We start from the raw sequence: 72,089 nt of genomic DNA on the forward strand, positions 1-72,089 counted from the left end.
ACTTTATCACCACGTATGAACAAGTCCATATATCCAATATTAGGCTCCACAGACTATAACACCTCAATATCAATAATATCAATGCATGATTTAGTAATATCTTTTCTTATTCATTAGTCGCTCAGATAAATTCTCAATATACCAATATCACAAATTATTTCTATCAATATCGTCAAGTATCAAGACTTAATAATCTCAACATCACAACCTAGATTTCTATCTCAACCAATTAATTATCAAACTCATCGAGATCGACTACTAGCATAACCCTAAACTAAATTGACAACTACTATACTTGATGGTTTGCCAGATCATCCTTAAACCTAAGCTCGGATACCACCTGAGTTGTAACGCCCCTGCCCGGCACGGGCACATGCACGCCTACGCGCCCACACGGCACGCGCGGCGCATGCGATAGGACGGGTAGGGCCCGTCACGCACAGATACTCTCTTGTACACATACAATCATGACATCATCAAATACTACCTCGTAACATATCCATGCTCACATAATCCAACACCAAAAAAAATATATTATTAACCAATTAAACCTATTAACATATGAATATCCCAGTCCACAATAATATACATTAGACCACTACATAATTTGGTAGGATCCACATAGGCCACAACAAACCATCAAGATACAACTAAAATAACTAACACAAGAGTACACTATGATTCAACATGTAATATCCAAATCATCATCTAATATAAAAGAGTACAAATATCAAATACTGGTACAACTCAATTCCTATATAAACTATCATCTATATCGTCACCTTATCATCGTTCTAAAATATCTTTTCAAGATATCTCAAGTCGCTATCACGTACCACATATCTAAGAGGGTTAGAAAAGAAATAAAGAGAGTCATGAGCAAAAGGCTCAGTGAATAGACTTTACCCCGAATCAGTAATGCCAAATAGAGAATAAATCATATATTGGATAATATGAATCGAAAACCAACATAATACCATGTATGAACATGTATATATGTATCCTCAATGACATATATATGAATGAAATTAATTCTCATGAATGAGCATATTATATCCTCAACCAAAAATATATCACATGATGAAATTACTATATAACATCACCGAATATAATGACATATCATGTATAACAATTATGATCCAATGATACTGGTCACATCAATGATGATGCATGATGCATGCCAACCACTAGATAATCGTATATGTCAGAGCGAGATATAATCCACAGATCTCTCACTATCACAATCATCCGCCTCAACTCTGAATATCATCCACCATGCTGGACTACGGTACCCGGCCCCAAACTCGATACACAACATGTCACAAGCTCAGAGCATACCTTGTCATACGCTAAGAGTATCTATGTCGATAAATCATACCCTGCCATACGCTAAGGGTATCTCAGAAGAAAGTAATCATACCCTGCCATACGCTAAGGGTATATTAATGATAGTTGTACCCTATCATACGCTAAGAGTACAACCATCAGCCATCACCATACTCTGCCATACACTAAGAGTATATCTAGTAATAGTCTGGACCAGATACCGTTCCAGCCATCACATCATATCACATCACATCACATGTATATTTATGATTTCCTATACATGATAAATTATATGCATATATCCAGTACGACAACAGATCATGCAACTCAAGAATTTAGGTGGTAAAGAAGCCAAGAGAAAAATGATGCAATGCCGACTCTAACCATGTATCTAACACATGTATACTTTTTCTAGTCTATCACATACATACTCATGATAGAGATCATCCCGACATAAAACCATAATAGTATAATCATTTCTATATATATCATCAATGTACTCATATCTAATATCAACCTAATCAAATGCATGATAAAATATGCTCAACTGTAATCATTAATAGATAAAATCATATAATCATGCTGGAGGCCAAAACATGCATGCAAAGTCCACGGGGTCTAGGGGATAAAACTACTCATCGTCTGATCAGAGACACAAATCACGCATCTCTCACGTCCGTCAGTTAACTGAGTGACACTCATCGCTAGCAAAGTCCATGGGGTCTCAAATAAGGGGTTCGGGATCTGAAATATTTAAGTAGTATGATGTTAGCCGTTTATCTAAGTAGAATTAATTCAATTAAAATATAAAGGTTTATTAGGTTTAGAATTACTTTTTTTATTTTTTATTACATAATAGGTCTATAATATAGATACGATTCTTCCAAACCAATAACTATGGGTTGTAGTGCAGAAGACACAAAAATATCTCAAAATATCTTAGAAAAATTATTAGAGGTGTGCCAAATGCATACCAATACGTGCTAGTGGCACGCAAGAGCAAATTGTGACGACCGGGGGATCCCAATAAATATTACTCGGCGAAGCCCACTTTCTCTCAAAAAAGGAAGTGGCTTAAAGTTATATCTGAATAGTCAAGAATTCTATTTAAGCTATCATCTATTTGAAAAATTAGACCAAAAATAATCAATGACTTCAAAATGATGAAACTTAGGAAGAAAGCAGGTCCTAATGGTATCCCTATTGAGGTTTAGAAATGCTTAGGAGATGTAGGATTTATCTAGTTGACTAGTTGATTTAATAATGTAATAAGGACTAAAAAGGTAGGTGCCTAATAGGTGAAGAAAAATTAGTAAATCAAGGATGGCCGTGCTAGTGGCACGTGCCTTGCTGTGTTGTGCCACTATCGGCACGACACATGCTAGTCGGCACGGGGCATGTTGAGCGACACTCCTTAGCAGACCCTTGCGTGTTAGTGGCACATAGGGCGTGCCACTAGCATGCATTTATAATATTTTTAATAAATTTTTTAGGATATTTAAGATATTTTTAAGTCTTCGATATGTCAATTTTTAGTTTAAATATATATATTAAAAGTTCAAAACCTACATTATAGTGTTTTATTTTTAGATTATTTTTATAAATGATTTATTTTATTAAAGATAAAGCGGCAGTTAAATATAAATATTATTCAACACATACTATGATTTAAGACATTCATTAAAATTAATATTAATGATTGAACATTTCATAATATAAGTGAATACTCTATAATATAATTGAACACATAATATTAATTGATAATATTTTAATAATTAAAATTAATATCAAGTTGAACGTAAAATGACAAAAAAGATCAAAGACTTTCTTTGCTTGCACAAGAATAACATGAGAATATTGCATTAAATACTGTCGATATTCTTTAAAACTCATTCACTACTAGTATTGTTCATTGTAACGTGCCAAATAGTCTTCATACAAATAGGAATTTTATAATTCTCCTATTATATGATATGGATATTGAACATGTACGGAAATGAATAGCACCAGTACAGACACAAACACATACACATCATAAGCATATATAGATTCTAGCTCTAGTGGTATGATTGATATGATGTTAATTATGATAAACTCATATCATCATGTGGGTGCACCTTTCTTGATGTCTAGCTACCTATAGATTTAAGTCCTCTGTAAAAATAATATTTCTTTGGGAAAATTGTGTAATAGTGACGCATGTCTCATCTCCATCATCACCGTCATCGGACTGAGTCTCGTTATTATCACCATCACCATCACCATTACCATCATTATCATTATTATTATTATCATCTCTAGTCTCATTATTATTATTATCATCTCTAGTCTCATTCTAAATGATTAATTGATCAGTCTGTTTGATAATGATCGATGAAAATAGAATTTTTTAAAAAAATAGCTCCACATGGCATAATGATGGGCATGCAGCCGTGCTGGACTGGCATGGCATGGCATGCATGTCGGTCGGCACTGGTTGGCACGGGGGTGTGCCACCAGCACATCCCGTGCCAATTGTCAATCGGCATGGCCATCCATGGCTATGAGATTACCTATATAAGCACGCATTGACACACCTCTTATAAATTTTTTAGGATATTTAGAGATCTTTTTAGTAGTTTTGGCACGACAATGCTTTTTTTTGGTTTTGGCACGACAATGCTTCTTTTTGGTTTTGGCACGACAATGATTTGTTTTTGGTTTGAATATATATAGTGAAGCATACATTAGAATCTTTTATGCTTAGATTATTTTTATAAATTACCTATTTTATTAAAATTTCAGCAATAGAATAAAAATATTATTCAGCACATAATATTATAAAATATATTTATTAATTAAAAATAGTTCAATAATTAAAACCAATACTTAGTTGAATATAGTTGATCTGACATGTCCCTATATCAATTTTGACCCAATTTGAATTAGTTTGACATATTAATTTTTGATCTTTTAAAATTTTGGGTAAGGTTATGCTGAAAATTTAATTAAAAATTATAAAATGTGGGTTGAAATCAAACTCATATGGAGTTAATCTAATATGTTCCTATACCAAATTTGGATCAATTTAAACGAATTTGGCATTGTTTTTGAATTTTTAAAATTTGTGAAATTTTTGGGAAATCAAAATTTTCCTTTGATCCCTACATTTTAAAGAGTTCATTTTGTAGATCTATAAAAATTGAATTGGATCTATTATTTATACATTGTAAATTAGTTTTTAAAGTGAAAAAAAAATAAAAAATAAAACAAATCCATGAACGGCTAGCACAGGTTGGTACAAGGCTATGCTGGTTCGGCATGCAACCATGCCAATCGTTACGCGTTGGCGGATTGTGCCGGGTGCCAATACTCCATCAGTATGAGAGGTGACGGTCGGCATGACCATCCTTGACTGCATCACTAATTTATAAAAAAAAAATCTGTAGATTTGCAAGAAATATAGTGAAACCAAGCTTGTGAGTCATAATATGAAATACCAGGAGGGAATAATTGAAGAATGGTTGAAATGTGAAACAGTGGTTCTGGAAATCTATTTTGTGTTATGCTACGGAGACTGCAAAAGCTAGTTACTTGTTAAGATGCGTGATGTATAAATGTATGGAAAAGAGCAAGGACTTACATATAGTATTTGTTGATTTGGATAATGCTTATAATATAGAGAAGAAAGGAGTTTCCTGTATTTATTTTGAGAACATATTAACTAAGTTAATTAGTTTTCCTTTGTGTATGTTATTTTTTGAACATATCGTGCTAATTGAAAGAATCTCAGTTAGAGTTGAACACTCAAATAAAAACATGAAGAAGCATAGAATATAAAGGTTTTACAATAAGTAGAATTAAAACTGAGTATATGGAATGCAAATTTAGTAAATTGGGAGAATGGGATGGCAAATAATGATACTTGTTGGACAATAAGTAGTTAAGTTTGGTACTATGGGAATTTTTTTCCATCATGTAGGATGTATAGTTCAAGGGGAGATCGATGAGGATATTGTCCATGGGATTAGAGTGGCTAAAATAGAGAAATCCCTCTGGATTATTGTGCGATTAATTAGATCTTTATCGCTGCACTGTTATTTCTCCGGTTGAAATGTGGATCGTACATCCTTTAAGCCTAATCCTGTCCATGGTTTGTTCCAAATTTAATAATATATTGGTTGGTCACTGTTATTTCACATAAGCAGCACTCTTCCGTTGGAAATTTCAGTTTTAACTTTTAGTATTGGACACTACTTCATTACTCTTTTGTCTCTTATTTTGTAAATGCACACCTATAATCTCTCTGTGACATGCATAATAATTTAATGTTAGGATTTCTTTTTAAATAGTTGTCTCCATAGTAAATTGGTTGCATTACTTAAGCTTGAATTTGATTTCCTTGTCAACATGTACATTCCAGATTACTTCATACTTCATGGAGCTTGCCTCACCACACACTGAAGAAGCAATTAAGTTTGTTGATAAAGTTGGAGGTTTTGAATGGTTAATTCAGAAGTATGAGATAGATGGTGCTGCTTCTGTGAAGCTGGACCTTTCCTTGGATACTCCAATGATTGTCATTCCCAAGGATTCAATGAGTGAAGAGTTAGTATCTTTTATTGAACTTTTTTCTTTTCTTTTCTCTTAATCTAGTTTCAGCTCTTTCCTACCTTGCACTTGAAAAGCATTTTAGATTATTTGATAGCTTTAGATGTGTCAGAGTTGCAAACTTGCACCTATAGGTTGTTTGTTTACTTAGCACATTCTTCTATAGAGCGCTACATTGCTTTGTTTGATCTCACAAGTATTTGAAACATGCTGATTCTTTTGGAGCCATATATTTTAATGCCTAGAACACTGGAACTTGGATCTTGGGATGTCTATCTAGTGTTAGAAATTTTCAGAAAAGTTGTTAAATTTTCCATAGGACTTGGAGAAAATATTGCAATTTCTCTACACTATGGACATCACGAAAAATATATACACATATACGTATATGTACACACAGACACACACATATACAAACATGTATATATATATATATATAATGAAAATATGATATTGATGTCAAATGGGATTAGCAGCTAGATTTTAAGTGAAGAAAGTTCCCAAATTTGCAAAAATGGAAATTCATGTGATAAGAAACATAACATTCTGCAATGCTCAATTGTGGTGCTCTTTTCAGATATTTCATCTCATCTTCAAGAATTGGTCAAAGGATGTTAACCAGTCATTGAATGCTAAGATTTGTTAACATGGACGTTGTTCTTGAATCTCGATAAAATAATGTAGCGATCAGTGTTAGCCTGGCTTGATAATTTTGTCATTCTTTTTCATATGATTAAATTGTAAATAGGCCTTTTTCCATAGTTCCACGGCTCATAACATGGTGGTTTGTTGTTATGATAATTATGTGTATGCGTTTTTGGCTGAAAGAAAATTAGATGTTATTGTTTCTTGTAACTGAATGTTTATATTCTCTTTATGAAAAAAGTTCCTTATTTACTATCATGTCTGCATTAGTTGGGTTATTCTAGTTTGTTATTTTAGTAGATCTCATTATATGCTAATTTTTCCATTGTATGAGGGGAGTTCATTGGGTAGTCAGGAATCAAGATATTACTAAAGATGAAAATAGCTTGTGACAGTAGTGTACTAAAAGGCAGAAAAGGCGGCCCCTTGGAGGGGCCGCACACCAGCCGCCCTGCTATGTGTGAAGGTGGTAGAAGAAGGGGGGTGATCGCTTATGGATTAACAAAAAAAAAGATAATAAAATGATACAAATCCGAGACAACCAAAAGGAGTTGAAGGGAATTCGAAGGGAGATAAAGAGGAATTTGTGAGAGAACTTACCTCCTCCATCTCGAGAGGTAGATAGAGTCTACACTGGTGAGTCCACGACGTGCTTGCATAGTAGCCAATATAGCAGCATAATACATAAAAGAGAGATAGGGAAAGAGAGAGATGAAGAGGGGAGAAGAGAGAGATGGGTAAGGCAGCATTGAGTAGGTTAGGGTTTGTCGATGATATCAGAAGGGAATGAGTATAGTATGGGGAGAGAGGTTTATAAAAGGTAAAGAGTAGGGTTTGATAGATGCATGGGTTATGGGCCTTCTTGAGTTCACTTATGTGAGAGAACCTAAGATCTAGGTCCATGGGCTAATGTGGGTTAGGCCCCATTCCATTGATTAATACTGGAGCATATTCATGAATAAATCTCCTCTCTTTCATGGATAGAAATTAAACCACAATAAATCCCAATAAAGAAATCCTGCTATAGTGCACTATTAAAAAGTTTATAGATATTATTTTAGTATATATTATATATCATATATAATTATTTTAATTTTATATTAAAATATTAGACCACGTTGTTGCTTGTCTTTCACATAGGTGCTAGACCGTCCATAATCCGTGGCCGCCTTCAATACATTCGGTGATAATGGTGAATTTACTTCAGTTTAATTGTTGTTTAAAGTTCGAACTTATTTGCTTGATTATACTTTTGAAATAATTACATATCTTTTGGTAACTAATTAACCAATTCCTTTGAATTCTATGGTTATTCCCACTGTAGTTACATGCAACTTGATCTTGGGCAACTAAAGGTTAATAACAGCTTTAGCTGGCATGGTTGCAAAGAAACTGATCCTTCTGCTGTACATCTGGATATCCTTCTTGCTGAGGTATAAATCATAGGACAAGATTCACATTCTGTCCCCTTGTAATGATAAGTTCCTGTAATTATGTCCTACAATAATGTGCAGATACAAGGTATTAACATGGCAGTTGGAATTAATGGTGTTCTGGGGAAGCCAATGATACAAGAAGGTCAAGGCATCAATATTGAAGTTCGACGCAGTTTGCGTGATGTCTTCCGTAAAGTGCCGACACTCTCTATTGGTGTTCAGGTGACATTACATATATATATATATATATATATATGATTTCCAACTCATGAAGCCTATGTGCATATATAGTAGTTTCATGTGCTTTGTTCATTGTAGTTGGTTGTAAATAGCAATCACTGTTCATCCTTCTTTTTCACTGCTAAGTATTTGACCAAAATAGGCCTCCTTAGAAACTTATTTATTGTGAGGGTCCACTCCCAGATTTTAGACCTCAATCAGTCTATTTTGGATACATCAGCTGCCACTTTAAGAGCACAGTAAAAAAATTCTAAACTGTATAGTGTATAGCATATTACCTTGAAGATAAAAGGCTAACAAAATGAGTGGTTTATTTTATACTAAGCTGTTGCAAAAATAAATTATGTGAAAGACATCAGGGGCAAATTAAAATTCTTGGAAATTGTATCCCATCTCTTTTATTTGTTACTTCTAAATGTTGACATCAACTTGATTTAGTTCATCTTTATGTGAAATTATATCATTGTATGAACCATTTTCATAAGATCTTGCAATCAGCCATATCATGCAAGAGTCATTTGAATTTTATAAGCTCAGAAAACCTATGACTGGAAACCCTTTATTAGGGGATTGGGCTAAATGGACTAATTTGGGGCTTTCTAGCAGATAAGATATAAATACTATTAGGAATGACTTGAAACTGAAAAAGGATGTTATCGGAAACATGCCATTAAGGATGTCTTTGGCTCGATGTTTTAGCAGTACTAAGAGTATGTGGGGGAAGAAGAAAGCCCACCTTGATTATGGGAAATAAAGAAAGCATGATGTCCACTACAAAAGAAGAGGAGAAGAAGAGGGAGGAGTAGGGGAAAGGAATTAATGTGGAAAACTCCACAAGAATAATAATTTTTTTTTTAATAAAAAATATATTTGAGAATAAAAAATAAATGAAAATCTAATTCCCATCGTTTAGTTTCACTGCAAATCTTGTCTTAAGATTATCTTTATAATCTACATCTTTAGATTTTTCTTCATAAGATAACTCGATCATTTTGTACTTAGTTTTTATATGGGTGCACTAGATTTCCTTCACAATTGAGTACACCAAAGTTGAAATTGCTCTAATATCAAATTGATGTGGCCTTGAGATAAAAAATTGTGCTGATACGTGGAAAGGGAAGGAAGTACCTAGATCCATGGTTCGCTGGATTAGTTGATCCCGATCCAAACTCTCTCTCTTTCTCTCTTTTGCTCTTTCCTCTCTCTCTCTTACTCTTTTTTTTTTCTTTATCTATTTCTTTCTTTTTTCTCTCCTTACATATAATCATTATTTTTCTTACGGAGAGATCTAGCTCCGGTGAATTTCAATGAACTCCGATATATAATTTTTTAATTTATTTTCTTTATTTCTCTCTCAATTTTTTTTATTTCTTCCATTTTCTTTTTCTTTTTTTTTCTTCTTTTTTCTTCTCTTTTCTTCTTAGTCACTGTATTATGATTTTTCTTTTTTTTTTATTTGATTTTCTTCCGCTCACTCTCTTTCTAATCTCTTCTTCGTTTCATTTTTATTGCACGATAGTTTTTCTTTCTTTATTTTCTTATTTTTGATAAAACTTTTTTCTAAATTTTGAGTAGTTTTCCTATATTTTTAAATAATATTTAGAATTTTATGTAATTAAAAAGTTTGATTCGATTCAGGCGACCGGTACGGCAAATCCTGCCGATACATATTATTTTTTGGAAGGACTGATCTCGATCCCGATCCTGATCCCTATCCCAATTACGAATTTTCGAACCTTACCTAGATCCATGCCTAAGGAGAAAAGATAGGGCATTAGCAAACCTCTCTTTTTGTCTCCTAATTTCTGTTCCATATTAGCATGGTAAATAGATAAGAAAGAAGATAACCATCCAAGTTGTCGGGGATAGAAGATCAAATCTACCTAGTTGTGAGGAAAAAAAGATTAACCCACCTGATTTTGTGAGGGAAGATGAGTGTCCACTTAGATGGTAGGGGATAAAGAAAGTGTGGCATTTACACAAAATAAATGAGGGAGAAGGTGGAAAGAGATAAACGTGCAAGCTTTCACAAGAATAATAATTTTCAATTTACCATGATATTTTTTTTTAAATTTCGAGATTCTCATCAGCTCTATGTATAGAGATGAGGTTACATAAAATCACAACCGAAATTTATCAGAATCTTTCCTAATCTAATGGTCTATCTATAGCCAAATTAAGACTTTTCACTTAAAAAATCATTCAAATCTTTATAAGACTTATCTAAAATCAGACCTACAATCAATCACTTAGATTTTCAGAGTTTAAACCAAATAGAAGTATTGGACACTAAAAGACAACTCTAACTTTTAATTAAAAATACATTCGAAAATGAAAAATAAATCTAATTCCCATCGGCCTTTTATGCCTACCAATTCCTGATGAGAATTTGCCTACTTTCTTTTGGTTGGTTTCAAATTTCAACTATCTTAACTTTAGTTCTTTGTGTAGAAGTAGAGCTCCTTCATATATGTTTTTTATGCTATATCTTTCTTCAAAGATTCTTATTTGGCCATTGAGATGTTTTTACAGGTTGGTTTGTGTAAAAGGATTAGAACGAGGGAATTGTGTGTTTCACTAAGATGAATCAAGTACATAAATAGGAGGAGATTACAACAATCTCTCCTATAATTAAGCTTGTCTATCCAACATATTAGGATAGTGTTGCTATATACAAGGAAAATAAATAACAAACAGATTAACCAAATCAATAATAATAGTAATAAAATCTGATTTTAAAATTTCTTTCCTGATTTTGATATTTCTTTCCAATACTCCCCTTCAAGTTGGAACCAAATCTGATTTCAATATTTCTTTCCAACAAACACCCTTCTTAAGTTGGAATCAAATATGTTTTCAATATTTCTTTCCAACACTCCCCCTCAAGTTGGAGAGTGGATATCTTGCACGCCCAACTTGCGTACCATAGGTATAAATATTTCCTTTCCCAAAGGTTTAGTTAACAAATCTGCCAATTGATTTGTTGAGCCAATATGCATGGTAATTATTGAACCATCTTGAATCCTGTCTCGAATATAGTGACAGTCCATTTCTATGTGCCTTGTGCGTTCATGAAAGACTAGGTTTGCTGCTATATGGAGAGCGGCCTTGTTGTCACAATATAAGGAAGCAGGTCCATGGTGAATAAAGCCTAAGTCTCATAATAGGCACCGAAGCCATGTTAACTCACAGCAAGCTCCTGTCATTGCGCGGTATTCCGCTTCGGCTGAAAATAATGATACAGTTTTCTGCCGTTTTGATTTCTATGAAATTAGTGAGGACCCAAGGAACACATAATACCCTGTAATGGACTGTCTAGTAAGAGGACAACCTCCCCAATCTGAATCACAGTAGGCCCACAATTTCAAATCATTTTTTGAAGAAAAGAATAGACCTTGACCTAGGGCAACCTTTAGATATCGAACAACGCGTAAGGCTGCCTCCATACGATGTCTTCTAGGTTTATGCATGAATCTACTCAAGACATGAACATAATAAGTGATATCAGGTCTTGAAACTGTCAAATATATCAGGCGGCCCACCAATCTTCTATATCTGCCTGGATCTTTAAGCAATTCATCTTTATCTGACAGTTTTAAGCCTCTTTCCATATGAGTGTCAACTGGAGCAACATTTAATAGACCTGCATCTTTAATTATTTCTAATGCATATTTTCTCTGTGACATAAAAATCCCATTCCTAGATGCAGAGATTTCTATTCCTAGAAAATATTTCAACTCGCCAAGGTCTTTAAGATTGAAATTTTTATGCAAATGCTTCTTGATGGCAGCAATACTGTTTGGATCGTTTCCAGTGATCAAAATGTCGTCAACATAAATTAGGAGAATGGTAAAGGACTTGTCTTTCTTTTTGGTGAAGAGGGAGTAGTCGGCTCGTGATTGTATAAAGCCAGCAGAAGTGATGACAGAAGAAAACTTTGAAAACCACTGGCGGGAGGCTTGCTTCAATCCATAGAGTGATTTGTGTAGACGACAGACGAGATGTTCCTCCCCTTGTCTCCGAAGCCCTGGTGGTGGAGACATATAAATTTCTTCAGTCAGGTCACCGTGGAGGAATGTATTGTGGACATCAAGCTGATGAAGTGGCCAGCCCCTAGCAGCAGCTAAGGCAAGAAGACAGCAAACAGAAATAATTTTTGCTGTGGGAGAGAAAGTCTCATGGTAGTCGATGCCCTCAATTTGGGTGAATCCTTGAGCAACCAAGTGCGCCTTATGTCGCTCTATTGTGCCATCAAAGCGACGTTTGATCTTGTAAACCCATTGACATCCTATAGGTTTCTTGCCAGCCGGAAGAGATGTCAAACTCCATGTGCCTTTGGCAGCAAGAGCATCTAACTCAAGCTTCATTGCATCATGCTATTGAGGGTTGGTGATAGCTTCACTATAAGAGGTCGGCTCTCGCTCTTGACTAATAGAAGCAATAAACGATTTTTGTGCAGGTGTATAGTGATGATAAGAAAGGTAATTGGTTAGTGGGTACCTTGTCCCTTTGCGCGAATCTGGAGAGAAGGAGGTGACTGATCAGAGGGAGGATGCGTGACGACAGAGCAGAGGTAATCGTTGAACCTCACAGGTGGATTAGATTGTCGAGTGGAACGGCGGAGAGGAATATTGGTTGGTGGTGGTGGATCGGATGTTCCGGTAGAGGGAATGGTGGTAGGGAATGATGGTAATGTGGTTGAGTTGGGTTCAAAAGAATGGTCATATGGGCTTATGGGACTTGTATCATCTCCCTTTGATGAGCTTGTTGTTTGGATCAAAGGAAAGGGTAGAGAATAGGTATTATTTGGAGAATAAGGAAAAATATCTTCTTTAAAATGGACATCTCTACTTGTGAAAATTTTTTGTGTTAATAAATCAAAAAGTTTGTAACCTTTTTGACCTATCGGGTATCCAATGAAAATGGAAGGTATAGCTCGGCAGTCAAATTTATGAGAGGTATGAATGTTTGTGGCATAAGCCAAGCAACCAAAAACTCGTAGATAGGAAAAAGTAGGAGGTTTTGAGTAAAGAAGCTCAAATGGTGTCTTGTCGGCTAAAATTGGGGAAGGTAGCCGATTAATGATATGAACAGCAGTAAGAGCACATTCTCCCCAAAATTGGGAAGAAAGATTAGCTTGAAATTTTAAATGCTCTTGCTACTTGAAGAATGTAACGGTGTTTGCGTTCCACAACCCCATTTTGTTGAGGTGTGTATACGCAAGAATGTTGAAAAATAACACCGTTATCTTGAAAAAAAGAACGAAGAGAGACAAATTCGCCACCAGTATCACTTCGAACAGTTTTGATGCGAGTTTCAAATTGAGTAGAAACATAACTGAAAAAATGTTTTAAAAGCAGTTGTGTTTCATCTTTATGTCGCATCAAAAATATCCAAGTAAAACGTGAAAAATCGTCAACAATGGTGAGAAAATAATGAGAACCGAAAAAGGAAGGATGTCGATAGTGACCCCAAATATCACAATGAATAACATCAAATGGTTTAATAGAAAAAGAATTACTGACATTAAAATGTAAACGACTTTGTTTGGCAAGTGGACAAATAGAGCAAGATTTATTGGAATTAGCAGAAAAATTTAAGAAATTTTGGGCAATAAAATTCAAACGGGAAGATGATACATGCCCTAAGCAGTTGTGCCAAAGGTCGGTAGGTGAGGTGGTGAGATTGCATGTTGGTTGGTTTGAGTATGTGGCTTGTTTAGTGGTAGACTTTCCTGCTCCTAATGCCACCAGATAATAGAGTCCGTCACGCATTTCACCCAAACCAATCATCTTCCTCGTATCAAGATCCTGCAAAATGCACCAATAAGGGAAAAATGTCACCGAACAATTTAAACCTTTTGTCAATCGCCCTACTGACAACAAATCAACTTTGAATGTAGGAACAGATAACACATCATGCAATTTATAGACAGAATTCAAAGGCATAGATCCTTTAACAATAGTTTTGGCCTTCTCTCCACTAGGTAATAATACGGGTGATAACGAGCAACCTTTGTCTTTATGCAGTATTTTTGATGATGAGGTGATATGATTTGTTGCACCACTATCGATAATCCAATTTCGACAAGCTAATTGAGACAAACCTGGTTTTGTGACCGCATTTGCCTTAGGATTAAGGGTACCTTATGCTTGATTATTGAGAAGTTCCATAATCTGTTTTAATTGGGCCTCTGTGAATGTGATGTTGGATCCACCTTCTTCACAACTCGCCTGGTTGACTACAGAGTAATTGGGCTGAGCAAAGCCTGAGCCCGGATTGGACTTGGCCTTTGGATGGCCATGGGGGTAGCCATGTAATTTGTAACACTTTTGGACCCAATGTCCATCAGCATCACAATAGGTGCAGTGGGGTCGCACCTTTCCAGAACCGGGTCCATTACGTCTGCGATTAGAATCAGGATGATCGCTCGTCTCGTTCTTCCCTGGTGATGGTGGATAAAGCTTGCGGACAGCCATGGCAGCAACCGAGGTCGGCTCGGTGGAGGCGGAAGCAACTCCTAGATGGCGTTGTTTCTCCTCTTGAGCAATGAAGGTGTATGCTTCGCGAACCGAGGGGGAAGGTTTCATCAAGAGGATTTGACCGCCTATTGCACTATAAGATTCATTCAAACCCATTAGAAATTGCATTACCTTTTGTTGCTCCAATTGTGGTGTTTCACAATGCATCCCTAGCTCGTCCCATAGGGTTTTCAATCAAGTGTAATAGGTGGAGACAGAGGTGGTTTCTTGCTTGTGGAGGACGATGTCCCATTGGATCTCAAATATGCGGGCTAGATTGCCCTGAGAGAATCGGGTATCGAGGTCCTCCCAAACTTCTCTGGCAGCGGAATAAAAATTCACACTATCAGCAATTTCTGGATCACAGGTGTTGACTATCCAAGAATGGATAATGTCATTACATCTTAACCAAATGGCATGACCTTCAGGATCATCTGCTTCTGAAGGAGCTAAGATAGACCCATTGATGAATCTGAGTTTATTCCTTGTATTCAAGGCTCGAATCATGGATCTTTTCCAACTAGAGTAGTTATCTCCATTGAGGGGCTTGGAAACGAAAACCAATCCAGAATGATCGGAAGGATGGATGAAGTAAGGATTGGAGAGGTCAGTAGGGGATTTTTCTTTCCCTACCTTTGATGGATTTGGTAGAACAACACCATGAGAAGAAGAATGATTATCTTCAGCCATTGAGGGTAATGAAGGTTTCGATGGATTAGAATATGACTACAATAGAACTTGGTTGCTAGGGTGTAAAAGGATTAGAATGAGGGAATTGTGTGTTTCACTAAGATGAATCAAATACATAAATAGGAGGAGATTACAACAATCTCTCATATAATTAAGCTTGTCTATCCAACATATTAGGATAGTGTTGCTATATACAAGGAAAGTAAATAACAAACAGATTAACCAAATCAATAATAATAGTAATAAAATCTGATTTTGAAATTTCTTTCCTGATTTTGATATTTCTTTCCAATACTCCCCTTCAAGTTGGAACCAAATCTGATTTCAATATTTCTTTCCAACAAACACCCTTCTTAAGTTGGAATCAAATATGTTTTCAATATTTCTTTCCAATAGTTTGTTACACGGAGTCATGTCTGACAAGGAGTACAATGTTATAATAAACTGTATTTCCATGAACTTGTCAGAAGTTCCAAATCTTCCCCCAAGTTTCCGTGGAAATTTAGGTGGAACAAATGAATCAATACGTGTCCTTGCTGACAAGGTCAATCTTAACAGTCAGATCTTGCTTTCCTGAACAGTTTTTGTTCTGGCAGTTGATGTTCAATATGCCCTGCTGGAGCTTTGCAATGGCCCTGATGCAGAGTCGCCATTAGCTCAGATTGCTGTGAGTACTGCTCAACTCTGGAAGAAGCTATTGTTATTGAATTACCTTACATGAGTTGTCTCCATTCATCAATTCTATATTGTTGCACTATGCTACATTTTCTTGTCAGTAGCTGATAACAGTCGAGACAGTTATTATTGGGCTTAATTCTTTCGAATTATTTCATTTGGTTCCAGCTAGCTTTATTTGCTTGACATTATATTGGCTGACTGCAGCTAGAGGGTCTTTGGGTTTCATACAGAACAACTTCCCTGTTTAAACTGAAACTCTATGTGACTATTCTGAAATTCTCAGTCCTGGATATACGTCCTGATACAAAGCCTGAGATGCGGTTGATGCTTGGTTCATATTCAGATATTTCTAATCCTGGTATTTATGGAATTGCTGCTGCTTCCAGTTCTCTCCCATCGACGCAAAATGATGTTTCTGCAGAAAACTTGGAAAAGAAAAGTGATATGGATGCTTCTAACCTGACAATGCTGATAATGGATTATCGATGGCGTTCTTCTTTCCAATCCTTTGTAATTCGAATACAACAGCCACGTATTCTTGTAGTTCTGGATTTTGTGCTTGCAGTTATTGAATATTTTGTGCCTTCACTAGGCATGGTAATAGGAAGGGAGGAAACCTTAGACCCAAAGAATGATCCATTATTCAATTGTGATGACATAATACTCTCTGAATCAGTTTACATGCAGAGAGATTCTGTTATTCACCTCTCTCCTAGAAGACAATTAATAGTTGATGGTTGTGGCATCGATGAATTCACTTATGATGGATGCGGAGGTACAATATCCCTAATTGAGGAGTTTGACAGAAAAGGACAGTTATATTATGGAACAATTATCATGATTGGGCGTGGGAAGAAACTGCGGTTCAAAAATGTGAAAATCGAGTACATACTTATCCTATCTCAACAACAATAACAATATCTGACGGCGAACTTTGTTTACTTTCTCTACCGCAACTGAAATTTGACTATGATTCATTGTTATATCTTAATATTTCTATACATATAGCTTGAACTATGTTTTATTTTTCTTTTTTTTTTAATCTCAATTGCAATATCGGATGGTTGACTTTTAGTACGATCTCTTCAGCAACTAACTTTTAAGTGCCATTCAATGTTATTTCTAATAATTCTATTCATTTAGCTTGAACCAACGATGGCCGTGCCACAGGCATGCACCGTGCCGACCATCGGCCGGCACGGCACGTGCAGCGGCACTTGCCGGTTGTGCTGTAAGAGAATGAGAGAAAGAGGTAAGGGATACTCACCTTTGCCATTGTAGTCGCCGTTGCCGCCGCTCGCCAATCGCCGCCCGCCGCCTGCCGGTCGCCGCCCGCTTCGTGCCCTAGCCCCCGAGAGAGAAGACGATCGAGATAGAGGGATCGAGAGATAGAGAGAGAGGGTGGGCGGCGACGATGACGTGGTCGATAGTGAGTGGCGATGCGTTAGGAGGGGTGCCGTGCGGCACCCTCGTGCCACGTGCCGGTATGCCGCTGGCACGGCAAATGCCGATCGGCACGCCCCGTGCCGGTCAGCACGGCCATCCTTGGCTTGAACTATGTTCCGTTCTTCTCTATTGCAAAATAGTAGTAGTCTTCTAGTCTTAATTTCTATTGGCCAGTTGAAGTAGTTTTATGGATAAGAAGTAAGAACTAAGAACATTCCTTTGGCACATACTTACAAACAAGTCTATCATGGAAGGTTATCTTCTTGGGCAACTGAATGTCTAAGTATACTTCCTAGTACCTTCTATTACTCATTTAATTTTCAAGAATCACTATCGTTTATTTACAATCTGTAGAACTGAATTACCAAATTATAAAATGGTGATTTTGGGTCATTATCTTTCTTCTGCAATTAAGAATCTTTTTGAAGTAAAAGAACCAAATTTCTGTAGTCTATATATTAAAAGTACTTATTGAATTTTATAATCTTTCTAAGCCTTTCTGCATCTGATGGTTTACAGGTGTATCATTTATTATCTTTTATTTGATCCGTTATCTTCATAAATATGAACAAGATTTTTCTAGTACTCCAGTTGATGAAGATATATCAGTTGATGAAGATTTTTCTAGTACTCCAGTTGATGAAGATTTTTCTATTTGATTCTTATTCTGCTTCTTGACATAATCCTGTTATCAGTTGTAAGCCTGTGTTAGTGATATGCATCTATAATTAACAACAAATACATGACTTTGTGGTAGATGGTAAACTAATGTCAGTGGATTAAAAGATTTCATATATGCAGCATAATTCATTGGAACAGAAAATGCAAGACTTCAGTTTTGTTCTTATTATATTTGGGTGCTAAAATGTGACCGTAAACATTATAATCTATTTCCTGGTTAACTGAAAGGTATGTTTAAATTTCTGTCGTTAACTGAACTAATAAATGTTGGTATATTCATTATTATTTCCTATATGATTTAACTTTAAAAGTTTCTATGTTGCCAAGAAAATGTGCACCTTCTACATTTCAACTAGAGATGCAATGTAAACTTAAATGTTGTTTAAACACATTTAGAACTTTGCTAGTGTACCAGTAATGTACTTCTATGGCTTTATAGTGTCTGGGAAATAAGCTTCGTTGTTTATTGTTCATAATTATTGTTTCCAGGGCTATTAAGTGTTAATCTGATTTCTTAGGATATAGCTTTCAGAGTCAATATTTTCCAAAAGTAGCTAATTTATTTAGCTAGTCAGATGTCGTCTACTTTCAGTTATTGTGCATACCACGTTCCCTGAATGGATTGGGAATATGCTGTCATGAATATGAAATCATTAAAGTACTATTATTTCTTTCTCATCAAAGTTAACTTTTGCAATGTAATTATCAGAATGGAACACTACTGAGAAAGTGTACGTACTTGAGTAATGATAGCAGCTACTCAGTCTTTGCTGAAGATGGTGTTGAAATTTCATTGCTAGAAAGTTTTGCTTCAAATAAAGAGGAAGATAGCTCACCACAGTATGACGATGGCAAAAAGGAGACACCTATTCCTGACAGTATAGTCGACACTGTCTCAAATCAGATATCCAGTGTTACCTTTGAAGCTCAGGTGAGAAATGTGTTCAAAATTTCAAACAGGTGATCGTATTTCACTTCTATTCTGTTACATGTTCTGTCCCCGAGACTCTGAGTCTTATTTTGACTGCCAAGTGCAGCCACTTTGGTGCTAAAATTTTATAGTTATTCGATCATTTTGTATCTATGTATGACAGGATTTTGATCTAAACAGTAATAATTTCTTCTACTTTTTAACTTGCTATGATACTTGGAAAGACAAATGAAGTAGACGTAAACAATGCGATGGTATGGAAGAATGCAATTTATTCATTTACGAAGACCATTTAGTATCTTTCCCTCAACACATAGGAAAAAACTTTAATTGTCCTTTGAGTTTAGCTTTATTCACAAATCTACTGTGCTAGATACTAGATCTTGTCACATTTGAACTTATCATACTACTCCCAAGTGCTTAGTTTCAAGTTATTCCTTGTAACAAGACGATCTTCAAGACGGAGTCTTGGACCCCTCTGGTTTCTGGATCTCTTTCTCCGAGATTTGGAAACAATGGATGTTGCCCTTTGCCCTCGATATTTTCCTTATCTTTTTCTTTCGTATCACCCCTTCCCTTCACATCGTTGTGTTTCCTTTTGACTAATAAAACATAATTGTGACCAGCCCACTTGCTCTTAAGAAAGCAACATTACATAAATTCAATCTCAGTTCACTTTTTCCCTTAGTAGACCATTTGTGGTAACTAGTATTATTTGCTGATCTTGTTATTTTTTTAATCAAAGAATTTTGTGTTATGTCGATCTTGGTTGATATATGTTCAACAAGGCATATGTTCTTTGCTACTATCACTTCAAGTGCATGAGTTCACGGTTTCTTTTAGCTTCCATTTTTGGCTTCTAGAATGTATAGCTTTATTTATGGATAATTTCACTTAGATCTTTTGAACTATCGCCGTTTTTAACATATATTCTCTGAACTTTTTTATACTACATGGATCCTTTGAATCAAAAAGATTTTGGCTAGAGGTTCACATAGTTACTTTTTTTCTTAGTTTAAAGGGGTATATGCGGATATTTTTCTTAGTTCAGGGGTTGTATATGAGTAATAAAAAAGATTTAAGGAGCATATTTAAAAAACTGTGATAATTTAGAGGGTCTAAGTGGAATTATTTTTTTTTTATTTATGAGGCAAATTAATTAAATTTCTTGTAACTCCATTGATGGTCCATATATAATAAAGGGAAATTTGTATATAATACTATCTTGTAATGAAATTATAGTTTACACTCTATATTTTCATATTTGCAAATCGAGCCTTATAATTTAGTTAATATGTGCAGAAAATACTTTGATATTAGATTTATTAGTTAAACTTAACTAAACCTCTAAGGTTAAGTTAACTATACTAAGAAAATTATGAAAATATTATCTACCTAGTCATACTAAGGGTGTTTGTCATTTTAGAAATAAGGGCATTTTAGTTATTTTAAAAATAAAATATCTCTGCTTAACGAAATATTATCATGGTATTAGTTCAAATCTAATCCATGGTATTTTTTGCATATATTCGCCAAATCATAGGGCTTAGTTTGCAAATAGTAAACATATAAAGTGTAAACCACAATTTCGTTAAAACACAGAGTGTTATATGTAAATTTTTCTATAATAAAACTTGAAAACTATACAAGTAGTGGATGGAAATTTATGTGCCATGCAGCATGGTTCATGCCTTCTACGCAAACATTCCACGACACACCCTGTGCCAACAACACTTGATACTATTAGGAAAATAGATGCTTATTATAATAACAGGTAATTGTGAATATATTTATTTGATCAAGAAATATTGGGTTATGTTTGGTGTGAGAATGATCATGGAGATGATTTCCCTATAGGTAAGGTTTCTTGTTGAGTGCTTACCTGGTTAATTGATTGTTTTCATTGTACATGATGTAGTTTAATCTGTGATTTCAGATTGGGCTGTTCATTTCAGCTTTGATAACTCTAACCTTTAAATTATCCTTGTTAGATTTTGCCAACTTGTATAATGGATTCCATTTGCTAATTAGAGTTGACAATCTCAACCACTTCCAGTTTTTGGGCTGTAATTGTTTCAAATCTTAAGAAGCTCCTTTAGGGCCTAAATATCGTGATTGCAACAAAAGGTAGTGCCTTCTTTACATAAAACTATTTACTGGCAGATATTGTTGTATTGCATTTTACATTTTTAATTAGATAAGATTCTAAAATAATTGAAACACCCATACCTCCAAATACACGTGTAAACTGCGTGGATAAATCCTCCCACACGGTGCGTCACATAACCTGTCAGTAATAAGATTTCACAAGGCACACAACAGCATAAGTTCATACCATAAATAAACTCAACTATAAGAGTTAGGATATAAGTTCCACATGCCACAACAAGCTTTCAAAATACACATTCAAAATACAACTCTAAAGTCTTAAAATACATCATCAATCATAATGCCCTCGCAGGGGCTCAATACAACTAATAGACATAACTGAAATAAAAAGGCAATTATTTCTCGCTACCCGCACCTGCGTCCCCTAGCTCTGAAATAATGCCACCAGGGAGTAGGATCCATACAATCTATAACAATAAAATTACAAGTGCATATCTATGCCTATAGTTGCTAGCAATAACAATACACTTGTTTAAATGACTTACCATGAGTTACTAAATCAATGCAATCAATAAAGACTACACGTCACTATCATGAATCATGCTAATTCCTAAACGTATTAGGATAAGTCCACACAGATATAAAGCTTACTACAATCTTTTATTCATACAAATCTCAATTATAGTGTTTACATGTTATGCACAACAATAAAAGAGTAGTTTAGTCATCTCATTCCCACCGAGGCATTAATCATATTTATCATACCTCACCGAGCTATTCACCACACAAGGTAAATACTCTCAAGAAATCATTTATTACATAACTATCCATCATCTCATACATCGAGAGGGGATATATACACATCTAGCGGTAATGCCACCTACACATGCATGGCGACACTACATGTGGCAGGTTGTCTGTGGCCATCAGACTAAGGACCCCGGTCGTAAGCCCATATCTCACTCTCTCTAAATCATCACCGCCCTCAGTGGGAACCCACCCGATAGGCACTTGGACTTCTTGATCTTCAATTGATTTTGCTTCAACAAATTCAGCACATCCTCCAAATGCCGCTAATGCTCCAATTCATTCCTGTTATACACCAAAATATCGTCAAAGAATACTAAGACATACCATCGCAATAAAGGCCAAAAGATATCATTCATGAGGCCTTGAAAGGTAGCTGGAGCATTGGTGAGACCAAAAGGCATCACCCAGAACTCGTAATGCCAGTCCAGAGTCCGAAATATAATTTTGTGCACATCTGCCAGGTTAACTCTAATTTGATGATACCCGGCCCTCAAGTCAAGCTTGCTAAAAATGGTCACCCTTTGTAAGCTTGTCTAGCAGCTCCTCTATAACCGGAATGAGATACCGGTCCTTGATGGTAATAGCATTTAGTATCTAATAGACGACACAAAAATGCCATGTCCTATCCTTTTTTTGCACTAATAGTACGAGGAATGAGTATGAGCTATGACTTGGTTGTATGGGGCCTTGCTCCAACATCTCGGCTACCATCTTGGATATAACTTCTTTTTGCACATGTGGATACCGATATTGCCTCATGTTCGCCGATGCAGCTCTGGGTACAATTTCTATGCGATGGTTTGCCGCTCTTTTTGATGGCAACTCCTATGGCTCCTCAAATAGTCCAGAAAAGTTATCTAATAAATTAGACAATTTAATGATAGTACCTGAACTCGTTTGAGGCTCATCTCTTGCTGGTCCTAGCTGAAGAAAATAGGCCAAATCATACGCATAAGGCAGCCCCACCATAGGCTGCGTCGTAGGAATCGGCGAAGATCGAATGCCATCAAGCCGCACATCTTTGTTTCCTTATTTAAATTTTATCTGCATGCTCCGCAACCACTAAGTGCAAAGGACAATGTCCGCTCCTCACAGCGCCAACGGATACAAGTCCACAATGATTTCGGTGTCCTTGCACCCCGTATACCGATCCAGCGACACAAGCTCTTTGCCTTAAGCTTCGTGCCGTCTCCAATAGCAACGTCAAATCCTATGGTCGGTTTGGCATCCAAACCCAATCTCCTCACTAACCTCTTGTCTAGAAAGTTATGTATACTCCCCGAATCGATGAGGATGTGCACACAATGCTTTCTAACGAGTCCGTCTACCTATAATGTCCTTAGTGCAAAAGTACCCGAATATGCATGCATCGATATTTCAGCTTGATATCTTCATCCACACCCACCTCAATGGCCTCTTCATGGAACTCCTATAGACACTCTCCATCATCAACAACATCATCATCCTCCTTGAGACCATTGATGAACATCACACTCTCGATCGATTTGGAACACCGATGACCGGGGGTGAAACGCTCATCACATCGAAAGAAAAGGCCCTTCGCTCTTCGCTCCTCCACCTGGGCAAGTGTGAGAGTTTGAATGGAGGGTCTTGTGTCTCCGCTAACATCGGAAGAAGGTCTCAAAGGTAGTTGTGGTCTAGTACTTGCAGCCATTGTTTTTGAACTAGTAGAATTTCCAGCCGACGTTCTTGGTGCAAACCGCCCATCTCGGTTGCCCCAATTGGTGTTTGCTGGCATCTTTTGAGCCTTATGCTTTTGCTCCATCCTCACGGTCTTCTCAAAGGCCTCCTCAAGAGTAGTAGGATAAATAAAATGAACATCCGCTTATTTCTCATCTCGTAGTCCTAAAATAAATGTGCTCATCAATGTCGGTTCGGGCCAAAAATGGCTCACAACGACTACTAACTCTTTTAAACTCAGCTTGGTACTCTAATATGGTCGTCCTCTAAACCAACTTGTTTAATGTGGCAGCAAAATCTTCATATACCGCTGTCCCAAATCTGCATGTAATCCTCCTACAAAAATTAACTCAACTGATAAATCCTCCATGAATAACCGATCTATACCAATGGAATGCCGTTCCTTGGAGGTGAAAGCTTGCCATCTGGACTATTCTGTCCTTCGCTATCCCTTGACAATCACAGTATTGTTCAAATTGAAACACCCAATCCGTTGGATCACCGTCTTAGAATTTTTGAAAATCCAAGCGTGCGGTTCTCCCCCGAATAGCATTGTCGGGTTCACGAAAGATCCTTGGTTTAGGTCTAAACCTTTGTGTATGTTGATCACCTTCTCTGAATCCTCGAGCATATCCATCACCATCTCCAAAGGGATCAACCTCATCCTCAAAGTGCCAATCCTCCTCATCGACGAAGCGCACCAGTGCCACACGCCTCTCGGGTTCCACCACCGCCAGTCTTGGGTTTTATAACAGAGGTGGGGAATGATGTGTAGGCATAGGTAATAGATGATCATTGACATTCATAGGATGCACCTGCACCTATGGGGTTTCAGTTCGATGAGGTCCCACCACTGGTCCTTCTTTAAACTCCGATCATCGTCACGACATATTCCTTGAAATCATTGTGATCCTTTTGAATTGTGTCAACTTTATGCAACAATGTTTGTAACATGCCCCTAAGTTCATTCGCCAAGCCCATATTCACACCCATGGACGTTGGTTGACTCGGTCCTACCGTGGTGGCTCCAAAGGAATCGGCCTCACGGTTAAGGTCATCGTGGATTGAGTCTTCCCTTGTCGGTTTGCTCTCCATAGGTCTCCTTGTTGATGTCATCTTTCTTGTTTCAACCATTAATGGAGGTCTGAGGTTTGCCTGCTTTGATACCAAATTGATGGGTTAATGTACCAAAAAGTCGGTTATGGAACAATTCCTTAAGATCTAAATTTATTGTAGAAAGCAGTTCACGCAATCGCAGAAAAATATTTCTTAAATATTTTCCTGTAGTCAGAAAATTATGAAATCGAGTGGATTAGATTCGTATCTTCTTGATATACAACTTTTGTATTTATGTCCTTCGCAAATTTGAACTAAAATTGGAACGAAAATATGGAATAACGTGGGTGATGGGGGTGGTAATAGGTGGAGTGGATATTAGGGTTATGGATGGGTATGGAGATGAAGATGGATGGTGGATGTGATTAAGGGATATAAACGAAGGGAGCGAAGCGGTCGAGATCCCAAAGAAGAGGAGTGGCTTGACAGACGAGGGAGATTAGAAGTTAAGAGAAACCTTGCCAACAGTAGAGGTGGAAGGATGGTAAAGAGGAAGGATGAAGATTATGGTAGATAGATGATAGAGAGGCAAGACATTAATATTCCAATAGCAGAATGAATTTGGCTGCCATCCACATATATATAGAGGCTAGCCAACAAGTCCTAAGACAATAAGTAACCCTAATTCTAGATGATTCCCGTCGATCGTGTTCGAACGCGCCCGATCGCGTTGGAGCGCACAAAAGATGTTCTCTGTATGTGCGAATGCGATGTAGGCGTTCGAACGCGGGAAGACGTTCTCTGTATGTGCGAACGCGATGTAGGCGTTCGAACTCGCTTGACCGCGTTCGAACGCATAATATGCGTTCTTTTTATATTTGAACTTGATGCAGGCGTTCGCAAGGGCGTTCAAACGCGACTCCTCCTGCGTTCAAACGCGACCTACAGGAATTTTATTTCAATAAAAATAAATAACTAATGCAATAAGAAAAGATCCTAACTAAGTGTATCACGGTATCCCATACCGGTGATCGAAGAGTTGCTAGATGAATTGGCTAGTGCATATTACTTCTCAAAGCTATATTTGAGGGCGGGGTACCATCAAATCAGAGTAGAACCATCTGATGTGCACAAGACGGCGTTTAGAACTCATGATGGGCACTATGAGTTTCTCATTATGCCCTTTGGTCTTACTAATGCTCCCGCCACCTTTCAGAGCTTAATAAATGATATCTTTAAGCCTCATTTGAGGCAGTATGTGCTGATATTCTTTGATGATATATTAGTATACAGCCGGACGTGGGAGGAGCACTTGCAACATCTTCGGACGGTACTTGGCCTATTGCGACAACACAAATTGAAGGCCAAGAACTCCAAGTGTTCATGGGGGCAACAAAGGGTCTACTACTTGGGCCACATCATATCTAAAAATGGCATGAAAGCTGACCCTAAGAAGATCCAAAACATGGTGGAATGGTTGTTGCCTAAGACTACCAAAGAGCTATGTAGCTTTCTCAGCTTAACCGGCTAGTATTGTCGGTTTATGGCGAATTATGGCAAGGTTGCAGCTCCCCTCATAACCTTGCTGCGGAAGGGTGCATTAACATGAACGGGCAAAGCAAAGGAAGCATTTGAAGCCTTGAAGAAGGCAATGATCTCAGCTCTAGTCCTCGCTTTAGCTGATTTCACCAAATCGTTCACCATTACGTGCGACATGTCCGGAGTCGGTGTTGGGTCTGTTTTGATGCAAGAGGGCAAACCCGTGGCTTACATGAGCAAAGCTTTTTTCGAACGTTCACTACTGCTATCCACTTATGAAAGAGAGATGCTCGTCATCATTCATGCTATCACCAAGTGGAGGCCTTATCTTATCGGGCGACACTTCACGATCCGCACCGATCAAAGGAGTTTGCCTTACTTTCTTGGGCAGCACATACACACACCAGACCAACAAAGGTGGGTGTCCAAGCTACTTGGATACGACTACAAGTTGGTGTACAAGAAGGGGACCAAAAACAGCGCCGATGATGCCTTATCAAGGTGCCTGAATCCAACCGAGTTGGCAGCAATTTCGACGTCGATTTTTCCTTTTTTCTAGCAGTTGCTAGAGACGTATAAGAAGGATCCGGACACCATGAGGATGTTGGATGACCTTGCTGCAAATCCCAACTGTATGCAAGGAATTGTGGTGAAGAACGAACTCTTGGTGGACAAAGACAAGATAATTGTTCTAGCTGATCGCCACTTGTGCTTGGAGTTTGTGCGCGCACCTATAAACGGCTGAGCCAGAGTTGCACATTGGCTAGAATGAAGAAGGATGTACAAGCCTACGTCAAGGCTTGCGAGGTGTGTCAAAGAACGAGGATGGAATCAGCAAAACCTACCGACTTGCTACAACCGCTTCCTATTCCAATGAAGGTTTGGGAGGATGTTGCCATAGATTTCATTGACAGTCTACCCAAGGTCAGAGGACATTCCTTGATTATGGTGGTGGTAGATCGCCTCAGCAGGTATGCATATTTTTCAGCCTTGGCGCATCCCTACACGGCAAGGAAGGTTGCGGAGGTTTATGTGCGCAACGTGGCCAAGATGCATGGTATGCCAAGTCTTTGGTCAGCTTTCTCTAACTCCTAGTCCCCCTCTTCTACAACAACTTCTCCCCCTTCACACCAAGGAATTAACCTAGCACCTATCTAGCAATTGAAGGGTTATCAAGCTGGAGTTTATCGTTATCTTCGGCCACTGTTCAATTGATATCTCAAGATCTAGCCATCCAAACCCTACATCTTGGATTCATTGGAAAGATCTTTTCAAGAGTGACAACATATCCAAAATTTAAGAAGATCTAACTGTTAGATTATCCGCAGCTTCCTTTGAAAATTATGTCCACAATCTAGTGCAAAATTATTTTGAATCGGATCAAACTAGTTCGTAACACTACATGCTGAGGCACTGACTCTCAAATGAGGTCTCGGGAAAGCCCAATGTTTCTCCTAGGCTATTGAAGCTAATTCCGAATGCATAATTCAAATCCTTCCACACCCAAAAAAAGAAAAGAAAGAGAGAACCATAGTGATGTCTTTGGCATATTTTCAATGATCTTTGTCGATATCTTTTCACTTTCTATTTTTTTTTCTCTTAACCATTGTTTCAGAGAGGCTACCAATCAGAGAATTGGTTGGCAGCCTTTCGCTCTTCTCAATCTTTTTATTCGTTCTCTAGAGATAATATAGTTACTACATATTTACATGGAATAATAATAATGGATAGGCGGGGAAGTACATAGGTATCTGCTGTGATGAAAAAAAAAGGTAAAATAAAAATTCTTCCTATGTAAATATACAATTTTCAAATTAAGTGATGCCTCAAAGTGATGACTTCTTCCTCTTCAAAAAAGGAGAAACTAGATATGAGGAAAAAAAACTCTCACTTAGAGCCCCTTGAGCTACCAAAATCATCGTATGAATAAATGGTTCTCCCCACTTCCTAGCTTAGTTTTTCTTGAGCTACTTAATGCAATTAAGCTGCTAAGGCAACCTGAAGTCTATAGCAGCACCTGCTCCGACTTCATGAGCTTTACTGTTCTTAGGATCCCAAGGTTTGCAAAAAGGATCTTTGGTCTCTCACGTTCCCAAATCTATCATGTAAGAGCAATATTTTTGTAATAATAAATATGTGGACAAAATCATATTTATTTGAGTTGTATAAATTAGGTTTACATATATGGTCAAGTCATATAGCCTAAGAAAGATCAAATTGTATAAAAAAAAATCAGGTCATAAAAAGAAGAAAAGAGGATTAAAACTTCTATTTCAAGACTATGTCCAAACAACGTTAATAGTATCATGTGGTCAAAAATTTTTGCTTAAGAAAATTTAAGTGCGATCAAGACAAGATAAGTGGCATTCGGACGACATACATAGGACAGTAGAGAAAAATTCAAAATTAGAAATGATTTTGAGGATTCTTTAGAGGCTTGTCCTAGCACGAATCATAGATGTTCCTTATTTCTATTTAAGTGAATGAGAGCTAAAGATTGAGACATCCATCTATCCAAGTTAGAACTCTATGAATTTATAATCTCAACTAAGAAAAATTCTTTAGTTCTCTAACAAGCTGTGCCAATGAAGGGTCGCCGCCCTGCTTGCGTCATGAACCGTCCACGTCCCCTGGATTTCTTGAACCATTGTTGCCTATTGCCCTTCTCCATGTGTTTTGACTTGGGTGGGTTACAACTGCGTTCAGTTTGAATCCACCTTTGAGCTGCATCCTTTGGATTTGGTCTGACCTCCATGCTTTGAGACTCAACTCAGGTCCAAATCACCATGTAACAGCCTTGAATCCAACAAAGTCAGGTTGGTGTGTCCAAATAGGCTTTATCTCTCCACGCCCTCCACCTTCTTGAGACTAACTTTGTTCACCCCAAGTTTTCTCCCATTATGTTTGCCCAGATGTGGGTCAGCCATCATACCAAAGCATTTGCTATATGATCCAAGGTAAGTCCACCGAGATCAAGCACTAAGATCCAGCAACACCCACTTGGTATGGTTTAGTAGATTCGATCCCCTTGGGCTCCGAAACGGGGCCTAGAAGTTGAACCCTTTGTATGAGTTAAAGTATTATAGAACCATTCTGCCCATGATAAATACTCCAACTAATGTCTAGAACTGTAACGAAGCACCGAAGGTATTGCTCAATCTCTTGGTTCACAACCTCCATTTGCCCATCGGTCTGTGGATGATATGCTAAGCTTAAGTCCAAACTAGCTCCTTGCAACTTGAAATATTCAATCCAAAATTCCATTATAAAAACTTGGTCTTGATCTGACACAATTAAGCGTGGCATGCCAAAGAGTTTGGCCATATTTTGAACGAAATTTTCAGCCACCATCTTCTCAGAGAAAGGATACACTTAAGGCTAAAAAATAAGCATATTTCTTAGACGGTCTACTACAATGAACATCACCGAGTACCCTCAAACTAGCGGTAAACACTCAATAAAGTCCTTCAACACAGTTCGGAATGGGCAAGGGTTGTAGAAGTCCGACCAACTTCATCGTCTCCATCTTCACTCGTTGGCATGTTTTGTATGCTCTCATGTGTGCTCTAATGCCTTTCTTAAATCCGAGCCAAGTATAGCTTTGGAAGATCCTCTTGTAGGTCCTCAAGACACCCTCGTGTCTTGTCTCTAGAGTGTGGTGGAAGTGCTCCAACAATCATAGTTCATAATGGCACATCCTCGGGCACATGAATGCACTTGTGGTTGAGTAAAAGCTCGTCTCTATCTTCCAATTCAAGGTGGCTCTTCGAATCAACTCTAATTTCTTGCAACAAACCCCTTACATATGGGTCAATCATACCTATTCTCTTTATGCTGTCTTGGAAGGAAAAAAATAGAGTGGTTATCTTTGAAAGGAAAAAATAGAGTGATCAGGCCGCAAGTTCCACTTCATTTGGTTGACACAATAAAGCGCTCGCCACTTGATTCTCCGTTCCCTTCTTATATTGTAGCTCTAATCATATTCTAGCAATTTGGTGACCCATTGTTGATGTACTAGCATGTGGATACATTATCTTATAAAGTAAGAAAGGCTCCTTTGGTTGGTATGAATGATGAAGCGACGCCCAATTAGATATGGCCTCCACTTTGTTATCGCATGCAGAATTGCCAACATCTCTTGCTCATATGTCGAGAGATGCTAGAATCTTCTAAGTAATGCTTTGCTCAAATATGCTATAGTTATTCCCTCTTGCATGAGAACAACACATATTCTCACTCCTGACGCATCGTATCCAATGATAAAACTTTTGGTGAAGTCTGATACGGCAAAATCGACGTTGACCTTATTGCTAATTTTAATGTCTCAAAAGCTGACATAACTTTGTCGCTCCACTCAAATGCATCCTTCTTTAGGAGAGTTAATGTATCCTTTTATAATAGCCCATCAAATTGAGAAATCCTCTAAGCTCATGCAAGATCTTTGGTTGTGGCCATTCGATCATACATGCAACTTTGTTTGGATTGGCCGCTACTCCTTCCATTGAGATTATAAGACCAATGTTCTCCACTTTTTGCTCCGCCTATAAGTATTTGGACGTCTTCACTTTCAACAAATTGGCCTCTAAAATTTCTAACACCTCGCATTTTTGCCGCAAGTGCTCCTCAAAATTCCACTATACACTAAAATATCATCAAAGAAAATCAAGATGTATCATTGTAAGAGTGGTCTAGAAACTCATTCAATAACCTTTGAGAGGTCGTTGGAGCATTGGTCAATCCGAAGGGGATGACCAAAAACTCATAGTGGACATCATGGGTTTGAAAGGCGATTTGTGCACATCGACTAGATCAATCCAGATTTGGCAATAATTAACTTATATTTAATTTACTAAAGCAAGAGGCTCCTTCAACTCATCCAGCAGCTCCTCTATTACTGGTATTAAATATCGGTCCTTAATGGTAATGGCATTTAGGGCATAATAGTCAACGCAAAAGTACCAAGCTCTGTCTTTCTTTTGCACTAGTATGACCGACGACGAGTAGGTACTCCAACTTGATCTGATGATGCTTTAGTCCAACATCTCCGCTACCAACCTTGTAATCTATTTTTTTAATATGCAGGTACTCATAAGGTTGGATGTTGGCCAGCTTAGCCCCTAGCACAATCTCTATGCGGTGATTCAAACTTCTTCTCAACAGCGGCCCTTTAGGTTCAGTCAACAATTTAATCAATTCCAATATTTTACCTTTGCTTTGAGAAGTCATATGCTCACTAGGGCTAATTCCAGCAAATAGGTCCATCTCCTATCTCTTGGCAACTCTACCATCGTGTGCAGAGTCGAGCTCAGCTAGGATTTAACACCGTCGAGGTGCACCACCCATGCATTTCGTCGGAACATAATCCACATATAGCTGAAATCAAAAGTCTCTAGTCCATTGAGTACTTAGGACAATATCAGCACCTCTAAGAGTGATAGGATACAAGTCCATGATCAAATCATGGCCTAGATTAGTATCTCCACCCGACGACACAAGTTGTCTGCTTGTAGCTTGTTGCCATCACTAATCGCCACCTCAAACTTGATGGTCGGCTTCGCTTACAATCCAATTTTCTTCACTAATTGGTCATCCAAGAAGCTATTTGTACTCCTTGAATTGATGAGAATATGTATGCAATGCTTCTTGTCCAAGCCATGAAGTGCCTTTGGCGCGATTGCTTCCAAGTATGCCTGGATTGAGATTTCGGCTTGCACTCCTTCCACATACTCTTCCATCGCCTCTTCTATATTCTCTTCCTCACCCTCATCAACTTCAATGTTCTCCTCAGCCTCCTCTTGCCCATCAATCGATGTCGCACTTCCGTTGTCCAAGCACATTGTTGACTGTGTAAATTGCTCATCATAACAAAAACATAGACCTTTCGCTCATCTCTCCTCTACTTGCACCGATGATAGAGTACAAATAGTAGGTCTAGCATCTCCCCTTACATTCATCCGAAAGGGTGGTCGCTATCGAGAACTTGCAACAGCAACCTTTGCCTTGGTGAAAATGTTCTCCATTGTCGAGTTTGGCTCAACTAGGTACCTTGTGTCTCGGCTTGGTCCAATAGTTCATATTTGGTTTTAGAGTCCTCTATGTTTCTTTACCATGAGTATTGCATCTTCATACCCCTCCTCCAAGCTCTATGGTCAAAGCGCTTGTACGTCCGCTTGTATTTTGCTTCGCAACCACAATATGTCTGACCATGGTGGAAAGAAATGAGCACTAATATTGAACTCTTCTTAATCTACAAGAATGGTGGTTCGTTGAACTTTCTTAGTGAGAAGAGCATAAAAAATTCTCATAGCCCACTCTTCCAAATCATTTTTTGAGGCCAAAACTGAAGGTGTCCCACTAATCCAAGTTTTCGTGTGTGGCAACAATTTAGGGTTGTGCCTTCTAAATGAAAGCTCACGAGCAACACTTTTTGGACATCCGACATCCCCTAAAAGGCAAAGAATTGTTCTGCATGGTAGAGCCAATCAACTAGATGTTTGTCACTGAATTTTAAGAAATCAAGCTACACCAATTGGCCTTGGATCCCATGGTTGCCTCTGACCTAGGGTGGTCATGGTCCCCATTCTATGGTGATTTCTCCTTTCTACCTCAGCTCGATGTGGTTTGAGATCTAGCTCCTCTGGCCAATAGTCCTCTTCGTCAAAATTCTCAAATTCAATTTTTTTTTTATGCCCATCGTCTACCGATTTTTGGAACCCTAAGTTTGCTGCCCTAGCCATGCTTGCTCGGGGCAGTAGGGCTCCATATTATGGTATGGAAGAATTAGAGGGGCTTTAAGTGGTTATCGTGGGGCTAGAATGATCAGAATTGGCGGTGAAGGAATTAGTTGCGATGGAACCGAGTTGGTGAGTTGTGCTATGATTAATTCTAGCACTTCTGCATTTCTTTGTGTCATGAGTAGCAACTTTTGCATCATGGTTTCCATCGCCATGGAAGGGATTTTTGTGTGGCTTGGAGGTATCGAAGTATTCTCTGACCACCAATGTTTGGATCTAAGATTCGTGATAGTCATACTGCCCTCCATGTGCGTTGTTTTATTGTATTCTTTCAAAATCTTGTGTGCACCATTGATGGAGCTCCGAATTGGTCCAAGGTTCGCTTGTCCCTGATATCACTTAGTACATTCCTGTTAAGGACATATCAGGGTTCGATCAGTCTTGACTTTAATTCAAGAATTTGTGTAGATGACTAGGGCAAGGCATCGAATATGATTTCGATGGCGGAATTAGGCGTGCTAGTAGGCTAAATCCAAGAGAAGGATAAGAGGAATGCGTTGATGATGGTGAGTTAGACAAAAAATTAGGTTTGATAGATGATAAACCTTGGGTAAATATTACATTGTAAACTGGGGTAGATTGTGACAATAACTTGTTGGTGTTAATTACTGGCTATACGAAAGAATATACGAGGGACAAGCTGGATCGTTCCTTAGGGACAAAGGGGGGATCAGTTGATGAGGAAGCAATGGCATCTCTAGATCAAGCTAGATTGCTAATAACTTGGAGTTAGTCGTTAGTCGAACAAGAGAGAAAGAGTGAGAGAAAGATGAAGATAGAAGTCTCTTCTCTCGAAATAATCAATGCATAATCAAATTGGGTTGCCTCAACACCTATTTATAAGCTAACTCACGTCTTAAATCAATTCAAGAGTCCTAATGATTCGAATGCCCTACCCAAGCGTCTACTCTCGAGCCAAAGCATTCGAATGCCCTACCCAAGCGTTTGAAGGCTATGACTTGAAAGTGGTGGGTTGGCTTGTGTCACACTTAAAGTAACCTTTGCTTTATGATAAGAAGTCCAGCAACTTTTTTCAAGATATCTACCCAATCTCTCACACCCAAAACACAAAGGCTTTAATATATATATATATATATATATATATATATATATATATTATAATTTATCATATCAGTATAAAGAAAGTTATAAATAAAAAACTGGACATGTGTCAAGAATCTATTTGTTAGAAATATAGATTTATAATCTAAAAATTGTGATATAAGTTTGAAAGATAAAACCTAAATATTAAAAATTATAATACATAACAAAGATGTAGATAAATGAGTCTTTTTTTTTAAATCAAAAGAATCACATCAATATCATATAACGATTAGAAGTTATTATCAAAATACTAACACATTGTCAGAATTAATTCACCTTTTACATAAAAAAGAAAAAAACTTCTTAATTACTATTTTAACTTGTTTGATATCATCAAAATAATGTAGCTAATTTATTTATTTATTATCATCAAAATTAAATAGTAAACTATTAAAACTATAGGGCCAACATTTATCATGGACAGAGTTTATCTTACAACACCTCGCATCACAATATTATGAATGTGATGCCTTCCGATGCTGTTTATGGGCGCATGATGCTGATTTTGCATAGTTTTGATTAGCTGGCTTCTTCCGATTGGATGGAGGCAGACATGGCCTTAACAGACAGAGATCAGACCCCAAGAAGGTTAAGAAAGCATAGAAAGATAGCCTAGAATTGCATGAAGCTGATCTACGACTATGACCTATCATGAACACGAGTTCAAGGTGGGGTGACATGGTTTTTGTGCGGGTACCACTGTATCGTCAAGTGACGTTGCGCCTTAGTGCAAAATCAGAAGTTATTACACCACTTTTTTGGTCTGTTCAGGGTAGTAGAAATGATCAGACTCATCATCTATCATTTGGATCTGCCTGAGGAAATGCGGGTGCACCCAATGTTCCATGTTTTGCTTTTGAAGACAAGGATTTCTTTGGACCAGATTATGGGTGCGATTTTGCCCAATCCTAAGGAGGAGATTGAGATGACTATGCTGGTCCATATGTTGGCTAGATGGTGTCGTTGACATGGTCTGAGGTTGGAGAGGAAGATATCATCAAGTGGCTTGGCAAACTATGTGACGAAGCCACTTGGGAGCTCGAGATGGATGTGATGGACATGTTTCCTAACTTTACACCTGACAAGGTAGGGAATGTGGTAGACTAATACAACTTGACAGGCTGAGCCACGTGAGGGGTGAGGCATTGCGTTCAGCAACTTAAGGCACAAATTCAAAAAATGCAATAAAGACCCTGGAATTCCGCTATTTGCTTTCAGCTTTGAATTTGTTTATTTAAGTTGTAATTTAGATTAGACCTTAGAGTCAAATCATTTAATTTCTACTCATATTTGCTTATTAGTGTTAGTTGGACTCTAGCTCATCAAGATACATAAACTTTGATGTGCACCTAATTAACTCATCTTGGATTAATCAATCGTTGAAATCGTCTCTTTCTTCCTCTTGTTTGTCTAGACCAAGCTTGGTTGCCCTTAGCACCACTTCAGGCTGACCATTGTTGCCTAACCCTACTTCTGGCTAGCACCTCTCAACCCGGAGAGATGACCCTACTTCTTTCTATCACCCTTTCTACCATCAAGTCCTAACCTACAATTGTTGCCATCTCCACATTTATTGCCATACCACCGAGGTGGACTACAACCAAAGTCAACTACCCATTTCTATAATCCACCACTATAGAATTGAACCTCCATTCTTGATCTACATTTCAACTATCTTGGATTCATCATTTCAATTGTCGAATCGCTACCATTAGCTATCATCACGATCTTGTCTTTTCTGACCTTCGATCACTTTTTGGTCGATATCTAAAGATCTAACCAAATATTGCTATCTTGGATTCTTTGTAAAGGTCTCTCGTAAAGCGACAATATAACTAAATTTGAAGAGGTTACAATAGATATATCGCTCGGAATCGCCCTTGCAAGGTTCGATATAAAATTTATCCAGAGACCATTGCAGATCAGGTCAAGCCATTTTCTCACAGATAGATCGAAGTGCGAGATATCTTCTAATAACCATGAAATACCTTCTAGCAATAGCATAATACTTTCTAATAATAGTGTAATACATTTTAATAATAATATAATATTCTCTAATCTATAGAATATCCTATAATAACAATGAAATGCCTTTTAAGAATAATGTAATACCTTATAATATCAACATGATAACTCCCGGCATAATATGTTCTAATAACTAGGAATATATTTTAATAATTGTGAAATACTTTCTCTAGTGTATACCTTCTATTAACAGTATAATACCTTTTAATAACAGTGTAATACCTTCTAATAATAGCATAGCACCTTTCTAACAATGACAAAATATCTTCTAACAAGAGTGAAATATTTCTAACAGTTGAATACCTTCTATCAATAGCGGAATTCTTTCTAATAATAACATACTATCTTAAATATTCTGGGATACTTTCTAATAATGGTGAAATACCTTCTAATAACAACTCAACGTGTTCTAATAACCCTGGAATATGCTCTAATAAGAGTGATATACTTTCTAACAGTAGTGTATTACCTTCTAATTACAATGTAATACCTTTTAACAATCCCGGAATGCCTTCTAATAACGACCTTCCTTTTAGAAGTGATTCCATGTCATTAAATGTATTCCTTTTATAAATATTTTGTTGTTATTAGAAGACTTTGCTATTTATTATTTGAAGGTATTATTAAGTATTTTGATACACTTTGTTAGAGTCTTTTCTAATTGCACTAGTTATTTATTTTCATTAAAATAAAATTTCTATAGGTCGCATTCGAACACGAAACCACTAGATAATCGTATAGGTCAGAGCTAAATATAATCCACATATCTCTCACTATCACAATTAACCGTCTCAACTCTGAATATTATCTACCATGCTGGACTATGGTACGCGGCCCCAAACACGATACACATCATGTCACAAGCTCAGAGCATACCCTGTCATACGCTAAGAGTATCTTTGTAGATAAATCATACCCTGCCATACGCTAAGGGTATCTCTGAAGAAAGTAATCATATCCTGCCATACGCTAAGGGTATATCAATGATAGTTGTACCCTGTCATATGCTAAGAGTACAACCATCAGCCATCACCATACTCTGCCATACGCTAAGAGTATGTGCAGTACCAGTCCGGACCAGATACCGTTCCAACCATCACATCATATCATATCACATCACATACACATGTACTTTTATGATTTCCTATACATGATAAATCATATGCATATATCCAGTACGACAATAGATCATTCAACTCAGAAATTTAGGTGGTAAAGAAGCCGAGAGAAAAATGATGCAATGCCGACTCTAACCATGTATACTTTTGCTAGTTTATCACATGCATACTCATGATAGAGATCATCCCAACATAAAAACCATAACAGTATAATCATCTCTATATATATCACCAATGTACTCATATCTCAGATCAGCCTAATTAAATGCACGATAAAATATGCTTGACTAAAATTATCTCTAGATAAAATCATATAATCATGCTGGAGGCCAAAACATGCGTGTACGTAAGATATAATATATCCTAATTTGAGAAATGCGTCTAGGGGATAAGACTACTCACACCACTGCAAATACCAAATTACCACTCGCTCACACTGCTACGATAACGATCAAGCCTCGATAGCTAGGTCCACAGGGTCTTGAACAGGAGGGTCGGGATCTGAAATTATTTATAACAAACATGTCAGTTCTTCTATTAATTAAAATTAACCCGACAAAATGATAGTTTTTAGTTGTAATTATGTACTCTTCAATTCTATATTTGTTTTTGTTATTTATTAATCATAATTATATTATTTACTAGTGTATTTAAAATATATTTTATCTGTCTACTATTCTCTTTGATAATTAAGAAAATAATAATTAAGTTACTGCAATTAATTATGTAAGAGTATACGTACATAACCCTAAAAATTTCTTAGGATTAAAATAGTAATTTATATTGCAGGTATTTTGCTAAACATGATATGATTAGAACTATATACTAACTATGATATAATTATATTTAATTTGTATAACTTAAATACATTAAATTAACTAAGCTAAACTAATTGTGCATATATATATATATATAGAAAGAAAAAAAAAATAGAATTGTATATAGTGCTGGGCTCAGCCCAGCACCATGCACAGCAAGGCGCTGGGCCGAGCCCAGCGCCTGGCGCTGCAAGGGCACTGGACCAAGCTCAGCACCCCTTGTAGAGGGCAGCCAGGGAGAGAAAGGAAGAAGGAGGAGGAGAGGAAGAAGAAAGAGAAGAAGAAGAAGAAGGAGAAGAAGAAAGAAGAAGAAGAAGAAGAGGAAGAAGGTTGGGCCATGGGGGAGGGGTGCGGCCGCTGGTGGCCACTCAATGGCCGGCCTCTCGCCGACGGCTCAATCCTCCGGCGGTCCGAGAGAAAGAGAGGTAGAGAGAGAGAGAAAGAGAGAGAGAAAGAGAGAGAGAGAGAGAAAGAAGGAGGGAAGCTCACCGGTGTTAGTGGATGTAGCGGCGGCAGCGGGTAGAGAGAGAGAAGGGGTGTTAGAGAGAGAGAGAAAGAGAGGAAGATGAGAATGAATCCGAGAGAGAGAGAGAGAGAGAGAGAGAGAGAGAGAGAGAGAGAGAGAGAGACGGTGGGGAGGGGGCTGCGGCAGGGGCCCACCGTGCCAACTGGCTCGGCCAGGTTGGCCGGGCCGGCGCTTGGGGCGCGTGGCGCCCAACACCGCTGCCATTGCATGGCACGAGCTGTCGGGAGTACCCCTCAAAATGTGGAGCATTACATCGGGAGAAAGTTTTTTTAACTTGGGCTTGGGTTATTACATCGGGAGTACCACAAGTGGAGCATTTAGGCTACATCATTTCAGCGTATGGTGTAGCGGCGGATTCTCAAAATGTTGTATGCATGACCACTTGGCCTATTCCTACTACTACCACCAGATTGCGAGGATTTTTGGGGCTGACCGGATATTATTGCCGCTTCATCGCCGAATATAGCAATATCGCTGCTCCTCTAACTTCTTTGTTGAAGAAAGACTCTTTTAGATGGACAGATGAAGCCACTACAGTCTTTGAAAATCTGAAAACAGCAATGACGACGGCATGTGTTTTAGCGCTTTGTGGAATGTGAAGCCACTACAGGACTTCACCAAATAGTTCATTGTGGAATGTGATGCGTCGGGAGTTGGCATAGGAGCTGTATTAATGCAAGGAGGACATCCCATTGCCTATCTTAGCAATGCTTTATCATAAAAATCTCAATAATTATCGACTTATGAGAGAGAGATGTTGGCAATTCTGTATGCGGTGACAAAGTGGATGCCTTATTTGATCGGTAGATGATTTATTATACGAACCGATCAAAAAACTTTCCATACTTTATGGGACAACGTATACACACTCCGACACAGCAGAGATAGGTCACAAAATTGCTAGGGTATGATTATGAAATCCAATACAATAAGGGAACGAAAAATAGAGCGGTAGATGCACTATCGTGCCAACACGATACCGCCGAGCTTGCAACCTATTCTTCTCCTACCTTTCCCTTCCTTGACGAGCTTAGGTATGCATATATATCTGACCCAGATGTTTTGAGGTTGTTGCAGGAGGTGATGGATGATTCGGAGCGCCATTTAGAGTGGCAGAATCGAGATGGTTTGCTACTGGATCGCGGATGTATTCGGGTGCCTGGAAATGATGGATTGTGACAGAAATTATTGGAGCACTTCCATCAAACTCGAGAGGCTAGTCATGAAGGTGTCTTAAGAACTTATAAGAGGATATCTCAGAGTTGCACGTTGTAGCACCCAAACTCTAAATACGTGCATGGCACGAGCCTACATGACACGTGCATGGTACCTGACCATTTGGTTAGTTACTTACAAATAAATAAACCTATATCAACATCATAATTTTATCCATAATACTTAAACTAAAAATAACTCAAGTTTAACTGTCAACAGCATATAGATAACCCTACTTGGTCCCCACACAGGCCACAACACATCATCAAGAGCTTTTCGCAACTACATATACACAACGGTGGTATATATATATAATTATACAAGTACAAACTCACCTGCCAAAATATAAGATAATGATATATACACACTTTGGAAGATGTCCACTAATACATCAGACAAGATAACTTATCTAGCATATAACACTAACCACACTCTACTCTTCACTCGTCGACAAGGCCTTTAAGAAAGTATCCTGCTTCACTCGTTCACCTGGGTTGTTGGAAAGGAGAAAATAAGGAGAGTTATCAACTAAAGGCTCAGTGAATAGACCTTACCTTGAATTAGTGAAGCCAAACAGAGAGTAAATTATGTATTGAATAATATGAATTAGAAATAGCATCATGTCATGAATGAATATGTGAATGTATCATCAATAATATAAATGAACAGTAGATAACATGTCATGACTGATAAAAGTATATAATCCTCGACAATGAGTAAACAAATTTTCATGTTATATCATCATCACAACTCTCTCAAACATGACACATGATACATGCCGACCATGACCATGCTATGATATCAAATTCAACCATATGTGATGCATATTGATCACTCGATAATCAGGTAACCAAATGATAATGAAATCATATGCATTTCTCAACATCACAATCATCACCGACATCTCGGTATAATATCATCATACTATACCAATATGCACAGTCAACAACCGGTACTCAGTCTCAACATCATGCCCGAAGGCTCCGAGCATACTCTGCCATCCGCAAAGAGTATCTCAAATATAACCATACCCTGCCATCCGCTAAGGGTATCAGCATCCATCTAGACCGAGCACCCTTCTAGCTTATAGAAATCTCGTGAGGATAACTCGCCACATATGCCCTAGCGAACGACATGTGTCTGAATGTCTGCTGCGCACACAGACTAATGACCTCAGACGTAAGGCCAATAGGATCGCGACTATGTCGAGCAATCAATCATCCACCAAGCGCGTCCTAAGCCTCGCACCCACTCGGGTATCCTCACACTTTCTATCAACTATCCTATCAATCACATTTCATATTTTCCTTTTAAATGACAGATCATATGCATATATCTAGTACGATAGCAAGTCAATGCATAACAAAAATTTAGGTGGAATATGAATCAAGAGAAAATGATGCAATATAGTCTCCAACTGTATCGTCAACACATGCATACTCATGCTAATCTATTACATGCATACTAATGCTACAGATCAACTCGGTATACAATCATAACAGTAGAATAATCTCAAATCATCTCTATATATATCACCAATATACTCATATTCCAGATCTGCATAATCAAATGCATGATAAAACATGCTCGATTGTAATCATCTCTAGATAAAATCATATAATCATCTTGGAGGCCAAAACATGCATGTACATAATATATAATATAACCTAATTTGAGAAAGACGTCTAGGGGATAAGACTACTCACCACCATTGCAAATACCAAACAATCACTCGCTCACGTTGCTACGACAATATTCAAGCCTCGATAGCTAGGTCCATAGGGTCTTGAACAGGAGGGTCGGGATCTGAAATTATTTATAACAAATAATGTCAGTCTTTCTATTCATTAAAATTAACTCAGCAAGAAAGATAGTTTCTTATTGTAATTATGTACTCTTTATTTCTATATTTGTTTTATTATTTATTAATTATAATTATATTATTTAATAGTGTATTTAAAATATAATTTATCTGTCTATTACTCTCCTTGATAATTAAGTTACTGTAAATAATTACGTAAGAATATACGTACATAACCCTAATAATTACTATTACCTACTTAGGATTAAAATAGTAATTTATATTGCAGGTATTTTGCTAAACATGATATATTTAAAATTATATACTAACTATGATATAATTATATACATTAAATTAACTAAGCTAAACTAATTGTGCATATATATATATATATATATAACTATAACTATATATAGTGCTGGGCTCAGCCCAGCACCATGCACAGCAAGGCGCTGGGCCAAGCCCAGTGCCTAGCGCTGCAAGGGCGCTAGGCCAAGCCTAGCATCACTTGTAGGGTGCAGTCAGAGGAGAGAAGGGAAGAAGGAGGAGGAGGAAAGGAAGAAGAAAGAAAAGAAGAAGAAGAAGAAGAAGAAAGAAGAAGGAAGAAGAGGGTCGGGCCATGGGGGAGGGGTGCAGCCGTTGGTGGCCACTCAGCGGCCGACCTCTCGCTGACGGCGCAATCCTCTGGCGGTCCCGAGAGGAAGCCAACAAAGAGAGAGAGAGAGAGAGAGAGAGAGATGGAGGCTCACCGACCCTAGTGGAGGTGGCGGCGGTAGTGGGTAGAGAGAGAGAAAGAGAGAAAGGTGAGAAAGAACCCGAAAGAAAGAAAGAGAGAGAGAGAGAGGAAGAGGAAGAAAAAGGAGAGAGGCAGTGGGGAGGGAGACTGCGGCGGTGGTGGCGGCGAGGCCGCACCGCGTCAGCTGGCTCGGCCAGGTTGGTCGGGCCAGCGCTTTGGGCACGTGGCGGCCAACCCAACTGTCACTGCATGGCACGAGCTGTCGTGCCATGCAGTGAAGGAATTTATTTTTTTGTTACACATGTGGCTAGGATTGAGGCGGGATATGAGGATTTTTGTCCATGCTTGCGAAGTCTATCAAAGGGCTAAGGCAACCACATTGAAACTGGTTGGATTAGTTCAGCCTTTACCTTTACCGGACCGTGTTTGGGAAGACATTTCTATGAATTTGATAGAGGGTCTTCCGTTAGTACGTGGTTATTCCGTTATCTTTATGGTGGTTGACAAATTGAGCAAATATGCGCACTTTTCGGCATGGTCACATCCGTTTTCAGCCAAGTCGGTGGCTGAAATTTTTGTGAGAGGTGTTGCTCGGTTACATGGCATGTCACGTACGATTGTCTTGGATTTTGATTGTGTATTTATGAGTGATATTTGGACGGAGTTTTTCAGATTGTAGATGACTCGATTGAATTTCAGTTCGGCCTACCATCCACAAACAGACGGCCAAACCGAGGTGGTCAATCGAGGCATTGAGCAGTATTTGAGGTGCATTTTTGGAGAGATGCCGAGATGTTTGTTAGAGTTCTTACCGTGGGCGAAATGGTCTTACAACACGGCCTACCATAGCAGCATTGGCATGACTCCATTTGAGGTGGTGTATAGACACATGGCTCTGACGTTACATGCTTATGATCTAGTGGCATTTGCAAATCGAACGGAGGTGGACTTAGCGTTAATGGATAGAGACGCTCGCATTGAGGAGGTTGCGTGCTCATCTTAAACTTACTCAAAATCGCATAAAGCAAGTTTATGATTGTAGCCATAGAGAGCAAAAGTTTGACATCGGCAGTTGGGTGTTTGTGAGGGTACAGTCGTATCGACAAGTGATGCATAACCAAAAGTTAGCTCATTGCTACTTTGGTCCGTTTCGGGTGTTAAAGCATATTGGTCCGGTTGCATATCGTTCGGAGCTGCCGAAGGGGTCGAGAGTGCATCCTGTCTTCCATGTTTTATTACTAAGTAAGCAAATTAGAGATCAAGAGATCGTTGGATCAGTTCTACCGGAGCCATTGGAGGAGATTGAGATCGTAGAGCCAGTTTGTGTACTTGTTAGACGTCGATGACGACATAGTACTTGATATATGTATGTGACTCGTTATCGTACTGGATATATGTATGTGATCTATTATTTAGATTGACTCGTTATGTATGTGATCTATCTTGATTCCTGTTCCACCTAAATTTCTATTATACATTAACTCGTTATCGTACTGGATATATGTATGTGATCTATCATTTAGAAAGAAAGCATGAAATGTGATTGATATTATAGTTGATAGAAAGCATGAGAATACCCGAGTGGGCGCGAGGGTTAGGACGCGCTTGGTGGATGATTGATCGCTCGACATAGTCGCGATTCTATTGGCCTTACGTCTGAGGTCGTTAGTCTGTGTGCGCAGCAGACATTCAGACACATGCCGTTCGCCAAGGCATATGTGGCGAGTTATCCTCACGAGATTTCTATCAGCTAGAAGGGTGCCCGGTCTGGATGGATGTTGATACCCTTAGCGGATGACAGGGTATGGTTATATTTGAGATACTCCTTGCGGATGGCAGAGTATGCTCGGACCCTTCGAGCATGATATTGAGACCGAGTACCGAGTGTTGACTGTGCACAGTGGTCTAGTATGATGATATTATACCGAGATGTCGGTGATGATTGTGATGTTGAGAAATGCATATGATTTCATTATCATTTGGTTACCTGATTATCGAGTGATCAATATGCATCATATATGGTTGCATTTGATATCATAGCATGGTCATGGTCGGCATGCATCATGTGTCATATTTGAGAGAGAGTTATGATAATGGTATGACATAGAGATTTATTTATAAATTGTCGAGGATTATATATTTTACCAGTTATGACATGACATGTTATTTATTTTTCATTTATGTATTATTAATGAACATTCATATACTCATTCATGACATGATGCTCTTTCTGATTCATATTATCCAGTACATGATTTACTCTCTGTTTGACATCACTGATTCGGGTTAAGGTCTATTCACTGAGCCTTTTGCTCATGACTCTTTATTTCTTTTCTAACCCTCTCAAATATGTGGTACATGAAAGCAACTTAAGATATTTTAAGAAAATATTTTAGAGCGATGATGAGGTGAGCTATAGATGTGAGACGGTATAGATGATAGTTTATATAGGATTTTGAGTTGTACTAGTATTTGATATTTGTACTCTTTTATATTAGATGATGAATTGGATAATACAGGTCGAATCATAATGTACTCTTATATTAGTCATTTTAGTTGTATCTTGATGGTTTGTTGTGGCCTGTGTGGATCCTGTCAGATTATGTAGTGGTTTAATGTATATTATTGTGGACTGGGATATCCATATATTAAGAAGTTTATTTAGTTAATAGTATGATTTATCAGGTAATGAATTACGTGATCATGGATAGGTTAGCATGTGTTATTTGATGATGTCATGATTATATATGCACAGGAGAGTATCTGTGTGTGACGGGCCCCGCCCGACTTGTCGCGTGCGCCGCGCATGCCGTGTGGGCGTGCACGTGCCCGTGCCGAGCAGGGACATTACATTAGCAATGAAAAACAAAGTATATCTAGCTTGCCGCCCTCATCTCGCCTGCCGCCCTTTATCTACCCACGCCATTGGGTTGATTATCCTAGTAAAATAATATGATACTTGCTAGCAGGAAGATCCCTATTTGCTGCCAGGATTATCCCCAATTTTTTCAAGATATTTTCTTTTATAACTTTTGTATTATGTTTCTCACTACTTATATTGATGTTTGGTATGAGAATCTCACTTTGTACTTCTCTCTATTTTCTATTTTAACTCTTTATGTTCTCTGTTGTTCTTTTTGACAGGGTCATAATCTTTGGAGAATAAAATAAAAGGCTTAATGTTGTTTACATATTTCAAACTATTTGTAATTTTAAACTTTATTTTCATTGTCATAGAATTGTAATTTTTATGTTGTATGAGTTTTGAGTTAAAAATAGATTATTTTGTTTGTATAATACACTATTTATATGGTATAAATTAATATATTGAATTTTATATAGGGTAAACGGGTTAGACGATTCATGTTATCGGGTTAACACGGCCAGTTTATTAAATGAGTTAGATAGATCGTGTCGTATTACCCATTTAATAATCAGGTCATGTTTGTATCTACCAAATGCAACCTATTTATTAATTGGATCGTGTTCGTATTAGAGTGACGTTGACCCAACCCGAATTTGATCTGACTCGAACCCGCTTAACCCGACCCGATTGACACCCTTAATTGTGTATTACAGATCTGATGGCATAATCAATTTTGTTACTTTAATTCATTTGTGGAAATCACAAGGAGAACAAAATATTTGAGAGAATAGACAAAAAGCATAATACATGAAATAACTTACAGAGATATAATTATGAATCTGAAAAAGAGAAACAACCTAATATGTGATAATAACTATATAACATTAAGTATATAACTATGAAAAGGGACAGAAATATCAAACTATGTTAAATAACTACATAATAACTTCTAATAACAACATAATACTTTCTACTAACTATGAAAACCTTCTAACAATAACACAATACCTTTTATTTGGGGAGATTAGATTTAGATAGCATGATCAGTAAAAAAAGAAAAAAGCATGTAATACATTGCAGAAAAGACAGTCATAGTCCAGTGAGCAGTTTTCAGGTCTATTTTGCGGTCTTACTATCTATATTCACATATTACGTGATTTAAATGTAGAATAGATCAAATAAACATTCAACAGAAGTTTATGCAATGTAATACATAATATATTTTTACAGATCATGCTACCTAATCTGCCCAATTAGAAGGTATTACACTATTGTTAGATGATATTTTACTTTTGTTAGAAGGTCAATAGTTTTAGAATGTATGGTATTGCTATTAGAAAGTCTTTCGGTATTATAAGGTACTTCACTATTATTACCGAGAATTCCATGTGATATAAGGTATTGCTAGTTAACATAAAAAGGAAACATAATCCATTAATTATTAACGTAATACATTAATTTTGTATTAGGTTTGTTTTTTTCCTTTGACGGGAGGAAAGAGGAGAGAATTTTAATTAATATAGAGCATATGCATATTCAATCGGTTATGAAGTGCATTAAATGTATGTCATAGTTATTTTATTCACATCGCACTAAATGCTGCAAACTTCTCTAGTCTCATCCCAACAGAAGGATAGTTATGAAAGGAATACTAAAAATTTCTTACCATGCAAAAACAATAAATTAAAATAAAATAAAAAATTAAAAGTGGACCTTATCCTCTACAAATGAAAATGCAATGAATTCTCATTGCAAATTTACCCTAATAGAATGGTAATTTGGAAAGAAAGCAAAGAAAAAAACTTAATCTGTAAATGAAACTAAAAGTGAACCTCACATCTAAATTCGGAAATGCACTAAAATTTTATTGCAAACTACCAAAAAGAAAAGAAAGGGGCATGGCCATATTTAGTTATTCCTGAGATAAAACGGATGGATACTGGTAAGCACAAAAAGGCTGCACCCATGGCCCTTTGGCTTAACGAGGGTTGTGACTAGTCACCTTCTAGGGCTATTTTCGTCTTTTATTTTTTATTTTATTTGGCATATATAAAGGCTTGTAATCATCTTTTATGGGTTAATGAATATTTTGAAAGCTTTTGCCTATTGAGTGTTTGTTGGTGGATTCCAACGTCGGTGGATTTCGACATCTTGATTGGTGGATTCCACGGGTTTGATTATTTCTCCCTACTTTTTCTTCTCAATTCTACAATCAAAACGTTATTCTACATCAGCTTTGGTATCAAAGCAGATCGTTTTCTAGTTTATGGACACTCCACCGCCTAGATTTTATGCAGCGCCTCATCTATCTTTTCTTCGTCAGATCAATTGCTCCAGAAACACCAGATCGCTACAAGATCCGTCGCCCGATAACATTAGGATCTGGATCCGAGTTACGCGAGGAGATCACCCTCAAGGAGGAAAACAATAAACCATTACCATCATCAAATCTCCACACAAAAAGATAATCACAAGTAAGCTTTATTTAATAGATTTTCTTTCCCCATTTTATATTAAAAAAAAAGCTCTCTAAAAAAGAGAGAAAAAAAAAAGAAAGAGATCTCAAAAATGAAAAACAAGAAAGAAAAAAAATTCCGAAATTCAGTTTATTTGTTTGATCTTTATCTTTAATTTTAAATTTCAAAAATTTTGAAATTAATTTTAGAAGAGATTTTTTTCGTCTTTTCTTATTTACCTTTCCTTAATTTTAGGAAATTAGTTTCTATAATTTTAGAATTAATTTCCATAATTTTGGGGATTAGTTTCCAAAATTTTAGGGATTAGTTTTCATAATTTTAGGTATTAGTTTTCATAATTTTAGGTAATAGTTTCCATAATTTTAGGGATTAGTTTCCACAATTTTAGGGATTAGTTTCCATAATTTTCAAAAATTAGTTTTCCTAATTTTAGGATAAATACCTATCTTATCTACTTTCCTAACTTAATCCCAACCAACCCAAAACCTAAACCCATTAACCCTCTAGCCTAAACCTCTCCTCATTCCAAAACCCAAAGACCACTAACCAACTAAGCCCACCAGCCTAGCCTAACCTAGCCCATATTTTAGCCTTAGTGAATCGGCAGAAACCTACACAAAATCGACCTGTTTACCTACAACCCAATCCAAACCCATCGTCATCTTCCTCCTCTTTAGCCCCAGTTGTCACTCACATCCATCATCCCATCTTCCTTTGTTCGCCGACGTTACTACCGACCTCCACGGACGACGCCGCCGCCGATTTCCATGGCCCTTACTCTGTCGTGCCACCATCTTCACCACCACCGCTGCCCCTGTAGCCATTACCGCTGCCGCCGCTACCACAGCCACCCACTGCTGCAATTTCCAGCCGCAGCCGCCCATCCGCAGCCATCTTTGCTGCTACGACCACTGCTGCCACTTCCCCCGCCCCTACCGCAGCCCATCTTCACCGTCGCTGTCGCTCTACTATTGTTGTCGTTGCAGCCCCTGCGCAGTCCTGCCACTGCTTAGTCGCAGTCGTCGCTGCCATTCTTGCAGCTCTCTGCCACCGCCGCCGCTGTCCCTACCACCGCAGCCGTCGCCACCGTCGCTGTTGTCGAATTCTGGCCACCGTTATCATGACCACCATCTACAATGGGCATGCAACATTCGATAACATCCGTCCTTTTTTTACTGTTATTTGTTAGTCTTAAAATAGCAACTGTCTTTCTGTTGGTGTGGATCATAACCATATTGAGCATGTTATTGTCTGCTATTGCCTACTGATTTATATTGCTTAATTCATTTGTTTTATTTCAACAAACGCTTGAGCCTGATATTGCTTATCTACTTCTTTTTGTTTGTTACAAAAAAAATTAATATTAACGGTAGAACTAGCTAGGTTAGAGGGAAAGTCTTGACATATCTGCAGTCCCCGTCTCGATCTCGGGAGCTTGTACTACTGATTTGCAATTTTTCTTGCGAGTCTAACTAGCTCTTACTGAAAACTTCATAAGTGCTTGTAGCTTATTCTACTTATTACTCCCTTATTGTTCGATGTGATCTCTTGGCTTGCATATCATCATTCATTTATTGCATTTCTTTCTTTAGTGGTAGAGACACTTTATATGAACCTTCGTAGTGGTAGGAGAGTCTCTCACCCTTCATCCCAGTCTATTATGGAACCCAATACCATGGAAGATTTTCGTCGATTTTTACAAGAGTCCCTTGAAACCATTACTACCAAATTGGACGACTTCAATGCTCGTCTTGAGGCTATTGAGATGGGTCGTGACCAACATGGGTGCCACGCGTGCCGCTCCTAATGTCGAGACCCATCGATAGGCTCCATACTACCCTCACCACGAGAGAGGTCCTGAGAGAGAACCCCATAGGCAAAATTATCGTGAAGATACATTTGATTTTCATAATAACAAGGGGTTTAGAGGCAATGTCGCCTTTAGATCCTGACTGGCTCCGTAAGATGGATCATTTCTTTGAGTGGTATGATCTACTAGAAAGCCGACGCATTAGATGTGCCCAAATGAAACTAGTTGGCCGAGCTAAATTGTTTTGGCATGAAATGAAAGAAAAAATTAAAAGAAAAATATTTGCCACATTCGTATCTTGGTGACCTTTTGGATCAATGGAATAATTTTAAACAAGGAAATAGGCTGGTGAGCGATTATGTCTCCCAATTTGAGGAATATATGCTGAGGTGTAATGTTGTGGAGGATGAGAGGATAACACTGAGTCGTTTTAGACGTGGCCTTAACGACAACATTTGAAGAGAGTTAGTTTTCCGGGAGGTTACCTCCTTGGACCAAGCTTACACTCTTGCGTTGAACTACGAGATAGTTAATAGGCAACAATTGCCTAGGCGACCAATTGGGCGCACCCCTCCCAGTTACGCACCTGCTGGCGTAAAAGCTCCACCACTATTGGTACCTACTAGAACTACCCAAACTGCCGCACATACCCAACCTAACAAAGGGAAAGGGCCCCTCCATGAAATTGCACCTGTTAATGACCCCCGTCGATGTTACAAATGCAGACAAGTTGGTCATGTAGCCTCAAACTGTCCTTGAAAGGCCCTTTATCTTGGAGAACAGGACGACATTATCGGGGAAAATGAGCTCAATGAATAAGTTTATGAACATGACCCTGATGATGTCCAAGATAGTGATAAAGATCGTGATTATGGAGACCATACTGTTGGTGTCATTCGTTGCGCTTTAACGAAACCCCGGCAGATCGACAATTGGCGAAGGAATGCAATATTCCACACTTACATTAAATGTGGGACTAAAGATTGCAAAGTCATCATCGACAGTGGGAGTTGTATTAACTTCTCTTCTAACGTTATATCTCGCCTGGCGTTAAAGTCTACACCTCATCCAAATCCTTATAAGGTATCTTGGGTAAATGATCATTCCATTGCTATAAATGAGAGATGCCTCGTTCCTATCACTTTCCTTTCTTATAAGGAAGATGTGTGGTGTGACATTGTGCCGATGGATGTAGAGCATATCATTTTAGGCCGCCCTTGGTTATTTGATCATGATGTAACTATTTTTGAGCGTTTCAACTCGTGCTCTTTCAATTTTGAAGGTAAAATGATTAAGATAAATCCTATGCGCCCTAAAATAATTAATAAAGATAATAAAAAAAATGCTCCAAGTAAAAAGGGTTTGCACATAATAAATTCTAAATAATTTTGAAAAGGAAGCAAACCAAGGCTCTATTGTGTTTGCCTTGGTGGCTCGTGAAGTTGGGAGCACTACCCTCCCCTCCATCATCCGACGAATCTGCTCCTATACTAAATGAGTTTCAAGATGTGTTTTCGGATGATCTGCCGGACCAATTGTCTTCTTTACGCGATATCCAACATGCAATTGACTTTGTCCCTGAAGCGTCTCTCCCAAACTTGCCACACTATCGAATGAACCCTAAAGAACATGCTAAACTGCAACATCAGGTAAATAAACTTCTTATGAAGGGTTTCATCCGCGAGAGCCTAAGTCCTTGTGATGTGTCTGCCTTGCTCACGCCAAAGAAGGGTGGGTCTTGGCGTATGTGTGTCGATAGTCAAACTATCAATAGAATAACAGTCAAATATCGTTTTCGCATTCCACGACTTGATGACATGCTTGATATGATGGCAGGAGCTTTAATTTTCTCTAAGATCGATCTTAAAAGTGGTTATCACCAAATCCGAATTCGCCCAGGCGATGAATGGAAAACTGCTTTTAAGATGAAAGACGGGTTGTATGAATGGTTAGTAATGTCTTTCGGTTTATCAAATGCCCCAAGCACTTTCATGCGTGTTATGACACTAAGTGCTTCGCCCATTCATGTGCAAATTTCTTGTGGTGTATTTTGATGACATTTTGATTTATAGTCGATCAAAAGAGCATCATTTGGACCATTTTCGTCAAGTCTGTTTAGCGTTTCGTGCTGCTCAACTCTGTGGCAATAGGAAGAAGTGTTCTTTTCTTGTCGATCAAGTCATCTTCTTAGGATTTGTGGTTACCTCAGAAGGAGTCCACGCTGACCCTGAGAAGGTCAAGGCAATTGTTGATTGGCCGGAACCACGAAATATTCATAATGTGCATAGCTTTCATGGCCTTGCTACTTTTTATCGCCGCTTCATTCGAGGGTTTAGTACTATCACGTCGCCGATCACTACTTGCTTGAAGAAAGGAGATTTTCATTGGAGTAAGGCAGCAAATAAGGCTTTTGAAGAGATTAAAAAAAATGACAATAGCGCCTGTAATGCGTCTTCCTGACTTTTCTAAAGCTTTCGAGGTGGAATTTGATGCCTCAGGCATCGGGATCGACGGTGTCCTTAGCCAGGAACGCCATCCTGTTGCCTATTTCAACGAAAAACTAAATGAAGCTAAGCAAAAGTACTTCACTTACGATAAGGAATTTTATGCGGTTATTCAAGCTTTACGCTATTGGCACCATTATTTACTTCCGCATGAATTCGTACTTTATTCCGACCACGAAGCTCTTTGATTCCTAAATTCTCAGAAGAAACTAAATTCGAGACATGCTCGTTGGATCGAGATCTTACAGGAGTATACCTTTGTACTCAAACATAGAGCTGGGGTTGAGAATAAGGCGGCTGATATGCTTAGCCGAATGGTTAACCTTCTGTCTGCCATTAGCATCAAAGTCACTAGGTTTGACAAAATGAATGAAGATTATACAACTTGTCCGGACTTTGGCGAAATCGTTCTCACTTTGCTGACTGATCCGAACTTAGATTTGGACAGTTATTCCCTCCAAGACGGTTACCTGTTTAAGGCTAACAAACTTTGTGTTCCCCGTACGTCCGTGCATGACTTCCTTATTTGGGAGATCCATGCCGGTGGCCTATCGGATCATTTTGGACGTGATAAGACCATTGAGGAAGTGGAGCGCCAATTCTACTAGCCAAGTCTCAAACGTGACGTCACAAAATTAGTTGGTCAATGTAGGACTTATTAGTTAGCAAAACATAGAAAATAAAACACTGGACTTTACACTCTGTTACCTGTGCCTGATCACCCGTGGTAGGACGTTAGTATGGATTTTGTCCTGGGCTTGCCTCGCACATTTAAAAAACATGATTCAATCCTCGTGGTTGTGGATCGCTTCTCTAAGATGGCCCATTTTATTCCTTGTGCTAAGACCTCTGATGCATCACAAGTGGCCAAATTGTACTTTGCCCATATCGTCAAGTTATAGTCTTCCAAAAACTATTGTTTCCGACCGAGTTGTTCGCTTTATGAGCTATTTTTGGAAAACCTTATGGCACATGGTTGGCACAAAATTAAAATTTTCTACTGTCTATCATCTTCAAACCGATGGTCAAACTGAGGTTGTTAATCGTAGTCTTGAAAATCTTTTGCGCTGTCTCGTGGGTAATCATAACAAAAACTAGGATGACATTCTTCCTATAGCCCAATTTGCATATAATAACTCCATTAATAGGTCTATTGGCATGAGTCCATTTGAAGTTGTTCATGGTTTTAAAACACGCAAACCTCTAGATCTGTTGCCTATGTCATCTCATTCTAGAGTCTCTGAGTTTGCCGAAACATTTGTACATCATGTTCATTCTTTGCATCAAGAGATCACTAAGCGAATTGAGGCGAGTAATCACTATTATAAAATATGTGCCGACTTGCATAAACGTGTCAAGGAGTTCGATGTTGGAGATCATGTTATGATTCGTCTCAGACCCGTAGTGCAGGACCTTTCCAAGTTCTGAAACGTGTTGGTGCTAATGCTTATGTCATTGATATTCTCTCTAATTATGGCATTAGTTGTACTTTTAATATTGAGGGTCTAGTGGCCTACCATCCACCTATGCACATCCCTATCGAACCTTATGCTATATCTACTACCCTTCCAGACATCCTTGCTGTGCCACCTACCACTTTTCTTTTCCCATCCATATCATAAGAAAAGATAAACGATATTTTAGATGATCAAATAACATCTACTACAGAAGGAGGGGTTCATCGTTTTCTCGTTCGATGGCACGGGCGACCAGAGTCTGATTGTACGTGGATCACTCGCGAGGAGTTACAATAGCTTGACCCTGACATTTTGGAGTACTATCAGAGCCACTCGACTGGGTCAAGTTTCTTCCACCCCGGGAGAGTTGGTAGGGATACCACTTTTTGTCACGTTTATTCTCGTAAGCACAAAAGGGATGCACCTATAACCCTTTGGCTTAACGAGGGTTGTGACTAGTCACACCTTCTAGGATTATTTTCGTTTTTTGTCTTTTATTTTATTTTGCCTATATAAAGGCTTGTAATCATCTTTTATGGGTTAATAAATATTTTGAGAGCTTTTGCCTATTGAGTGTTTGTTAGTGGATTCCGACACCCCGATTGGTGGATTCCACAGGTTTGATTATTTCTCCTTACTTTTTTTTCTCAACTCTACAATCAAGACGTTGTTCTACATCAGATACCCTACAAGTTACAACAAAATGTATCAGAACTCTATTAGTACATTTTCACAACCTTCAAATAGAATGCAGCTTCTAATAAGTATATTAATACATCTTCACAACCTTGCAAAACCCTAAATGCTTCATTTCAACCATTATGACCTCAACATAATGTTCAAGTTTCACGGACAGCCATATAATCTATAGCTAACCGAAGTAAACTAGTTTTTAAATCTAAAGTGATTCTCAACAAGTATATGACTACAATCAATCCAAATACATATCAACTATTTTTTGACCCTAAACAGACCTAGATAACAACTACTTCGATACAATGAATCAAATATAAACTACACTCAAATTATACAAATATTCCAACCTACAACAGATCAATGAATCTTCTAAACTCCACGTAAGGACTTTAATGATCCAAGAAATATCATTCGAGTCAACATTTCCTTCTACTCAAATTGCTCTTGCAGCAGAAAACATAGACGGTGAAATTCATCAAGATCAAGACATGTTTCTGTCAGTACTTCCAGTTTTGCGTAAGAGTATAAAAATATTGGACCACCATAGATGGTAGAGACTGATTGCAAGACAGTAGAAAAGTAATAATTCAAAGTTCAACAAAGAAGAAAGGATCACAAGGAGGAAAAACAATCCAAGAATCATATACAGAATTGTACATTTAATAGCATTTCATTCACTTGCAAGAGGTTTTAATAAGTGGTATTTCAAATGTATTCCCAGATACATAGTAGTCATATTTCTTGCTTTTCTAAAGACCGAACCAGGTAAAATAAAGGGACCATGATATTACTTTGGTATGTCTATTGACAGTTTTACTAGCTAGAACCATTTTAAAATATGAGTTACAAAGTCTAATTTTTAAAAGTATATCAAATACAAATTTTTAATTGGAAACATAATTGTAGATAGAATATCTTATTTGCATTTTGAAGACTCAACCGATCAATTAATAACCATGAGAAAAAGAAAAGATTTCTTACTCTGTTTTCATTTTAAAAGACAAATAGTTAACGAACTAAAATATCTGATCCTTTACCTCTAAAGAATTATGTTTGTGCTCTAATAGAATAAGTTGATTTTCTATTTAGATTAACAGATTTCAATCCTAAGGAAATGATGTGATGGAAACAGGAGTAATTGCTACAACAGAAATTTAGTCAAACATAAGAAAGAAATAACAGGAACGATATCCGGTTAAGGTGGCCTTACATCACGATTGATTTGATCTGTTAGTGAGTACAAGATAAATAACTCGCTTCAGGTTTAATGAGAATCTACAACATCAACAGATACTCAAACAAATCAACTATCGAAAACCTGAAACCACATTGTTCACCATGCCAAAGAACAATAGTTGCATGGCGCATCCAAATATTGGTTGATTCTTCCTGAACCTATTGCCCTCCCATCATTTACCGCATCCTCTTCCCAACTTATACATATGACTCTCATCATATTCTTCCTTGTCAAATACATTTCCATTACCCTCATGCCCCAGCCACTAGCTTCAACCTCCTAATACACAATAGATGGGGAGAGCCAATAAGGCAGTAGCTTTGAAAATCCGATAACAGCATGTTGGTCGTTTCTTCTACAACCTTAAATTAGAAACAAGCTTTCATCCTAAGTTATTCCACAGAGTCTAGGGTTTCAAGATATCATTACTATCATAAGCAGAATGAAGTTTGGCATTAACTAAGATGTCTCAATACAAGGAGAATAGCAGAAAAGAGGTTGAGCTTTAAAATTAATTATAAAAACTAAAATTTTTGAAACAACAAAATTTAGGAAAAGAGAATTTTAGAGGGGCACACATAACAAAATGATCTGACTTTATATCAAGAACAGGTCAAGGAACAAGTACCTGGAAAATCCCAACAATGAGTACCATGTCTAACTTTACTACTTTAACTCTCCTCTAGATCTAGATTTCTTCATTATACTCTTTCTCTTCTTTGACACGTTCTCCTTCTTCTCTGACATTTCCCTCGACCTCTTTACTTTACCCACTTCTTCTGCGTCGGCTTGTTGCTGCTCTTCTCCAAATTCGTCCACATTATCTTCTTCCTCGAGATCCAATCCAGACACAGCCTGGTAAATAGGCAACGCCAACGATTCAGTCGCCTTGATATGCAACGACCTCACATTAGCCCACTTCCTGGGCACGTGACCGGCAGCCCCGTCGATCGCCTTGATCACGTTCTCAATAATTTTATCCCTACCCTGCGACGCTCGCGCTATCCTGATCCCGGTACATGTTCCGGCGCGGAACTGTAGAATTGTCGAACCGCACACCTCCAGGAGCTGCTCCGCCCACGACTGCCGCGAGAAGTTGATCGGCACGGCAGCGTTCTTCTTCTTGAAAAAGCTCTTGCCGAGGAGGCCGGGTAGGAGGGGGACGATGCGGCGGTCGGCGAGGAAGAGGTCGTATTCGTCAGGGAGAGCGCGGCGGGCGTCGACGGAGTTGTAGACGGAGCGTAGGTCGGAGAGGGAGAGGATTTGCGCGACGGGGAGGGAGAGGTCGCGGACGGCGTCGCGGGCGGCGGGAGGAGAGAGGTGGGAATTGGGGCGGTCATCGACGAGAAGGCACGTAGAGGAGGAGAGGAAGGAGTGGGGAATGGGGAGGCGAACGGGAGAGAAGCGGCCCTTGTGGGGGATCTTTTTAAGGGTTAGGATAAGGTAGAGGAAGTCATCATGCTGGTGGCGGCGGTGGTGATGGATCCACTTGAGGAGTGCGGCCACGGCTCTCTCTACTGCAGCGCGCTGGACCCTGGAATTGGCTTTCGGTTGGTGAGTGGAAGACATTGATGCAGAGAGAGAGAGAGAGAGAGAGAGAGAGGCAGAGGCCTTTAGGATGAAATCGACCGGAAAAGGCGTGTTTCAAATTGAGGGGGATGCAGTGAACTCTGAAATAAGCGGAATTCCATTCATATCGTCTCTATATCTAGGGTTTAACGGATTCCATCGTTCCAACTAGGGCTGTCAAAAAAACAAAAAACAAAAAACAAAAAACAAAAAACAAAAAACAAAAAAAGACGAGCTCGTGAGGCTCGAGCGAAGCTTTAAACGAGCCGGGCCAAGCAGGGTTGATACTTTAGGCTTAAAAATATAATCGAGCTGACCCCAGCAACATTGGCTCGCTCGAGCTCACCTCGGTACTATATATATATATATATATATATATATATATATATATATATATAAATCATTGGATTTTAGATCTAATCGGATAATATGATTTGTATATTATATAAAACACTAGTCTAAAAAACCCATTACCCAAAGTCCCATAGTTTCTCCCAGCTAAAACCCTGTCTCCCAGCTCAATCTCATCGCCACCTACTACCGTTGCCGACACTGGTTTGTGCTATCCTCAGATGATGTTTATATCATTCAAATTTTTGCTTGAATTCAGTGTGCAATATTGGTTTGTGCTATCTGTAGTTGTATTAGATGTCTGATAAGTGCATATTTAGTATAACTAATGCTCTGGGATTACGAAGATTCATGAGTTGTGAGTCTATGTAGCAGTCTTCATAAAAGTTTAATGTTAGAAATCTTTTGAACAGTAAATCTTCTGCACAAGAACTGGAGCATATAAAAAGCTTTAGCTAATTCTCATGTGCCTTAGCATTAATTTCTTTTCTTAGATCAAAGCCTGCACAAATCCAAGTCGTAGCTTACTTGAATAGACTAATTTTATTTGCTTCGTGTTAATTTTATTTGTAAGATCAGTCTATTTTATTTATATATTAATAGATAATTTTATTTGCTTTTTAGTGACCTCTAAACATATCATCTACATGCATTTAAAATTTCGTTATTTATCTCAACAATCTGTCGCGTCTCCAATTGAGTATGATAAAGATTTGAGTACTGATAATGTAGAAAGAGAAGAAATGCAGATAGAAAATGAAGTAAGAAAATGGAAAAAATTGTTTTTCTGGTCCGGAAAGTTTTTGACAAAATTGAGGTATTAAAAAATAAACAAAAAGTGACTATATATATATATGCAAGTATTATCAAAAGTTATATATATATATATATATAGCTGCCCTGCACCACCAGCGCCATCGGCCACACTAGAATCACACCCCGCCCCCCCCAAGAAAGGGCTGAACTGACTAGAACCACTGGCAAAGCACCACCTCCCACTATGGTGGAGCTCCTCTGCCATCTATTCCAACCGCTTCCATTATTGACGCGATGCCAAAGAAGCTCCAGTGGCCGCCTCGACATTGTCTTCTAAAATAACCCCTAGACACACGTATGTATCTAAACACTAGGCAAAGATATTTTTCGTTTGCTTAAGTAAACATTAGACAAAATATTAAAAACGAAAGCAGAGATGTACGCCAAGATTTTAACGTGGAAAAACCCAAACGGGAAAAAACCACTGATCCAAACTCGGATCAAAACCAATCACTAGAATAGTAGCAGTTACAAGACTGACTCACAACACAACCTGTCGATCCAAACGACTTTATTCCTCTCAGTCTTGCTCGCTAGAACCCACGATTCACTACTTCTCGTGATTGAAGTCCAATCTCAGTAACCCTCGAGATTGATCTTTCGTCTCGATAGCCCTTAAGACGAAAGATTAAGATTTGTAGATGAGAAGAGCCTTGTGAGTTGAAGAACCAACGTAGCCTCCAAAAAGTCTCCTTGAATAATCTTCTTCAACCCGTCAAGTTAGGGCAACACTATCCTTATATATCATCTCCAAGATATAGCCAAATCCAAGTTATATTCGTACTCATGAAAATCCAATAAATTGCAAACTTCATAGGTGCGTTCGAACGCGGCCCGTGTGCGTTCGAACGGCCTGACTTGATCTCAGGTGCGTTCGAACGGGCCCAAGTGCGTTCGAACGCAACAGCTTGAATTCTTCAGGTTGCGTTCGAACGCGTTTGTGAACGCGGCTCTCGCTGTCTGTGTGAACACAGTGCCCGCGTTCGAACGCGTTTGTGAACGCGACTCTCGGTCTGTGTGAACGCAGTGCCCGAGTTCGAACGCGTTTGTGAACGCGGCTCTCGGTCTGTGTGAACGCAGTGCTCGCGTTCGAACGCGTTTGTGAACGCGGCTCTTGATCTGTGTGAACGCAGTGCTCGCGTTCGAACACGTTTGTGAACGCGGCTCTCTGTCTGTGTGAACGCAAATTTCGCGTTCGAACGCGTTTGTGAACGCGGTGTGAACGCGACGGCTTTTCTCCAATGATCTTGCAATTCTTCACACTAGAGATATTCTAGACTTGAGTAAAGCTTATATACATGTAAAAATACACTTATAATATTTTGAACACAATTGCCAACAATTAAAAACCTAACAATCTCCCCCTTTGGCAATTTGTGACAAAACAACTAGGTTACAAGATATTACAAAGACTTCAAACTCAGCAACCAACAAGTCTAGAGTATTTTGCATATCAATCCCTGCAAAGAAACATATACCAATCCAAGATCAAGTGAAAATAACTTGAAATAAAAAAAATCAAAACACAAGTTATCACAAGAGCAAAAATTTAAACAGACAAAGATTAAACACACGTTATCACAATTACTTCAAGTTAAGTTCAAATGCCAATGACACTAAGACAAAGCAAGGTTTCAACATTAAGAAAACTCCACTAAACTCCCCCTATGCCCATACTCCCCCTACACACCTAGACACCTAAACACTAAGACACTATCTAAGACACTCTCCCCCTTTTTGGCACAAATGCCAAAGACTAGGAACTCGGAGGAAACTGACGATGAAGAATCGTCAACACGGAGTCAAGAACAGTCCCCTGACGAGCTTGCTCAGCTCGTAATTCATTTACTGCCGAATGGAGATCCTGGACTTGAGTACAAAGCTGATCGAAACGGTTCGAGTTCTGAGGTAACTCCCCCTCAGTGGGAGATGAGTCATCGACAGAGCTATCATTAGAACTGTCGAGGTGTGATGACCGACCAGCGGTGGAAGAGGATGGTTTGAGAGGAGACAACTGGTCGTGAGCTTGACTCCACTTAAGAGTTATCCGATCCAATGGTTTCTGCGAAGTAAGAGAAGGTTCCGAAGCATCGACTCGCACCCCACTTTGAGTGCACAGATTTGTAAGAAAAATGCCAAATGGTAATCTCTCATGAGGTGCTTCTTTCTGTGCAGCTGAGAGAATCGAATCATAGATCACGACAGCTAAGTCAATAGAGACACCCGATAACATGGCATGAAGAAGGAACGCACGATCGAGACTAATACTGGAATGTCGAGTCTTGGGTGTAACATTGTACAGACAAAAGAGGTGAAGCATGCGAGCCACAGATGTCAGCTTTGCATGCGACATCATGTTACCTTTCCAACGTTCCCCTTTGATCAGGACAGTACCGGCATATTCATTGACATCAGGAAGTGGAGCAGACGTTGGATACTGGTACTCACCATCAGGAAGACGAAGTTCAGCACGAATAACATCAAAATCCAGGTAGATAGATACACCACGAACAGTAGAACGTATACAGTGATCGAAAATCGTGGCATTACTAAAGAATTCCCGAACAATTTCCACATAAGCAGTCTCGCTCATCCGACACACTGATAACCATCCTCGTTCAGTAAAGATCTGTTCAATCCCCAATTTAGAAAAATCAGATATAACCACGGGTCTTTCACAGATAACAGGACGGGTGCCAAAATTATGTTTGTAGCGACCCACAGCCGCTGTTGAAGAAAACTTGGGAGCCGAGGATGGCGATGAAGGCGGCCTTGGTTTCTTGGTCACTATTTCCTTTTTAGGCATTCTTGAAAAGAAAACACGTTGCAATATTCAATACATGCCCAAAGCAACCAAAAAAAATAGCAAGAATTCGAAAAAAAAACTGGTAGAAACCATGAAGCCCCAAAAGGAAAAACATCTTTCACTTGAAAAATGCTAAGATATCACGTTCAATCTCACAAGAACCATCAAGAGTTTAACATTAACGTGATCAAAAGTTGAGAACGCACAAAATCACTCAAGATCAAGCATGTTTATGGAATAAAAAAAATAGGAAAATAATGGATGATCATACCTTGCTAATGTGGGGAGAAACTCAAAAATTTTGTGGAAAGACACTAGATCCGGAGGAGATCTACCCCCAAAAAGGATTTGAAGTGAAAAATTCGATGAAAAATACCAAGATCTTAAAGATTTGAGAAGAGGAAAATGAAGGGTTTTTAGGGTTTGGAAAAAGGAAGATGAAACCCTTGGGTTCGGACGCAGTATTTAAATAACCCACGAGTGCGTTCGAACTCAATAATCCTCGTTCGAACGCCCTTTTTTTTTTATAAGCTAAAAACAAGTTCAAAATCATTTTGGAGATGCACTTCTAGAATTCCAAACTATATTCAAGACATAGAATATGACAATCAAATGAAATAAGTCATACAAGATCAATCAAATCATCAAAAGCATATTATAATCAATTCGAATGCATCACTCAAAATTACATTAATCTTGATTGTTCATAACGATATGCATATGCAAGATGTGCATTAATAACATGAACCAATCTTTTTAAACAAACTTTTCTATATAAACAATGATGCAACACAGTAGTCAAACCGACTTAGTATGGAAATGTTGCACTTTTCGACTTATTCTCCATAACACAACAGGAATTTTTCCTGTATTTTTTTTTACTAAAACATATATGTGCAATGACGGCTTTCACACATGAGTAGGTAGCCATTTTCTTGTAGTACAAATCAACCGATGTGCAAGAAGAGATTCACATATATCATTTTTTTTAAATTGCAAATAATGTACTAAGTCAAACTAGACTCGAAACAAGACGGCTTTCACACTAACTCATTGTAGCCCTTTTCATTGATCTTTTATAAAAATATATTTGATAACTAAGCATGAGGTCAAACTGTGCAAATCAAAGTTAATAGAGAGCTATTTAAAAAAATATTCATGATATCATGCTCATACAAGAATACACATACGTTATGAGTGCATTAAACATTTATAATTATTGAAGTCGAGGGAGTGACAAAATTAAAATTGAAACAATATACTACAAGATGACAAACTTGACTATAATAACTCATAATCAAAAGGAAAATCATATTTTTATGTCAAGAGTATAGTATTGAATCTAGGAGTGCATCAATTTTTTTTTTATATAACAAAAACTCTCGACGAATCTAAAACTAAAACCAAAGAAAATGTCAGAGTAAAGAAAACAAAAAAAAACGAAATGATAAGAAACTCGCAAACTAAAAAGAACTCAAATCCCAATAAAATCAGTCCAAAGCACAAATCCCTAAAGAAGTACGAAGATACTCAAATCTCTGTAAATCCAAAGGTTTTGTAAACAAATCACCCAACTGTTTCTCCGTCTCAACATGTTCAAGTGCTATTGTTTTGTCTTCAACTAACTCGCGTATAAAATGATGTCGGATATCAATATGTTTTGTACGCGAGTCTTTGAACAGGATTTTTCGATATATTAATAGCACTCATGTTGTCACAATAAAGCACCATAGTATCTTGTTCAATGCCATAATCCTTGACCATCTGTTTCATCCATAGTAACTGAGAACAACAACTCCCTGCTGCAATGTACTCGGCATCTGCAGTAGATAAAGATATCGAGTTTTGTTTCTTAATGTGCCAAGCAATCAGATTGTTTCCAACATAAAAACATCCACCTGAAGTACTTTTTCTATCATCACATGAACCTGCCCAATCAGAATCCGTGTATCCCGATATGATAGCACCCGAGTCATACGTAAACCGGATACCTAAATCAACTGTGCCACCGACATATTTTATGATACGTTTCACAGCAAACAAATGTGACTCCTTAGGTTCGGGCGAAACCTAGCACACACACCGACACTAAAGGCAATGTCGGGTCTACTAGCGGTTAAGTACAAAAGACTACCAATCATGCTCCTATACAAAGTGTCTCGATCAACACTTTGTCCCGAAATATCCTTACCTAGTTTGGTAGTTTGTACCGATAGGAGTTCTAGCATGTTTTGCATTTTCTAAACCAAATTTAGTCACTAGATCCTTAGCATATTTGGTTTGAGCGATAAATATCCCTCTTTCCAATTGAGTAATTTGAAGTCCCAAAAAGAACTTCAACTCACCCATCATGCTCATCTCAAAATGACTATGCATGAGATCAGCAAACGCCTTAGCTAACGATTGACTCGTTGCCCCGAAGACAATGTCATCCACATATATTTGTGCCACAACTAAACTTCTGTTCGACCGTCTAATGAACAATGTCTTGTCCACTCTCCCTCGAGTGAACCCTGCATCCACTAAAAAAGTGGTCAACTTCTCATACCAAGCTCTTAGAGCTTGTTTTAGCCTGTAGAGGGCCTTTTTCAATTTAAAAACATTAGAAGGAAATTTTTGATCTTCGAAACCCTTAGGTTGTTCCACATAAACTTCTTCATTCAGGATACCATTCAAGAAGGCACTTTTAACATCTATTTGAAACAATTTAAATTTTAAATGACAAGCAATGACAAGCAGTATACGAATAGACTCTAATCTAGCAACAGGAGCAAAAGTCTCATCAAAATCTATACCCTCAACCTGAGTGTATCCCTGTGCTACTAGTCTGGCTTTATTCCGAACTATATTGCCATGTTCATCACTTTTATTCTTGTAAATCCATTTTGTTCCAATGACATTCACATTCTTAGGTCTAGGGACTAAATACCAAACATCATTCCTAGAAAATTGCTCTAATTCCTCATGCATAGCATTAACCCAAGAATCGTCTAACAATGCTTCCTTCACATTTTTAGGTTCAAAAGAAGATGTATAACAAGTAAATGATACCTCACTTTGGATTTGTCGTCTTGTCTTAATTGGTTCATTCACGTCTCCGATCACTTGTGACAGTGGATGATTTGATTTCACTCTAGCAGATGGTTCCGGTATGTTGCAGTCATTTTTGTTCATTTCAACTTTGTCCTCGTTCTGATTCTCAATTTCCAGATCAAGCTCCTTTCCTATTTCTTTGTAATTTGTATCTGCAGAAACAAAAACAGGAGTAGCTTTAGTTAAGTTAGTCGTGGATTCATCTATCATAACATTAGCAGATTCCATAACAGTAGAAGTGTCAAGATTAAATACTCTGTAGGCTCTACTATTATTCGAATACCCCATGAAGATGCCTTCGCTACTTCTAGTGTCAAATTTAGTCAAATATTCTCGATCACGCAAGATATAACATTTACTACCAAAAACTCAAAAATATTTAACACTAGGTTTCTTACCTTTCCAGATTTCATAAGCAGTCATTTTTGTACCTGGTCTAAGATAAACACGATTTATCACGTGTACCGCTGTATTGACCGCCTCTGCTCAAAACCTTTGAGTAACATTTTTAGCGTGAAGCATAACCCTAGCCATTTCCTGCATAACTCAGTTTTTTCTTTCAACAATCTCGTTCTGTTGTGGAGTTATAGGAGCTGAAAACTCATGTTGAATACCAAGAGAATCACAAAATACAAAAAAATTTTCATTTTCAAATTCTCTACCATGATCAGAACGAATCCTAACTAGGGTTGTAGACTTTTCATTCTGCAATTTTAAGCATAGTGATTTAAAAACTTCAAAGGTTTCAGACTTCTCACGTAGAAAGGCAACCCAGGTATATCTAGAGTAATCATCGACCATTAAGAATATATAGCGTTTACCTCCAAGACTTTCAGTTTTTGTTGGACCCATCAAGTCCATGTGAACTAATTGAAGCACACGGTTGGTGGTAGCTGAATTTACCTTCTTGTGTGAGATTCAAATTTGTTTTCCAATTTGACACGAACCGCACACTCTTTTTGACATTTCTTTCATCTTAGGTATTCCTCTTACCACTTCATGTTTGGACAGAGTAAATAATTCCTTGTGATTCACATGTCCAAGACGTTAATGCCAGAGATCTACAATGTCGAAAGAGGCACTGTTAAATTTCAGTTTATGTGAAGTTCCAACAATATAGCAATTATCAGATGTTCTAGATCCATAACATACAACATTACTATCATGATCTAGAATAGTACAATCATTTTTGGAGAATTTTACCTCATAATCTTCATCACAAAATTGACTGATACTCAGTAGATTTGCTTTCAAGCCCTTAACATACAGAACATTTTTGAGACTAGGAATCCCTGGAATACTTACCTTTCCTTTACCTATTACCTTTGATGAATTACCATCTCCAAATGTCACAACTCCCCCTTTATGTTTTTCAAGATTAGAAAATAACAACTTGTCACCCAACATATATCTTGAACAGCCGCTGTCTAAATACCACAAATCAGAATTTAAAGCTTTCAAGGCTGTATGCACAACATAACATCTTAAATCACTTTTCTTGACCCATATGGCCTTTGTTTTCATCCCATAAATGAAAGCATTTCTAGGTTTTTGCAAAAGTTTGCAATGAGGTCGAATATGCCCTAGAATGCCGCAATGATAGCATGTCGGAACAAACCTTTTTCTACTCACCTTTTGTCGAGGAGTGTGACTAGAGTTTACCTTTGGTACCGTCGAAGTTTCACTAGTTTGTAGATTCAACTTCAGTTTAGAAGCATTCATCCAAGATTTCTTTGTAAATGCGGTTGATGGCATCAGGTATTCTTCCTTTTGTATACCTGCAGAAACAAAAATAGTTTTATTATTATTTAAATTACTAGTGTATCCAACACCATACATGTCTTTTCCAGAGATCTGAGCTTTTAGTATCTCGTCCAGTTTGTTCTTCCTTTTAGAAATGTAACTTCTTTATGCAATCACTCTAGTTCAATTTCATCAGCCTTCATTTTATTTTTCGCATTGTCAAGTTGTTCAGAAAGGTTTTTGACACGTTCAAGCTCCAATTTATACTTCTCATCAAATTGAATTCTTTCTGGTTCAATTACCTTGAGTCGTTGAAGTAGTCTAAGATTGCTTTTCTTGAGTTTAAATGACTCCAGGTACAATCAACAATAGAGTCAGTATTAAGTAGAGAAGAGGCAAAGGCTACAAAGTTTTCTTCGTCTTTTTCAAAATCATCATTAGATTCATCTAAATCATCCCAAGTAACTTTCATAGCTTTACCCTTTCTCTTAAGACGATTAGGGCATTCTTGTGCGATGTGTCCAAAACTAGAACATTCAAAACATTGAACTTTATTCTCAGAATTCTTATATTTTTGTTTGACATTGTTGTTGCTAGCACTTGTATTCGAACTCATAGTATTCTTCTTTTTCACAAAAGCTTTATTTTTTTCAAATTTTTCAGCATTCAACTTGTTTGGCTTCTGAAAGAATTTATTGAACTTTTTGACAAACATAGCCAACATCTAAATCACCTTCATCATCAGACTCATCTAAATTTTGTTCAACAGTGGATAGAGCCATCCCTTTGGACTTCCTCGGTTTTGAATGACTGGACTCAAATGTTTGAAGATTTCCTACCAATTGTTCAACTTTCATAGAGTCGATGTCTTTACTTTCCTCAATAGCTGTAACTTTCGCCTGAAACCTTTCTGGAAGAGACCTAAGAATCTTACGGACAATTCTATTTTTAGAAATTTTCTCTCCTAGGTTGAAACTGGAGTTGACTATATCACTCAGCTTTACATAGAACTTATTAAATGTCTCATTCTCCTCCATACGTAGGGTTTCAAAACTAGTAGCCAACCTCTGAAGTTTCGAAAGTTTTACAACCATAGTTCCTTCATGAGTTGTTTCTAAGATCGTCCAGGCTTCTTTTGCTATTTCACAAGTAGAAATTCTTCTAAATTCTTCCGAGGAAACACAACTAAAAATTACATTTATTACTTTGCTATTCCAGCCAACTTTTTCATAATCTGTCTTATCCCATGACTCAATCGGTTTCTCAACAAACTTATCATTCACCATGTACATTGGTGGACTCCAATCGTTCACAATGGCCATCCATACACGCTCATCTATAGACTTCAAATAAGCTCTCATCCTAGCTTTCCAATATCCATAATTTGATCCATCTAAAATAGGAGGTCTAATAGATGAGGGTCCATCTCTATGAAAATCCATGCCTATGTGATCTCTCTCAAAGAGTGAGAGAACCCGCTCTGATACCAATTGAAATAACCCCTAAACACACGTATGTATCTAAACACTAGGCAAAGATATTTTTCGTTTGCTTAAGTAAACATTAGACAAAATATTAAAAACGAAAGCAGAGATGTACGCCAAGATTTTAACGTGGAAAAACCCAAACGGGAAAAAACCACTGATCCAAACTCGGATCAAAACCAATCACTAGAATAGTAGCAGTTACAAGACTGACTCACAAAACAACCTGTCGATCCAAACGACTTTATTCCTCTCAGTCTTGCTCGCTAGAACCCACGATTCACTACTTCTCGTGATTGAAGTCCAATCTCAGTAACCCTCGAGATTGATCTTTCGTCTCGATAGCCCTTAAGACGAAAGATTAAGATTTGTAGATGAGAAGAGCCTTGTGAGTTAAAGAACCAATGTAGCCTCCAAAAAGTCTCCTTGAATAATCTTCTTCAACCTGTCAAGTTAGGGCAACACTATCCTTATATATCATCTCCAAGATATAGCCAAATCCAAGTTATATTCGTACTCACGAAAATCCAATAAATTGCAAACTTCATAGGTGCATTCGAACGCGGCCCGTGTGCGTTCGAACGGCCTGACTTGATCTCAGGTGCGTTCGAACGGGCCCAAGTGCGTTCGAACGCAACAGCTTGAATTCTTCAGGTTGCGTTCGAACGCGTTTGTGAACGCTGCTCTCGGTTTGTGTGAACGCAGTGCCCGCGTTCGAACGCGTTTGTGAATGCGGCTCTCGGTCTGTGTGAATGCAGTGCCCGAGTTCGAACGCGTTTGTGAACGCGGCTCTCGGTCTGTGTGAACGCAGTGCTCACATTCGAACGCGTTTGTGAATGCGGCTCTCGGTCTGTGTGAACGCAGTGCTCGCGTTCGAACGTGTTTGTGAACGCGGCTCTCTGTCTGTGTGAACACAGATTTCGCGTTCGAACGCGTTTGTGAACGCGACGGCTTTTCTCCAATGATCTTGCAATTCTTCACACTAGAGATATTCTAGACTTGAGTAAAGCTCATATATATGTAAAAATACACTTAGAATATTTTGAACACAATTGCCAACAATTAAAAACCTAACATCTTCCCTACCATGGTGGAAGCTAGCGCTCGAAACCCCTTCCACCGGCGGCAATCTAGGTGTTCCTGGTCCAAGCCATCACATCCACTTGCTTCCTCAGACCATCTACACTCAAGCCATTATCTAAACTATATCCACTAAGACCTAGGCTCAAACCACTCATTGCTAGGATTTTGTTTGAGCCACTAACCGTTAGGACAAACTATAGCTCAAATAAGTGGCATATAGAGTAGAACCCACCGTAAGGCCCCTCCTCCACATGGCTGACGAGATCCACATGAGGACATACATTTTGAGAGCGACAAAAGGTACAGAAATCACTATGGAAACCTTGTAGATAAAGTGGTCGGAAGCGTGATAGATTATTACGACTCAACCATATGGGCTAAGTCAAGTCGAGTCAAGCTAGTCAATTTGCTTTATCTTATCATTTTGAATTTCAAATAAATTAAATAATCCACAAGTGGATCCATTATGCTAGGATTTCTATTCCTATAAATAGCAATCCTCACGTGTTGATAATAATCGTGGAATGAGAATTGAGTTAAATTATTTTTATTATCTCATCTTTTACTTTTTACTATAGTCATTAGATCGTAAACTAGATACTAGATTTGGTGGATAGTGGTTTAGTATGGTTGTGTCATTCAGAGTTAATAATGATGATTGAGATATTGAAAAATTTATTACTTCATCATATTCTAATATACTCAATTAGTGCCATGCATCATATATGGTTTCATTTGTGATTGTTATTACATAGTTATGGTTGTCATGTCATATGTTATTATATTTAAAGGAGTTATAGTTAAATTATATCACTAGCTATATATAGTGTTGAGATTTAAACATAATATTTATTATATATTTATATATTATTAAGAATACATTGACATATATATTCAATATTCCTTTATAATTTATATTATTTAGTATATAATTTATTTTCTATTTAATATCAGCGATTCTTTGTAAGGTCTATTCACTGAGCCTTCAATTATTGACTCTTTTTTATTAATTTCTTTTTAACCTTCAAATATATGGTATCTAATAGTAATTTGAGATATTGTTAAGAGATATTTTTAGAGCAAAGATGATGAGCTAAAAGTGAAATAGTATAAGAGAGTTTATATAGGAATTTAGTTATATTGATATTATATATTTGTATCCCACTATATTAGACCGATTTGTATAATATGAGATATTGTACAAATTGAATTATATTTATTCATGTATTAATCGTAAACTTGATGGTTTGTTGTGGCTTGTATGAGTCCTACCAGATTATGTCATAGTTTAATATAGTTATTGTAAATGTGGATATTCATATGCTAACATGATTATTTGGTTTGTAGCATAATCTATCTTTAGGATGAATTATCTTGAGTATAATTTTATCTTCGTGTGACCATCTCGTCTGTCTTATCACGTGCATCGTGTGTGCTGTGTGGGCACGTGATCGTGCATGTAACTGGCAGGTGAGAGTAATTTTTACGTAAAGAAAAGGAGAGAGAGAATGAAAGAGTGAAGAGAAAAAAGAGAAAAACTCACAAGGGAGGGGAGCAGGAAGATCTCTCCCTCCACCAAGCTGAGGAGGCTAGGGGATAGGAGAGGGAGAGTTCTTCAATGAAACCTCTCATTTCTTTTCAATTAAATGTTCGTGGACTTCAATGAGACCTCTCATTTTCTTTATTAAATGTTTGTGGACTTCGAGAAGACCTCTTGTTTTATTTAAGTCCACTCTTTCTGAAAATAGGATTGGACTTCTAACTTTTCTTGATAAATCTTTTTCTAGGCTCGCATCCGTTACTCAAAGCATTTGACGACAAGTCATGCCTTATACTTGACTTGATTGTCACTGTCATTCTCCAAATAAAACATCTATTTATTCTTCAAAAAATTTTGGCCCTTCGGTAGCTCGACCAAATCATGTCTCATTTTTATGCAAAGAATCAATTTATTCTTGCATAATGTTACAACTAGACTGGATCAAGTTGTATTAGAAGAATTTTTTTTTTTGTTGAGAAAATAAGGCTTTTTGTCGGGCCGTTCGAATGCCAGGGACTCGCGTTCAAATGCACCATTCGAACGCCTGCACTTATTCACAGAGATAGAATGGGATTTGTGTGTTCGAACGCTTGCACACGTTCACAAAGATAGAGAATAGATTTTGCACAATCGAATGGGCTTAAGCATGCTACGGCGAGAACTCTTGGTTTTTTAGGGATTTATTTTGTTGTTTGGGTCAAAAGGGTAGCCTCAAAGTACTATGGAGTGCACCGTAGTTGAAATATGTTATGAATGAATCTTCTTTCTCTCTATCTCCCTTCCTCTCTCTCCCTCCTCGATCCCTAACTTCATGTCAACCCATAGCCGATATCAGCTAGATTCTTCCCCTTGACTGTTGCTGCCCTACTTCTTCTAGGAGCGACCCCTTCTCTCCTCTCGTCCGATCTCTTCTCTAATCACAAGTATCCCTATCACTATATTCATCCCCCCTTCATTTCTTTCACCACCATTAAAGAGCTTCATGTAATCCAAATACCCAATCTAAACCTCTCCTGAGTCCCATTCATAATAGTGGTATTAGAGCCACCGGTTCTTGGACCATAACTAACATAAGGTTGATCGCGAAGTGCGAGATGACTGATCCTAACTTAGACCCAGACCTGAGCGCACCAGCACCCGTGGGGGGTACCAATGATGCTAGAACTAGTGCCACGCTGAGTGCGCCTCTTTCCATATCGCTCGATCCTAATGTTGCAGCTGTTATCCAGCAAATGATAGATCAACAATAAAGGATGATGAACCATCAATAGCGAATGTAGGAAGCCCTTGTGTAGTCCCTACGTAGGGAGATCCGAATGATATCGTGCGGAGGACTGACACTAAAGGAACCCGCCGCAACTACATCGGTGACCAACCAAACTCTACTGACGATGAGAGTTTTTCTTGGGCAAACAGACGCATTACTTGCCAACCCTCCTAGGCCAAGGATGCCATACCCGTTCCCACCAAGAGTGAACCATAGCTTGGAGGAGGAAGAACCAATCACCATCAATGCAAGGGCGAACCGAGAGCAGCGAGGCCATATGATGATGAACATGAAGCTACTTGCAAGGAAGAGGAAAGGAAGAGTTGTGGTTCGGAGATTCACATCCTTCATCCTCTAGTAGTGAGGATGGATCCCCTAATAGACAATGGACACAATTATGGCGTTTGCAGATGAACCGCTCAGTTGGAATTTTCAAAGTTTAATGGAGGTAATCCTATTGATTGGATTTTTTATGCCGAATAGTACTTTTCATGTCATGGCACATCGGAAGAAGCTAAGGTACCTAATATGAGCTTTCATTTGGAAGATGCGCTCTTACATTGGTACCAATCAATACATGCTCACCTACCGTTTGACAATTGGATGGCATTCACTTTCACATTAGCTCGACGATTTGGGACTGTTGGATATGAAGATTATGGTGCTACACTCTCTAAATTAACACAACAGACTATGTGGTAGCATATCAAGAAGATTTTGAGTGTCTTAGCGGCCGTTGCTTTCCAAGGTGGTC

At 38.1% G+C, this 72,089-nt stretch overlaps 2 protein-coding genes and 1 long non-coding RNA gene across 6 annotated transcripts; all 3 read right to left on the reverse strand.

Moving 5' to 3' along the window:
• Positions 1-4,429: 4,429 nt before the first annotated feature.
• On the reverse strand, positions 4,430-7,386 carry LOC140781186 (uncharacterized). The gene is made up of 2 exons (XR_012107664.1): positions 7,162-7,386; positions 4,430-4,748 (listed from the first exon to the last, which is right to left on the reverse strand). It is a non-coding gene; the product is annotated as an uncharacterized lncRNA (long non-coding RNA).
• A 7,567-nt stretch (positions 7,387-14,953) lies between these two features.
• On the reverse strand, positions 14,954-15,448 carry LOC140781468 (uncharacterized). The gene has a single exon (XM_073127443.1). It carries the CDS (start codon positions 15,446-15,448, stop codon positions 14,954-14,956), a length of 495 nt encoding a protein of 164 aa, XP_072983544.1.
• Positions 15,449-40,259: 24,811 nt separating this feature from the next.
• LOC140780938 (uncharacterized) lies at positions 40,260-57,475 on the reverse strand. Of its 4 annotated transcripts, XR_012107603.1 has the most exons (3): positions 56,212-57,475; positions 41,706-41,805; positions 40,260-40,488 (listed from the first exon to the last, which is right to left on the reverse strand). XR_012107603.1 is itself a non-coding variant. In XM_073126662.1 (2 exons), the coding sequence occupies exon 1, from the start codon at positions 57,150-57,152 to the stop codon at positions 56,250-56,252; it is 903 nt and encodes a 300-aa protein (XP_072982763.1). In that variant the 5' UTR covers positions 57,153-57,475; the 3' UTR covers positions 40,433-40,488; positions 56,212-56,249. The 4 variants fall into 4 exon arrangements, 3 of the variants coding, with proteins under 3 accessions (XP_072982763.1, XP_072982761.1, XP_072982762.1); XM_073126662.1 differs by lacking the exon at positions 41,706-41,805 and having other exon boundaries at positions 40,433-40,488; XM_073126660.1 differs by lacking the exons at positions 40,260-40,488; positions 41,706-41,805 and adding an exon at positions 55,537-55,862.
• Between the last annotated feature and the right edge of the window lie 14,614 nt (positions 57,476-72,089).

Source organism: Typha latifolia, chromosome 2 (assembly GCF_019914945.1).
Source record: "Typha latifolia isolate L0001 chromosome 2, TyphaL0001v2, whole genome shotgun sequence".
Classification (NCBI taxonomy): domain Eukaryota; kingdom Viridiplantae; phylum Streptophyta; class Magnoliopsida; order Poales; family Typhaceae; genus Typha; species Typha latifolia.

What these genes read in the sequence shown, in the direction of transcription:
- LOC140781468 (XM_073127443.1), bottom strand. Translation starts at nt 15,448, where the DNA reads ATGGCTGAAGATAATCATTCTTCTTCTCATGGTGTTGTTCTACCAAAT.
- LOC140780938 (XM_073126662.1), bottom strand. Translation starts at nt 57,152, where the DNA reads ATGTCTTCCACTCACCAACCGAAAGCCAATTCCAGGGTCCAGCGCGCT.